The sequence below is a fragment of the Helianthus annuus genome, chromosome 17 (genome assembly GCF_002127325.2).
Source record: "Helianthus annuus cultivar XRQ/B chromosome 17, HanXRQr2.0-SUNRISE, whole genome shotgun sequence".
Lineage (NCBI taxonomy): Eukaryota > Viridiplantae > Streptophyta > Magnoliopsida > Asterales > Asteraceae > Helianthus > Helianthus annuus.
Window position 1 is genome coordinate 100,677,293 of NC_035449.2, and position 72,089 is coordinate 100,749,381.

Genomic DNA, 72,089 nt, shown 5'->3' on the forward strand with positions numbered 1-72,089 from the left:
GCAAACCTTATCTTGACAAGTTCGTTATTGTCTTCATAGACGACATTCTAATCTACTCAAAGAGTCAGGAGGAACACGAGCAGCACTTACGTCTTATCTTGGAACTTCTTCGAAAGGAGCAACTGTACGCAAAGTTTTCAAAATGCGACTTCTGGCTTCATGAAGTCCACTTCTTAGGCCATGTGGTGAATAAGGATGGCATTCATGTCGATCCATCCAAGGTAGATTCGATCAGGAATTGGCCAGCACCGCGAACACCAACAGAAATACGCCAATTCTTGGGTTTGGCGGGTTACTACAGGCGATTTATCAAAGACTTCTCCAAGATCGCGCAGCCGCTTACTATGCTAACACAGAAAGGTGTCGTTTACAGATGGGGTAATACGCAGGAGACCGCTTTTCAGTACTTAAAGGATAGGCTTTGCAGCGCACCTATTCTCTCACTGCCCGAGGGCACGGATGACTTCGTGGTTTATTGTGACGCATCGATACAGGGGCTTGGTTGTGTATTGATGCAGCGGGATAATGTTATTGCTTACGCTTCGCGGCAACTCAAGGTTCACGAACGAAACTACACGACGCACGATCTAGAGCTGGGAGCTGTTGTTTTCGCGCTTAAGATATGGCGACAATACCTGTACGGTACCAGGTGCACGATTTACACCGATCACAGGAGTCTCGAGCATATTCTTAAGCAAAAGGATTTGAACATGCGTCAACGAAGATGGGTTGAACTACTGAATGATTACGAATGCGCCATCAAGTATCATCCGGGAAAAGCCAATGTTGTGGCTGACGCTCTCAGCAGGAAAGACACTTTACCTAGACGCGTACGAGCCTTGCAGCTCACTATTCAGTCCAGTCTTCCCGCACAGATACGAACTGCTCAGATGGAAGCATTAAAGCCCGAAAACGTCAAGGCTGAAGCCTTACGCGGTTCAAGGCAACGAATGGAACAAAAGGAAGACGGCGCCTACTATGTAACGGGGCGTATTTGGGTCCCACTCTATGGCGGTTTACGCGAACTTGTGATGGATGAAGCGCACAAGTCTCGCTACTCGGTACACCCAGGGTCGGATAAAATGTACCACGACATCAAAACAACATACTGGTGGCCAAGTATGAAAGCCCACATCGCCACCTATGTTGGCAAGTGCTTGACCTGTGCGAGAGTCAAGGTTGAATATCAGAAACCCGCAGGCCTACTTCAACAGCCTAAGATACCTCAGTGGAAATGGGAAGAAATTTCCATGGATTTCGTTACAGGCCTACCGAGATCTCAGCGTGGGAACGATACAATATGGGTAATCGTGGATCGACTCACCAAGTCTGCACACTTCCTAGCTATAAAGGAAACGGATAAGTTCTCCACCCTCGCAGACATTTATCTTAAAGAAGTTGTTTCGAGGCACGGGGTGCCCACATCCATCATTTCGGATCGGGATGCACGATTCACGTCAGAATTATGGCAAGCGATGCACAAATCCTTTGGCTCACGATTAGACATGAGCATGGCATATCACCCTCAGACGGATGGGCAGTCTGAGCGAACGATTCAAACACTTGAAGACATGCTTCGGGCATGTGTTATCGATTTCGGCAACGGCTGGGAAAAGCATCTTCCTTTGGTGGAGTTTTCATACAATAACAGTTATCACACCAGCATCCAAGCCGCTCCATTCGAAGCATTGTACGGACGTAAATGCCGGTCACCTCTCTATTGGGCAGAGGTGGGGGATAGTCAGATTACGGGTCCAGAGATTGTAGTGGACGCCACAGAAAAGATCGCACAGATACGAAAACGTATGGCGGCAGCACGCGACCGTCAGAAAGCCTACGCGGATAAGCGTAAGAGGCCATTGGAGTTTCAGGTCGGGGACCGGGTTTTACTAAAAGTCTCACCCTGGAAGGGTGTGGTTCGTTTTGGCAAACGGGGCAAATTAAATCCGCGGTATGTCGGACCGTTCGAGATCATTGAGAAAATCGGCAAAGTGGCCTACAAACTGAACCTACCAGCTGAACTCGGTGCAGTTCACAATGTATTTCACGTGTCGAATCTGAAGAAATGTCTATCAGATGAGACCCTCATAGTTCCTTTTAAGGAACTCACTATCGACGAGCGGTTGCAGTTCGTCGAGGAACCAGTTGAAATCACGGACCGGGATGTTAAGGTCCTCAAACACAAGAGAATCCCTCTTGTTCGAGTTCGTTGGAACTCCCAACGTGGCCCAGAGTACACCTGGGAACGCGAAGACCAAATGAAAGAAAAGTACCCCCAGTTATTCGAAACCAATGCATCCACTACTGAGGCTGAAGCTACTACTACTGAATTTCGGGACGAAATTCCAAATCAACGGGGGGATGATGTGACACCCCAGGAAAACCAGTGAACGATGTAACTTACCTAGCTTCCTCAGTGAGTGCGTACCAAATTTCGGGACGAAATTTCTTTTAAGTTGGGGATAATGTGACAACTCGAATTTCCAAGATTTCTATTTTGCATTTATTGCACGTTCTTGTGTTATTAATTGATTATTTGCACAATTATTTGCTATGGAATGATATACGTTTTGATACAACGAATGGTATTGTGTGATTATGCATGGTTATGTGTTACTTGTGAGAGATTTGTCAAATAATGGAATGTGGTGTTGAAACTGTAATAAATATTACTTAAGGGTGCTTAGGGTTGATAGTGAAACTTTAACAACTAATAACCCTAATTCCCTTCCCTAATCATTCTCTAATCATTCCCAAGAAACCAAAGCACGTACTTGCAATCCTCTAATTCTCTGGCAATCATCATCACCAAGATAATCATCACTTTCGATTTCTCTATTTCTCTAGAATCATCCAAGGTAATTGTGCTATCATTTGTTATTAATCGTTTGATTGTTAGCAATGCTTAATTCTTGAATGCTTGTAAACCCTAGTCTCCACATGATGCTTCTGTGTTTTTGATTGATGTTGATTGCTGTGTTATGAAAATGATTAGTCATTTAATCGATTGCTTGATGATTAAAATGCACGACTTGTTAGATCATAACTGTGATTCATTCTGATAACTGTGATTAGAATGTATGAAACTAGGGTATTGGATTGCTAAACGTAACTGATGGTGTTGTAGAAAACGTAACTGCAATGATTGTTAATATGAAATTGAAAGTTCACGAGCTATGTTTGTCTGAGTTTTAGGTTGTAAAGGTCCGAACTTCACATGTGTAAACTAGTCCGAGGATTGTTACCATGTTATCACGTCCGAGGATTATAAATATGTTATGATTTAGACATAAGAGACTTTACCCGAGCTTAATGATTAAGGCTATCATGTCTGAGTTTCTTGACAAGGATTATATCCGAGTTTATTAAGAGAAAACATGTCCGAGTTTGTTGATTTATTAATGGACCGAGTTTAATGAATGATATTGGTCCGAGTATGTATAAGCTCATGAGGTCCGACTTTGTTTGGGGTCTTTGGTCCGAGTTTAATTAATGGACATTAAGTCCGAATTTGTTATGGTGTAATGTGATCCCGAGTTTAGTGAGCAAAGGGGGTCCGAGTTTAACCCCCTCCCCACTCTCTTGTCCGACCTTAATGGTCCGAACTTCATGGCAGCCCCCCCCCCATGCATGTCCGAGTTTAAGAGATCCATATGGTCCGAGTTTAAGGAATCCATATGGTCTGAGTTTGAGAAATTCATATGGTCCGAGCTTCACCCCCCTCTCCCTTGTCCGAGGTATGTAAACATGCCTTGACCGAGTTTTTATTGGACCAAAGGGAGTCCGAGTTTAAACAGGGGAAGCCCCCCCCCCCACTTCCTTGTCCGACCTATGAGTGTTGATAACCTGAACCGAGTTTGCAAACGCTTGTTGTTACCTAGTTGTCATGAGATGATCCAATTGAATTGATTAACACGGTTAAGCATACTGGTGGATGATAGTATCAGAATAAATTGTAAATGACACTTACATGAAACATGAACTGCACAACTTTGTTTGTCTGCTTACGTGATACATGGTGATGGTTTAAGTACTTGTCATGACTTAGATTGTATGCGTAATAATTCGAACATGAACTAATTTATTACACGTGCACACAATAGGACTTGATTGATTACTTGTGAGTGCAAAAATCTAGCATACCGAGCAAACCCAAGGTGAGTTCACACTCCTACTAAGGCATGGGATTCCCGGGTCGTGGGAATGGGATAAAGGTTACCATTGACTAAGAACGTATATATGCTTTTCCTAGACTATCACCTACCATGGTCCTCGGATGTCAGGACGGTTCCGTAGGTTAGGATAACACCTACGTGGTCATATGCCAATTACTGCCTCGGATGTCAGGCACGCACGTAAAACCTACGTGTACGCATTACTTACTTCTATCCTCGGTTGTGAAGGATACGTGCGTAAAACCTACGCACACCCCATACGCGCTACTGTTCTCGGATGAAGAACAGGGATGATACGAGTAGTTGATACGAATAGTCTAGTGGTCACATAACATGGGAAGCCCCCACCTGTATAACTTACTATTGGCCCAGTAGAGCCACCCGTTACTTACTGTTACGCACTTACTTACTGTGAACTCGCTCAACTAGTTTGTTGATCATTCTGTTACATGCCTTGCAGATCGTTAGGTACTTGGAGCTTGCACTGGAGAAGCGGGTCGTTGTGGACAAGGATCGTGGTTTCTACGTTGAACTATTATGACATTTAAAACTATTAACTATTGTTGGATTATTTACTATGCTTCCGCTACACTTTGAAACTATGGTTATGTTTTGAACACCTATCGTATTGGATGGATGGTTTACATTTATTTTACTTAATATTAATTACATGTTCAATATGATTGGTGGCTTGATCCTGGTCAGTCACGCTCTCAAGCGGTGATACTCCGCAGGTGGATTTTGGGGGTGTGACAGTAAACGCAAAGTTCGTTTGAACTTTGCAACGTGATTGTAATCACGATGGTTATAATCCTTAGCGATTATACTTACTGATTACCACGTTAACTAGGCGTAGTGACGAGTCAAAGTTTCGGTCAAAATGCGTTTAGCACGCATTTTGCAACGGAACTACTTTTAGGTATCAAAACACTTTGTTTTGATACCAAATCAGTTTTCTAAGTAGGTTAAACATGTTTTGACATGTTTAACTCGTCAACATTAGTTTAGTGCTTGTTTAGGGTCGTAAGTTAAGCGGTCTAAACAACCGCTTAGACTTTTGAACCCGACCCATTTGGTCGATCATTAAGATCCGACCAAGCATGTTTAGTGACCATAGTTGCATAGGGAATAACCTCTGAGGTTATACCTTATGATTGGTTAGTTATTTGTTAGTTAGCTTATATGCCCATAGGAAATGACCAAAATGCCCTTTTGAAGCATAAATCTGTATTTTGCCTATGTGAACATATTTTTGATATATAATCTGATTTAGTAACATGTTTAGGCATATTTGGGCATGTAAGACTTGACATAGCACATAGATAACCATCCAACCAGAGTTTTGCGCAAACGACGCATTATAGTAGCTTATCCTACCATAATGGGTCGAAACGGGTCAAAAGCACTTAGGTAGACTTTCAAATCAGAATGTTAGCTCTATTAAATCATACCATATGAGTTCAAATACTCATTTTATTAATAGAACATAATTCTATTCTATCTCCCGATTTAGGATCCGATTATTAACATAGTTACCTATATTAGGTGCCGGTTGATTCGTGATCCTTGGAGCCTTATTTGGTCTTATTCTCAAGACTATTAGGCAATCCTAAGTGAGTACATAGTTCCCCTTTTTATCGCTTTCAAATATTTTGGGGGGATACACATGTACATACTTGTTACTTATGTGCTTTTCATTGCTTTTATGACATAAACAAGCTAGTTTCACCTAGTATACATGCTTTCAGTTATGTTTTGCTATGTATGTTAAGCATGCTAGCACATTGATTTCATAAGACACTTTTGTTGCATATGTTTACTCAGCATATGGACGCATTGTTTTACATGACATTTCTGCTATGTATGTTTACTGAGCATGCTAGCACATTGTTTTACATGAACATTTCTACTATGTATCTTTACTTCGCATACCTAGTACATGGTTTTCACATGCTACATTGGTTATGACATTTGGTATGTTCAATCGGGACAATAATACATTTATTAACATTGATCACGCCGCTCAGTAGTATGTAATGGTACCATAGGACTTGACAAATCCCGTTTCCGAGTTCCTAGGTTTGTTTGGAAGTTGGGAATGAAAGAATCTGATATACATAACTTAGATAAACCTTTAATTTGTTTAAGGGTTTGTCGCCACAGTCGCAAGGCTTGAATGTATGCGATTAACATTACTACATAAATGTTTGTAATCATAAAGCATTGTTTTCTGCGAAACATAACATTTGATTTAAACTTAGGTTTATTCAAAAACCTTATTTTCCTATGGGGTTGAGTAATTACTAGTTATTCACCATACATGACATTTGTTTTCACATTGACATTATTACATAGTTTGAGTAGATACTTTCTACTTGCTATGCATTACATTTGGTTATACATGATACATTTCACACATGACATTGAACATGGTTTACACATAAACATTTTGACATTGAACAAGACATTTTGGTTGATTATTGATAAGTGACTTATGTAACGGGGCTATGTGTTATATGATAAAAGCATGGTGGATACGCTGCTGGTACTTCCTATATATAAGTGCTTTTATTATATTATACATTGTTGCGTTATCTAAACCATTATGATAAGGACATGAAACATTTTTACAAGAAGACGACATTGTTTTACAAATTTCATATGTTACACAAATTCACTTTTACTTGGTTATTCGTTTATCCATGCATTGTCCTTTCATTATCATTTGATTTTCATATCGATTTTCACATGATTTCATAAAGGAAACATTTTACAAGGATTCATGACTACATTTTTGTTAAACACTTCTTTTAACCACAAGTCATGAATCCTGCATAAACAAAACCTATGTATCTCACAGGCACTTTATGCTGATGTACCTATTTTTACATGTGTTTCGGGTGCTAATGCGTGATGATGTTTGTGCTTCACTTAGGCGGACTTGGGCCTTAGTGACTTAAAAGATAGTTTGAACTCAAAGACAATGTAAACTTTAATCAATAATACATAAATTTATTTACCATGGTTGTTAAAACAATAATTCTGTCGCATCACTCCCCGGCGTTTCCGCTGCGGTTTTGTTGTTTTAACGCGGTCGGGGTGTGACAGAAGAGTTGGTATCAGAGCCAATGGTTATAGGGAATTAGGTTATTAGTAATGCTTTGACCTAGACTATAACTTTCTAGGACCCTAACACAAGTTTTCTTGTGTTTAGATCTTAAAACAATACACGTCACCTATCCTTAGGTGATTACCAAAACATGAACACAAATTTCCAAAATGATTTTGAAATTAATCATCTATCCTCATATGATTTCCTTTGGCTTAATGCCATCCAAATTTTCAAAATCTCGTCAAAGTTCGGGTCTAAATAATGTGAACACGTGCAAACTGGAATGGTGAATGCCTGTACCCTGAGTTTTCTGTCTAAGGCTAGAGTGTTCGTACAAATCCGCAGTACCGGACCAGTCACTCTTACCTGGGAACTCTTGGGGTGAGTGTCCACTTATAGGCGAGCATGTCTTCGCGATACATTATTATGACTCATTTACTTTGATTTGTCATTGTGTGTCGACTGTTTGTTACGAGGTAATGAACAAATGACCACCATCCTTTCATTTTGTTGATATTTATGTTATCTCATTTTTCACCACATCATCTCACTCGTTTTCTCTCACGTTTCCTTTTTTAGAATGCCTCCTCAACGTAACGTTCAACAACCTGATGCCGAACTGGCAGCTATTATAGCACAGCAGATGGCTGCTATTCTACCTAATCTCATCACTCAAATAAACCATGCCAACAATAACAATGTTAATGCACCTGCTCCGTACAACTTTAAACAGTTTAACTCGGCTAAACCGTTCAAGTTTAGTGGTTCTGAGGGAGCAACTGGGCTCCTACAGTGGTTTGAGAGTCTTGAGAGCACCTTTCCCCATGTTCAGTGTCCGAACAATCGTAAGGTCGAGTTTGCTTCAAGTGTATTCCAAAAGAGGGCTCTAACCTGGTGGAATGGGGTAATGAGAGATAGAGGTGCTAATGTTACTTTGGGTCAGACATGGGAGGAACTTACAGCTCTCATGATAAGAGAATTTTGTCCTCGTCACGAGCAGAGGGCACTTGAAAATGAGTTCCATGACTTGACGCAAGACAGTGGTGAACACCGGGCTTATACAGACATATACGACGAGTTAAGCTTGCTCTGTCCTACAATGGTCACGCCTTTGGATAAGGCTATCGAGAAGTACATAGACGGTTTGCCAGATCCTATTCAGGATATTGTCAGTGGCAGCAACCCTACTACCGTCCCACAGGCTATTGAGCTAGCTGCAACCCTAACAGACTCTCAAGTCAAGAAGGGTAAACTCCACAGGAAAGGCGATAAGAAGCAGAAACCGTCTGATAGCACCAGTGAGAAAAAGGGCAAGAAGGCTGCTGAGTCTTCAAAGAAATCTACGAAGCGTAAGGCTTCCAAGAATTTTTGCTGTTACTACTCAGGCAAATCAGGCTGCTCCTAATCAGCCTGCACAACCTGCTGCCAAGAGGCAGTATGCTGGGAATGCACCTCTGTGCAACAGATGTAACAGCCATCACCAGCTACAGTTGCAATGCCGCATCTGCACAAATTGTGGCAAGTCTGGTCATCTTGCAAACACCTGTCGTTTTGCTCCGAACCAAAATCAGACAGTTCAAAACCAAGCAGTACAAAACCCTGCCCAGAATCCTGCATGACCTCACTATCCGCCTGGTTCATGTTTGAACTGTGGGGATCTGACCCACTACAGGAAGAACTGCCCGAGGTTGGCAAATGCAAATCAGGCACCCGCTCGTGGTAGAGCTTTTAACTTGAATGCAAATGAGGCGCGCGCAGATAACGAAGTGGTGAACGGTACGTTCCTTGTTAACAACCATCCTGGTTCTGTTCTATTTGATTCGGGTGCCTATAAGAGTTTTGTGTCCTTAGCATTTGAGCCTTTGCTTTTGATTACTAGAACAAAACTAGGAAAGCCCTTGACAATAGAAATAGCTAGTGGTGAACCTGTTGTACTCGACTTCGTTCTTCGAAATTGCTAGTTGAATCTTAATAACCATCTTTTCCCTATTGACCTCACACCGATGCAACTCGGGAGCTTCGATGTAATAGTAGGAATGGATTGGTTATCCAAATACCATGCTAAGGTGGTATGTTTTGAAAAGTTGGTCCGTATACCGCTTTCGACTGGTGAGATCTTAGAAATTCAAGGGGAGAAACCTGTTAGTAGCCTTAAACTCATGTCTTGTACCCAAGCCCGCAAATACCTACGAAAGAAATATGTTGCTTTCTTGGCACATGTCGTAGAGGAGAAAGGCAAGGGTAAAACTATCCAAGATATCCATGTTGTTCGGGATTATCCTAAGGTATTTCTTGAAGAATTACCTGGTTTACCCCCTTTACGCCAAGTTCAGTTCCACATCGATCTCATACCTGATGCAAATCCTATTGCTAAATCACCTTATCGTCTTGCACCGTCTGAGTTGCAAGAGTTATCTAAGTAGCTTCAGGAGCTATCTGACAAAGGATTCATTCGTCTGAGTTTTTCCACTTGGGGCGCTCCTGTCCTATTTGTGAAGAAGAAAGATGGATCTTTTAGGATGTGTATCGATTACCGTGAGCTTAACAAGCTTACCATCAAGAATCGATATCCCTTGCCTCGCATTGATGATCTCTTTGATCAGCTACAGGGTGCTACTTGCTTTTCAAAGATTGATCTACGTTCTGGGTATCATCAACTTTGAGTTCTTGCATAAGATATTCCCAAGACTTCATTTCGTACTCGATATGGTCACTATGAGTTTATTGTTATGCCTATTGGTCTAACAAATGCTCCTGCTATTTTTATGGACTTGATGAATAGGGTTTGTAAGCCTTATTTGGACAAGTTCGTCATTGTTTTCATTGATGACATTCTGATCTATTCTAAGACACGAGCTGATCATGAGCAACATCTCCGTCTTACAATGGAGCTCCTAAAGAAAGAGCAGCTTTTCGCCAAATTCTCCAAGTGTGAATTCTGGCTTAAGGAAGTTCAATTTTTGGGGCACATCGTTAACGAACAAGGTATACATGTAGATCCCGCCAAAATCAGTGCGATTAAGGATTGGGATACGCCTACTACTCCTACCGAGGTTCGTTCATTTCTTGGTCTCGCGGGTTATTACCGTTGTTTCATTGAAAACTTCTCAAAGATTGTGGTTCCTCTCACTGCTTTAACTCAGAAGAATAAACCTTTTGAGTGGGGGCCCAAACAGGAAGAAGCTTTCCAGACCTTGAAACAGAAGCTCTGCGATGCACCGATCTTAACCTTACCTGAGGGCAACGATGATTTTGTTGTATACTGTGATGCATCCAACTTAGGCCTTTGCTGCGTTCTTATGCAAAGAAACAAAGTCATAGCTTATGCATCAAGACAACTGAAGGTACACGAGAAAAACTACACGACTCATGATATTGAGTTGGGTGCTGTAGTCTTTGCTCTCAAAATTTGGAGATACTACCTTTATGGTACAAAGTGTGTTGTTTTCACTGACCACAAGAGTCTCCAGCATATCTTCAATCAGAATGAACTAAACATGAGGCAACGACGTTGGGTTGAGCTTCTAAACGACTACGATTGCGAAATTCGCTACCATCCCGGTAAGGCGAATGTCGTGGCTGACGCATTGAGTCGTAAGGAACGTGTCAAGCTTCACTGTGCTCAAGTTCGATCTGATATTCAAACCCGCATTTCTCAGGCTCAACATACTTGTGTTACATAAGACTTGATGGGTAAAGAATTACCGTGTCATATTAAGCCTGAGCTTGAACTAAAAGACTTTGGGATATTCTATTTCATCGGCCGTTTGTGGGTCCCAAGTATAGACAATCTTCACACCTTGCTAATGGATGAAACACGCAAGTCTCGTTATTCTATTCATCCTAGTGCAGATAAAATGTATAAGGGTCTTTGAACCCAGTATTGGTGGCCGGGTATGAAGAAAGACATAGCCTTATATGTTTCCAAATGCCTTACTTGTCTCAAGGTTAAGGCAGAACATCAACATCCCTCTAGATTATTGGAGCAACCAGAGATACTGGTTTAGAAATGGGAAAACATCTCTATGGATCTCATTAGCAAGCTGCCACGCACTAAAAGAGGTCATGACGCCATTTGGGTTGTTGTTGATCGTCTTACAAAGTCAACACATTTCTTGCCGATCCGTGAGGATTTATCTGCTGACAAGCTTGCCAAGATATACGTTAATGAGATTGTATCTCGACATGGTGTTCCTTTGAACATTATATCTGACAGAGATGCTCGATTTTCGTCTCACTTTTGGAGAACGATGCAATCTGCCATGGGTACCCAACTTCATTTGAGCACAGCGTATCATCCGCAGACGGATGGTCAATCTGAGAGAACAATCCAAACACTGGAGGATATGCTTAGAGCGTGTGTGATTGATTTTGGTGGTAGTTGGGATTCGCATCTACCGTTGATCGAATTCTCCTACAACAATAGTTATCACTCTAGCATCAACATGGCTCCTTTCGGAGCTTTATACGGTCGAAAATGTCGTTCACCGGTCTGCTGGAGTGAGATAGTTGAAGCTCAGCTTACTGGACCTGAACTCATTCTAGAGACTACAGATAAGGTTAAGAAGATTCGTGATAACCTACAGACAGCTAGAAGTCGTCAAAAGAGTTACGCGGATCAACGACGCAAGCCCTTGGAATTCCAAGTCGATGATCACGTCCTACTCAAGGTATCCCCTTGGAAAGGTGTGATTAGATTTGGAAAGAAAGGAAAACTTGCACCACGCTATGTTGGACCATTTAAGATCGTTGAAAGAATCGGCAAAGCAGCCTACAGACTTGAGCTACCTCCTGAACTTGGAAATGTTCATCCAACTTTCCACGTGTGCAATCTCAAAAAGTGTTTAGCTGATGAGAACCTCCACATACCACTTGATGAAATTCGTGTTGATGACACGATGCATTTTGTTGAGAAACCTATGGAAATCATGGACCGTGAAGTCAAGAAGCTCAAACACAAGCACATACCTATTGTCAAAGTTCGCTGGGAATCTAAACATGGCCCATAATTTACTTGGGAATGTGAAGATCAGATGAAAGCAAAATATCCACATCTATTCTCACAAGTTTCCTCTAAATAAATTTCGGGACGAAATTTCCTAAGCTATGGGAGACTGTGACATCTGTGCTTGTGTAATTATTGTTCAAACTCTGGATAATTCAATATTAATAAAACAGTGTGTTTTGATCCCAATGTTTGTTATTTATTTTTGACATTTTGCACGTTTTGATTTTTGATTGATTTCAAACTCTATATCGCTTTCTGGAAAGTTATACGCAAACTAATGCGTAAACGTAATCAGTTTAACGCGACAAACACTCCGGAACAGCAACATAAGCTTAACATACCTTAAATATCCTTTACATGACTTAGAAATAAGTTTTGAAGGGTTTGGTATGGCAAAAACAAGTTTATTCGCTCACAGGGACTATTTGCGTCAACTTGCAAAAGTCTGCCATTTCGTAAGGTAACGTATAGTCTGGAACTTGATCATAAGCTAAAAATACCATAAATAACCTAAACATGGCTTAGAAATAAGCTTTGATAGGTTCGGTGTGCAAAAACATGCTTATTTGATCTTACAGGGAGTAAAAGTGTCAAAAACGGCGTAAGTTTGCATTTACGCGCATAGCTTACGTTCTGACCACATTTGGACACCCAAATTATTTGTGGACACTAAAATATTTTTATTTTAGTGATCGGCATGCAAAAATATCGTTCGTCGCTTAATTTAGATCGTTTTCGCGTCCGTTCGAGTTTCATCATAATTAGACGAATAACGCGACCGTACGACCAAACGTGTCACACCCCCAAAATGCCACCTAGGGAGTGTCCCTGTTAGGCGTGTAACGTACCAGCAATGAGCCACTAATCACATTGAACCCATACAAGTTTCTAAATAAAGTTCTCAATTATTAATAAAATACCACCAATATGTTTAAATGAAAACCAATATGTTCAGCGGAAGCAAATAGTAAACCAAGTTAAACTGTTTCAAAACCAAAGTATAGTTTCATGAAATCAATCGCATAAATCCTCCCAGTCGACCCATGACCACTCCAGCTACTCCAGACAGCAAGTTCCCCAAATCCAAGATACCTAACGACCTGCGAGCATGCAACAAGTGTATCAGACAACGCTGGTGAGTCCATAGTTTTACAAAAACGTTGGTTACCAAGTGTTTAGTTAATCCATTGAAGTTAATTCCGAAAGTAATGTTGAAAACAATGTTGATAATACCCTAATACAAGACGGCTTCTGATTATTTTGCCCTTTCTCCAATGCTCCTATCAAAGCATTGGTCATGACTAGGTCATTAGTTCAACACCCGTCCTCCCAGGAACGGGGTGAGGTTGCCAAACCTAAGTAGTGCTACTAACTAATACCATGTTACCTTCCCGGTAACTAAACAACACGGAGGGACTTTAACGGTGATAGGAAGAGTATATTATCCAACATTCCCGTTTTTACCCAAAAGACTTATCCCTCCTCGGGATACCCACTGACTGAACCAACCACCGGGACGCATGCTCAAGAGATGAACTCACCTTGGTTTGCTCGGCAGATTGTTTACTCGTTAAAACACTTTAGTCAATCACGTCCTAATATAATTATCACATCTAATTAAATTCGTATTTAAATAATTCACGCATTGGTATATGTCACAAGTCAAGTAGAAGACAAATATCATGTTTCACATACGTAACCATTTACACACACACGGTTTCATAATTCAAGTCTAAAGATGAATGTGTGACCCAAATTATCGTGACAGTTTATTAAAAAGGTGCGGCTAGTAGTATGATCATGCAAGTGTGCGAATCAACTCAATAAATGTGTGCTTAAAATATTAACTGTCACACCCCCAAAATGCCACCTAGGGAGTGTCCCTGTTAGGCGTGTAACGTACCAGCAATGAGCCACTAATCACATTGAACCCATACAAGTTTCTAAATAAAGTTCTCAATTATTAATAAAATACCATCAATATGTTTAAATGAAAACCAATATGTTCAGCCCGTCTATGATGTGCAGCCCAATTATCAAATTAAGAAGCCCAAGATACATGGACTATGCTCCCCTTATTCATTCATCAACATCCATCATTAAAACATATAACCCAGGTATCCTAATTGTACATGTACGACAAAATGGTTTAAACAAAAAGGGAGTGTGGGGCTGATTTGTATCTGTGCAGCTTCAATAAAACAAAATCATCAAGTCCTCCTTAAATCAAATAGGAAAGACAAGCATCTCTTCATACTAAATTTTAAATCACACAATTATTTAAGTTGTACTATATGCTTAATTTCTTGTACACTTCCATGTAAACCAGTATCAATAACTCTACTCAAAACAATTAACAAAGATCCTTATAGCAATTTGCAGACCCAAAATAATCATCAATATTCTCATAAAACAATTAGCAGAAAACATTATTATCATTAACACTTAGAGCCGTAAACAGCGATTATTCCTTATTCTTAAACATTCAAACATGCATTACCAAGTCGTACCCTGAGCATATAGAGTTGTACACTTCAAGAAAAGCCAGTATCACACTTACAACGTGAACAACATTGTTTCATTGAGTGTTTTAATTTCCTTAATCAACAACATTATAATTCATGCTCACACAATTCATATCATCATTATTGTGACTCTATCATGAAGCTATATACACATACCTGTTATGAATGTTTCACAAGGGGAGGGGGTTTCGTCGACTTCAAGAAAAGCACTAGGGTTTTTTTTTTTTTGTTGAACTTTTGTGTTACTCCTTGGTCACGTATACATAATATTAATAATAATAGTCTTGGGGTCGGTTAACCCATTAGGCCGAAGTGGGCTCAAGCCCAATCAATTAATTGTTATCAAAAACCAACTATGTAACTAATATATAATCATATAATCCACAACAAGGTTTTGGGCTTTGGACTTGCATGATCGGCCTAGTATCACCTATGTGGGCCAGCGGGTGTAGAAACAAGAGGAGATGGGTAGCTAGTCAATCACATGTCACGGCCCAGATACACCTCATGTGTGTACGGCCCAAATACATGTGGCCCAAACACGCAACTAGTCCTCCCTGTTCACGTTTGAAATTTTAACAAGTTTCTAGCACAACAGTTTAACGACTAACGTGACAAAAGGAATAAAGAGGAAATCAGGATCACAAAACGGAAAGGCACAATCCTTGATAGTTCGGGTTGTCACATCATCCCCAACTTGAAAGAAATTTCGTCCCGAAATTTGACAAGTAAGAACAGAGGAGTGAAGTGAGAAATCAAGATTGTTGCGGATTTTCCCCCAGGTGCCACAAAACGAGCCGACATCCGGGAGTTTTCCGAGCATATTTTGAGTCCTCTATACTTTGCCCACCTTGTAGGGCTTTGAAAATGGCTTAACAGGTGTTAAAAGTGCTAAAAATGGACTTATGTATGTGTAGGGACCATTCTTGCAGATTTGCCAAACTTGTCTACACGAGCCGCGTAAGCCCAGTCTCTAGCTTACACGGGCCGCGTAAAAAGGCCCAGCGACAGAAATCAGTTTTTTAGCAATCTGTTTGATGTTCAGGGGCTGTTTATGCAAATTTTCTTGTGTGTTAACCAAGTTAACACCTCTCCAAGGCTTCTAATCTGCTCTTAACACATGTATGGCCATGATCTTTTGCTTGGAGGTTACATAAACACATGTCTTGATCTTGTTCTTCATCAACTACTATAAATAGCCATGCCTTTCATTTGAATTCCTCACCCTTGATCTGATTTCTGTAAGTTGAAGTTACAATACTTCATACCAGAGATTTTAAGATCACGTTCTCCCTAGCAAGGACCCTTTGTAAGCTTCCTTCGTTCTTTTATCGCTTTCCTATCGTAAAAGTCAATCAGTGTTTGACTTTCAGCTTTGCCTAGTCAATGGTCAACGCAAAGTTCGTTTGAACTTTGCAACGTGATTGTAATCACGATGGTTATAATCCTTAGCGATTATACCTTCTGATTACCACGTTAACTAGGCGTAGTGACGAGTCAAAGTTTCGGTCAAAATGCGTTTTAGCACGCATTTTGCAACGGAACTACTTTTTGGTATCAAAACACTTTGTTTTGATACCAAATCAGTTTTCTAAGTAGGTTAAACATGTTTTGACATGTTTAACTCGTCACTGTTAGTTTAGTGCTTGTTTAGGGTCGTAAGTTAAGCGGTCTAAACAACCGCTTAGACTTTCGAACCCAACCCGTTTGGTCGATCATTAGGATCCGACCAAGCATGTTTAGGGATCATAGTTGCATAGGGAATAACCTCTGAGGTTATACCTTATGATCACATAGGATTGGTTAGTTATTTGTTAGTTAGCTTATATGCCAATAGGAAATGACCAAAATGCCCTTTTGAAGCATAAATCCATATTTTGCCTATGTGAACATATTTTTGATATATAATCTGATTTAGTAACATGTTTAGGCATATTTGGGCATGTAAGACTTGATATAGTACATAGATAACCATCCGACCATAGTTTTGCGCAAACGACGCATTATAGTAGCTAATACTACCATAATGGGTCGAAACGGGTCAAAAGCACTTAGGTAGACTTTCAAATCAGAATGTTAGCTCTATTAAATCATACCATATGAGTTCAAATACTCATTTGATTTATAGAACATCATTCTATCCTATCTCCCAATTTAGGATCCAATTATTAACATAGTTACCTATATTAGGTGCCGGTTGATTCGTGATCCTTGGAGCCTTATTTGGTCTTATTCTCAAGACTATTAGGCAATCCCAAGTGAGTACATAGTTCCCCTTTTTACCGCTTTCAAATATTTTAGGGTGATACACATGTACATACTTGTTACTTATGTGCTTTTCATTTCTTTTATGACATAAACATGCTAGTTTCACCTAGTACACATATAGTACATGCTTTCAGTTATGTTTTGCTATGTATGTTAAGCATGCTAGCACATTGATTTCATAAGACACTTTTGTTGCATATGTTTACTTAGCATATGGACGCATTGTTTTACAGGACATTTCTGCTATGTATGATTACTGAGCATGCTAGCACATTGTTTTACATGAAAATTTCTACTATGTATCTTTACTTAAGTCACACCCCCAAAATCCACACGCGGAGTATCCCCGCTGTGACACCTGTGTCACCGCGACCATCAAACGAATACCAAGCCGATGAAATATCGTATTTCATACTTGGGATCTTGTATAAATATGTGTATCTATTGCACATATCAATTCTTGTTCAATTTCAAACTCTACAACGCTTTCTGGAGAATTATACGCAAACTGGTGCGTAAACGTACTCAGTTTAATGCGACAAATACTCCGGGACATCAACATATACTTAACATACCTTAAATAACCTTTACATAACTTAGAAATAAGTTTTGAAGGCTTTGGTATAGCAAAAACAAGTTAATTCGCTTACAGGGACTAAACTTGACAAACTGCGAAAGTATGCCAATTTGAACTGTAACGAACATTCCGGAACATGTCCATAAGTTAAACATACAATAAATATCCTTTACATAGCTTAGAAATAGGCTTTGAAGGGTTTGGTATGCTAAAACAAACTTTTGGATCATTCAGGGACTAAAAGTGTCAAAAAGTGCACAAGTTTGCACTTTCGCGCATAACTTACGTTCTGAATACATCCGGACATCCAAAAATTTATGTAAGCATCCATATATTATGCCTTAGTGTATGGCATGAGAAAAATCCATTTATCGCGTCATTTGGATCGTCTTTCGCGCTTATGCGCATTCCGTCGTAATTAAGCGAACATCGCGATCGTACGGCCAAACAAACCGACATCCGGAATATTTTTGAGCATATTTCAAGTCCCCTACACTTTAACTTCATCTTAGAGCCTTGAAATGAGGTTAACGGGGCTTAAACGTGCCAAAAATGGGCCAAATTATGTGTTTCTGAAGTGCAGGGACCAAAATTGAAAATTCTGATCTGTGACCCTCAGGCGGGGCGCGTAAAGGTAAGGCCAACCTTTACGCGCGGCGCGTGGGACTGTCAGACCAGATTCAATGTTTGCATTCAATGTAGTTGGCCTTTCGTTCGATCAAGGGGCAATGCCCTTTCACTCAATCAAGAGCCAAGGGCCATTTTCAGTAACCACCACATTTTTGACAAGTGTACGGGCGAGATCGTGGCACGATATTCGATAAACGATCCTAACGGTTATGCTTTTCCTATAAATACCCCCCCCCCCTTTGTTGCAAAAACCGACACAATCTGATCAAGAGCTCTAAGTTGGAACCTTTGTTTCATACCTGAGCCATTTTGATCTAGATTAGCATTCGAGGACCCTCCGTAAGTATTCTTTCGCTCTTATATTCGCTTTTCGAGTCCGAAAGTCAACGTTTTGTTGACTTTCTGCATTGACCAGCCTATGGTCAACCCGAAGTTCATGGAACTTCATAACGTGAGTGTGATCACGATGGTTATAGTCCGTAATGACTATACCTACTGATTACCACATTATCTAGGCTCAGTGACGAGTCGTAGTTTCGGCCAAAATGTGCATTCTTGCATATTTTGTAACCAAACTACTCGTGAGCATCAAAGCCGTTTGCTTTGATGCCAAACCTGTTTTCTAAACTTAGTTAATCATGTTCTAACATGCTTAGCTCGTCACTTTTAGTTTAGTGCTTATATAGGGTCGTAAGGTAAGCGATCTAAACCATCGCTTATACTTTCGAAACCGACCCATTTGGTCGATCATTAGGATCCGACCAAACATATTAGGTGACCATAGCTATAACCTTCCGAGGTTATACCTTGTGGTCATGATGTTAGGCGTTCCAAACGCGTTCTACGCGAACGACGCGTAAGGTAGCATAAGCTACCTAAACGGGTCGTAATGGGTCGCAAGAACTTAGGTTAGGTTTCATTTTAGTATGTAGGCTTTGTTAAACCATATTACACGAGTCTCCATACTCGTTTGGTTTACGAACCCGCATACTATCCGATCCTTCCGATTTTGGTCCGGTATATTAATATAGCTACCTATTAGGTGCCGTTTGATATTCCGTGATCTCTAGCATTGTTTGGTTATTATACAAGAACTCAAAGCAATCTCAGGTGAGTACATTGAACCCCTCTTTTACTGTTTTCCAAACTGTTTTGTGGTGAAACACATGTGCCTATCTGTTACTTTCATGCTTTCCTGTTTTCACATCATATACTTGCTATGTTCGATAGTACATATATAGTACATGATTTCATTGTGTTTATGCTATGTATACCCATTGTGTGCGTACTTAGTACATCGCTTTACATTTCATGCTATGTATGCCCATTGTGTGCGTACTTAGTACATCGTTTTACATTACATGCTATGTATGCCCATTGTGTGCGTACTTAGTACATTGTTTTACATTGCATTTCTGTTGCATATGCTCATCCAGCATATGAACACATTATGCTACATTTTGAACCGTTGTGACCATTTGACTATGTGAACCGTCTAAACCCGTTTGATTATATGAACCGTTTGTAACCATTGAACCGTGTGAACCAGTTGTATCCGTTGACATGATTTACATTTGACAATAGACATTTGACTATACATAAACATTTCTACCGTTGTTAAACATTTCATCTTGATGGTTTGGTTTGAGTAAGTGATTAAGTAACGAGGCGTGTGTAATATGATACAAGCATGGTGGATACGCCGCTGGTACTTCCTATATATAAGTGTTTGTATGGTATTACATATCGTAGCGTTATTTGAATCATTTCAATTTGAGACATATGAAATTTTATACAAATAACACACTTTTCATGAGACATTGTTTTACAAACTCATTTTACATGGTTATCCGTTTAACCATACTGTGTTCTCTTATTTATACATATCATCTGATCTTATCGTTTTTCAAATGATTTACAAGACAAAGCAAATTACAAGGTTCATGACTAAACATTTTCTCAAACATAAGTCATGAATCCCGTTTTCACAAAACCAATGTATCTCACAGGCATTTTTATGCTGACGTACCTATTTTCACATGTGTTTTCAGGAGATGATGCATAGGACTTATCAAGACATACTTAGGCGGACCTGTGCCTTAGTGCCTTAAAACGAGACAAGAACTAGATAATTTATGTTATGTACTCTTTGGTTCTTATTTAAACAATGTAAACATTCATGTTTGATTAATAAAACGAAACTTCAATTGCCATGGATTTGAAACAATTGATTCTGTTACAACACTCCCCGACGTTTCCGCCACGTTTTGTATGTTCTACGTGGTCGGGGTGTGACAGAAAAGATGGTATCAGAGCCAATGGTTATAGGGAATTAGGTTATTAGTAATGCTTTGACCTAGTCTATAACCTTCCTAGGACCCTAATGCGAGTTTACTTGCGTTTAATCATAAAACAATACCGTCGCCTATCCTTAAGCGACGACCACGACAAGAACATAAATTTCAAAACCGCTTTGAAAACTAATCATCTGTTCTAGGATGATTGATTTCTAGGTTTTGAACCCTCTGTTATAAGCTTCTGAACCCCTTTGAGTTTTCAAAACTCTCGTCAAAGTTTTGGGTCCTAAATAGTGTGAACACGTGCAAACTGGAAGAGTGAATGCCTGTACCCTGGGTTTTCTGTCTAAGGTTAGAGTGTTCGTACAAATCCACATAATCGGACCAGTCACTCTTACCTGGGAACTCTTGGGGTGAGTGTCCACTTATAGGCGAGCATGTCTTCGCGATACACTATGAGGATCTATTTACTTTGATTCAGCCTTGGTGTTGTTTGTTTGCTTCATGATTCAAACAAATGACCATCAACCGTGATTATGGTCAGTGATTGTAACATCCTATTCTTACCCAATACCATTTTATTTGTTTCCTTTCATGTTTTCCCCTTTTAGAATGCCTCCTCGACGTGAACACCAGATAGCAACTGCCGAGCTGGCAGAAATTATTGCGCAGCAGATGGCTGCTCAATTCCCAAATCTCTTTGCTCAATGGAACCAAGCCAACAACAACAACAATGGTACATGCAATTTCAAGAACTTTAACTCGGCTAAACCACTCAAGTTTAGTGGTTCTGAGGGAGCAACTGGGCTTCTCCAATGGTTCGAGAGCATCGAGAATACCTTTCGCCACGTGCAGTGTCCGGAAAATCGCAAGGTCGAGTTTTCTTCGAGTGTGTTTCAGAAAAGGGCTCTTACATGGTGGAACGGGGTAATGAGAGACCGTGGTGCAGATGTTGCTCTAGCACAAACATGGGCTGAACTGAGAGCTCTTATGATGAGAGAGTTTTGTCCTCGTCATGAACAACGAGCGTTGGAGAAGGAGTTTGATGATTTGAAACAAGATAGTGGCGAACACAGGGCATATACTGATAGGTTTGAGGAGTTGAGTATACTTTGCCCGACTATGGTCGCCCTACTCGACAAGGCTATCGAAAGGTACATCGACGGCCTGCCTGACTCGGTATAAGACATTGTCACTGGTAGTAACCCTACCACACTCCGTCAGGCCATTGAGCTATCTGCAACCTTGACTGAATCGCAGATCAGAAAGCATAAACTTTTTCGAAAGGGTGACAAGAAGCCAATCAAGGAATCAAAGACCATGGATGAACAGACTGAATCTCCTAAGAAGTCAAAGAAGCGAAAGGCTTCTCAGAACTTCGCCGTGGTCGCTCACAATGGTCAAGCCGTCCCCAACCAACCAGCTCAACCCCCTGCTAGGAAACCATACAATGGAACTGCACCTTTGTGCAACCAATGTGGTCTCCATCATCACGCCAATGTACAGTGCCGCAAATGCCAAACTTGTGGGCTTATAGGCCACACAGCAAGAGTCTGCCCAACTGCAGCTGCGCCAAACCAAGCTGGCAACAATCCTGCTCAAGGCCGTTTTCTACCACGCTCTTGTTTCAACTGTGGCGAGATGGGTCATTTCCAAAGAAATTGCCCAAAGCTTGCTAATGCAAATCCAGCACAGGGATGAGCATCCGACTGACTAGAAGACAACATCGTTTAGAAATAATCACGTCTTATGTATTATTTTCTTTTGTTGTCAAGATCCAAGAAACAGTTGTTATCATTGTTTATAAATAAATCTTGTATTTGCATTGCAATATATTTCTGTGGTTGCATGTATAAACGACATATCCCTTACAATACCGACAATCAAGGAACCGTATTCCTTGAAGAACAAACTACCCCAAAATTCTCCCATTCTATAATCGCTTGCGTCTTCCACGAAATTCCTAAGTACCCGTTTATTCTAAGGAAACGAAGTACAAGGCGCAGGTTACAACACATGACGAATACCCAAAGTACCACTATAAATCCTTAATAGGGTACCTAAGGATTTTCCGTAAGTCCTTAATTGTTGTATGCCTTAATTCGAATGTGGTGATTCCTTGTAATCAAAAATCGAATTTTGGGAGATCTTTCTATCTTCTCAGATAGATTCCAGTGAACATTGAGACCCGTCGATTGGTTTCCATATCCGTATTCAATAAATAACAAGTTAATAACAAATAATAATCAAATTAAACAATTGTGTGACTATGTGCTTATGTGTTTCCTTATGTGTTGTTGTGTGATCCAAATTATGTTATCCAAATCTTCGTAGAATCTTACATATCCGTGCACAAGAGATTCATAGTAGGATACCCAAAGGTATTACTTAAAATCCTCAATGGACTTCTATGTTATAGTTAAGTCCCTCGGATTATAAAGTACTACTTCATAATTAGACCCCTTGAGTGGTCTAGCTAAACAGATTCATCCAAACATCTGGTTAGGGATATCATGTGACGATATAGCTGAAAGGACTCCTTGGTGGCCTAACCAAGAGGATGCCCTGTCGATCTAATTAAAAGGAACCGATGGAAGTCTAGTCACCCTCGTCACAAGTTTGATATCCTTCCCCAAAACATTACAAAACAAACTGTGCGGACTGTGCAAGAGATTACGTAATTATGGATGCATACATAATTATGGAATTTAGTGCACAGAAACCACAGCAAGTTCTGTCATGTGTCTAGAGTTAACTCTATTCATTTCCAACTCTGAGGAAGCAACCGTTGAAAATGACTCCGTTAGTTCATTTTCGTTTCTGAAGATTTATCCATTGACGAAATGAATATCCGTTGTGTAATCCTTCATTTCCAACTCTGAGGAAGCAACCGTTGAAAATGACTCCGTTAGTTCATTTTCGTTTCTGAAGATTTATCCGTTGGGGAAATGAATATCCGTTGTGTAATCCTTCATTTCCAAATCTGAGGAAGCAACCGTTGAAAATGACTCCGTTAGTTCATTTTCGTTTCTGAAGATTTATCCATTGGGGAAATGAATATCCGTTGTGTAATCCTTCATTTCCAACTCTGAGGAAGCAACCGTTGAAAATGACTCCGTTAGTTCATTTTCGTTTCTGAAGATTTATCCGTTGGGGAATGAATATCCGTTGTGTAATCCTTCATTTCCAACTCTGAGGAAGCAACCGTTGAAAATGACTCCGTTAGTTCATTTTCGTTTCTGAAGATTTATCCATTGGGGAAATGAATATCCGTTGTGTAATCCTTCATTTCCAACTCTGATGAAGCAACCGTTGAAAATGACTCTGTTAGTTCATTTTCGTTTCTGAAGGTTTACCCGTTGAGGAAATGAATATCCGTTGTGTAATCCCTCATTTCCAACTCTGAGGAAGCAACCATTGAAAATGACTCCGTTAGTTCATTTCGTTTCTGAAGAATGACCGTTAAGGAAATGACAGGACATTACTTTGCATATCGCTGATGGTTATTTGGCAAAGTCACTAATGGACTCCTACGAATAAATTTCGGGACGAAATTTCCTAAAGTAGGGGAGACTGTGACACCTGTGTCACCGCGACCATCAAACGAATACCAAGCCGATGAAATATCGTATTTCATACCTGGGATCTTGTATAAATATGTGTATCTATTGCACATATCAATTCTTGTTCAATTTCAAACTCTACAACGCTTTCTAGAGAATTATACGCAAACTGGTGCGTAAACGTACTCAGTTTAATGCGACAAATACTCCGGTACATCAACATATACTTAACATACCTTAAATAACCTTTACATAACTTAGAAATAAGTTTTGAAGGCTTTGGTATAGCAAAAACAAGTTAATTCGCTTACAGGGACTAAACTTGACAAACTGCGAAAGTATGCCAATTTGAACTGTAACGAACATTCCGGAACATGTCCATAAGTTAAACATACAATAAATATCCTTTACATAGCTTAGAAATAGGCTTTGAAGGGTTTGGTATGCTAAAACAAACTTTTGGATCATTCAGGGACTAAAAGTGTCAAAAAGTGCACAAGTTTGCACTTTCGCGCATAACTTACGTTCTGAATACATCCGGACATCCAAAAATTTATGTAAGCATCCTTATATTATGCCTTAGTGTATGGCATGAGAAAAATCCATTCGTCGCGTCATTTGGATCGTCTTTCGCGCTTATGCGCATTCCGTCGTAATTAAGCGAACATCGCGATCGTACGGCCAAACAAACCGACATCCGGAATATTTTTGAGCATATTTCAAGTCCCCTACACTTTAACTTCATCTTAGAGCCTTGAAATGAGGTTAACGGGGCTTAAACGTGCCAAAAATAGGCCAAATTATGTGTTTCTGAAGTGCAGGGACCAAAATTGAAAATTCTGATCTGTGACCCTCAGGCGGGGCGCGTAAAGGTAAGGCCAACCTTTACGCGGGGCGCGTGGGACTGTCAGACCAGATTCAATGTTTGCATTCAATGCAGTTGGCCTTTCGTTCGATCAAGGGGCAATGCCCTTTCACCCAATCAAGAGCCAAGGGCCATTTTCAGTAACCACCACATTTTTGACAAGTGTACGGGCGAGATCGTGGCACGATATTCGATAAACGATCCTAACGGTTATGCTTTTCCTATAAATACCCCCCCCCCTTTGTTGCAAAAACCGACACAATCTGATCAAGAGCTCTAAGTTGGAACCTTTGTTTCATACCTGAGCCATTTTGATCTAGATTAGCATTCGGGGACCCTCCGTAAGTATTCTTTCGCTCTTATATTCGCTTTTCGAGTCCGAAAGTCAACGTTTTGTTGACTTTCTGCATTGACCAGCCTATGGTCAACCCGAAGTTCATGGAACTTCATAACGTGAGTGTGATCACGATGGTTATAGTCCGTAATGACTATACCTACTGATTACCACATTATCTAGGCTCAGTGACGAGTCGTAGTTTCGGACAAAATGTGCATTCTTGCATATTTTGTAACCAAACTACTCGTGAGCATCAAAGCCGTTTGCTTTGATGCCAAACCTGTTTTCTAAACTTAGTTAATCATGTTCTAACATGCTTAGCTCGTCACTTTTAGTTTAGTGCTTATATAGGGTCGTAAGGTAAGCGATCTAAACCTTCGCTTATACTTTCGAACCCAACCCATTTGGTCGATCATTAGGATCCGACCAAACATATTAGGTGACCATAGCTATAACCTTCCGAGGTTATACCTTGTGGTCATGATGTTAGGCGTTCCAAACGCGTTCTACGCGAACGACGCGTAAGGTAGCATAAGCTACCTAAACGGGTCGTAATGGGTCGCAAGAACTTAGGTTAGGTTTCATTTTAGTATGTAGGCTTTGTTAAACCATATTACACGAGTCTCCATACTCGTTTGGTTTACGAACCCGCATACTATCTGATCCTTCCGATTTTGGTCCGGTATATTAATATAGCTACCTATTAGGTGCCGTTTGATATTCCGTGATCTCTAGCATTGTTTGGTTATTATACAAGAACTCAAAGCAATCTCAGGTGAGTACATTGAACCCCTCTTCTACTGTTTTCCAAACTGTTTTGTGGTGAAACACATGTGCCTATCTGTTACTTTCATGCTTTCCTGTTTTCACATCATATACTTGCTATGTTCGATAGTACATATATAGTACATGATTTCATTGTGTTTATGCTATGTATACCCATTGTGTGCGTACTTAGTACATCGCTTTACATTTCATGCTATGTATGCCCATTGTGTGCGTACTTAGTACATCGTTTTACATTACATGCTATGTATGCCCATTGTGTGCGTACTTAGTACATTGTTTTACATTGCATTTCTGTTGCATATGCTCATCCAGCATATGAACACATTATGCTACATTTTGAACCGTTGTGACCATTTGACTATGTGAACTGTCTAAACCCGTTTGATTATATGAACCGTTTGTAACCATTGAACCGTGTGAACCAGTTGTATCCGTTGACATGATTTACATTTGACAATAGATATTTGACTATACATAAACATTTCTACCGTTGTTAAACATTTCATCTTGATGGTTTGGTTTGAGTAAGTGATTAAGTAACGAGGCGTGTGTAATATGATACAAGCATGGTGGATACGCCGCTGGTACTTCCTATATATAAGTGTTTGTATGGTATTACATATCGTAGCGTTATTTGAATCATTTCAATTTGAGACATATGAAATTTTATACAAATAACACACTTTTCATGAGACATTGTTTTACAAACTCATTTTACATGGTTATCCGTTTAACCATACAGTGTTCTCTTATTTATACATATCATCTGATCTTATCGTTTTTCAAATGATTTACAAGACAAAGCAAATTACAAGGTTCATGACTAAACATTTTCTCAAACATAAGTCATGAATCCCGTTTTCACAAAACCAATGTATCTCACAGGCATTTTTATGCTGACGTACCTATTTTCACATGTGTTTTCAGGAGATGATGCATAGGACTTATCAAGACATACTTAGGCGGACCTGTGCCTTAGTGCCTTAAAACGAGACAAGAACTAGATAATTTATGTTATGTACTCTTTGGTTCTTATTTAAACAATGTAAACATTCATGTTTGATTAATAAAACGAAACTTCAATTGCCATGGATTTGAAACAATTGATTCTGTTACAACACTCCTCGACGTTTCCGCCACGTTTTGTATGTTCTACGTGGTCGGGGTGTGACAGAAAAGATGGTATCAGAGCCAATGGTTATAGGGAATTAGGTTATAAGTAATGCTTTGACCTAGTCTATAACCTTCCTAGGACCCTAATGCGAGTTTACTTGCCATAGTCCATTAGTACACGCCCGTCCGACTGGCACAGTGTGAGGTTTGTTAAACCTAATAGCGCTATTAACTAATGACCCGCTCGCCATTGGCCTCGGCGATTAAGTCGATATAAAATGAGGGAGTTAATGATAGAGTTTTGTCTAGTAAGTTTTAAGGTTGTTGTCCTACCCAAGGTGGAGGAACGTACGTATTCTACCCAAGGAGAATACGCAGGATTAATATTGGGTAGGATATGTAGGTTCCGTTTTAAATTCTTTAACCCATTCCCAACCACCGGGAATCCCATGCCTTAGAAAGTGTGTGAACTCACCTTGGTTTGCTCGGTTAGATTAATTACTCAAATAATCAGGAAATCAAGCACGTCCTAATGAGGTACAGATAACAATCAGTTTCTCATGCATAACACGTATCCTACGCACGGTTTATCTACTCATTACTTCTACCACGTACCACACAATTCTAATGTCAAGGTACTTTGTTAAGTTATATTATTTTACCCTAAAATAGTATAACTATCTCACAAAATAAACAAGTATCCACACAAGTGTTCTAGTATAAAATATATATTCTAATTATATATATTTAATTATTTTACTTGTAAAAATCAACCTCCGATACGTTTTATTTCGTATCAAAACTCATGGCGAAGTTTATTTTAAAAGCAAAATCCAAAAATATATTTGTAAACACTTGTTAGAAAAATATTTTCTAAGCGTCGGATTTTTAGAAAATTCCGCCAGAGTTTCCTTTGTAAATGGAGGTGTCCATGCTTATAAGCATATCATTTTCTTTTTCAAAAAAAATCATTCAACAATCACCAATCAACCATATACAATTTTTACTTAATAATCTTGTTAAAAACAAGCATTAATTTTCTACATCATGAACTTGAAAGTTTATATAACGTTGTAGCAATTTTCCAGTGTTCTTAGTAGATCTTGTTACCCTTTAAAATGTGATTAGTTCTTTAAAAACTTCATTCTTAAAGAATTTAAGTGTTAACAACTTCCGATCATATTTTCTAAAAATATTTCTTTATGAAATTTTCTTGTTACACAAGTGTTTCTACACTTGTTTATCCACCAAAAATGAGATTAACTTAGGTAAGATCCAAGATTTAATAAAACTTATATTTTTAACTTGGTTCTTTTGAAAAACCACTCATGGATCTTTAGATCTACATGATATTCATCCTACCTTGATCTTTATTTTTCAAGAAAACATAGTGTTCTTTCAAGTTCGTGACCTTTATGTGGATGACCCATCATCCTACAACAAATCTACTTCCTCATCTTGCTAGATCATGTTTCTAATCATGATCTAGCAAGACCATATGATGATCAACATCAAACACATGAGTAAACAATAATCAACAAGCATCACAATATATGAACATCATGATTTCTTATGGTTTTAAGCTTATGTTAAGGTTTCAAGTTCATGGTTCTTGGTGTTCTTCAAGTTTAACATTATGAATCATACTTTAACCACTTTCATAGGATGTAAAATGAATGGATTTAAGAGACTTACCACTAGCTCAAAGCTAGGGGAGTTCAAGTGAAGAAATGTGGTGGATAAAAGAAGATAAGAGAGGTCCTTCCACTTCTGAAAGCACCGAGCTTCGTTGTATGCACTTTAACACCTATGTACGCCCTTAGATTGGTTGAAGATGATCAAGTGATGATGGTGGTGTGTGGTGTGACACCTGTGTCACTTCAACCATCAAACAAACACCAAACCAATGAAATATTGTATTTCATACTTTGGACTTGTATAAATATGTGTATCGTTTGCACATATCAACTCTTGTTCGATTTCGAGCTCTACATCGCTTTCTCGGGAGTTATACGCAAACTGGTGCGTAAACATACTCAGTTTAATGCGACAAATACTCCGGAACAGCAACATAAACTCAACATACCTCAAATAACCTTTACATAACTTAGAAATAAGTTTTGAAGGCTTTGGTATGGCAAAAACAAGTTAATTCGCTTACAGGGACTAAACTTGACAAAGTGCAAAAGTATGCCAATTTGAACTGTAACGAACATTCCAGAACATGTCCATAAGTTAGACATACCATAAATATCCTTTTCATAGCTTAGGAATAGGCTTTGAGGTGTTTGGTATGCTAAAACAAACTTTTGGATCATTCAGGGACTAAAAGTGTCAAAAAGTGCACAAGTTTGCACTTTCGCGCATAACTTACGTTATGAATACATCCGGGCATCCAAAAATTTATGTAAGCATCCTTATATTATGCCTTAGTGTTTGGCATGAGAAAAATCCATTCGTCGCGTCATTTGGATCGTCTTTCGCGCTTATGCGCATTCCGTCGTAATTAAGCGAACATCGCGATCGTACGGCCAAACGAACCAACATCCGGAACATTTTTGAGCATGTTTCATGTCCACAATGCTTAGGCATCATTTTTGGGCCTTAAAGTTGGCTTTACGGGCCTTAGAAGTGTCGGAAATGGCTTAAATACGCAACAGGGACCAAAACTGCCATTTTTGAAAGTATGTGCAGATCAGAAGCCTCAGGCTGCCCGCGTGAGTTTTGCCTAAATGTTGAGGCGGGCCGCGTCAGACTGTCAGACCAGATTCAATGTTTCTAATCAATGCAGTTGGCCTTTCGTTCGATCAAGGGGCAATGCCCTTTCACCCAATCAAAGGCCAAAGGCCATTTTCAGTAACCACCACATTTTTGACAAGTGTACGCACCCGATCGCGGCACGATATTCGATAAACGATCCAAAGGGTTCCACTTTTCCTATAAATACCCCCCCCCCTTTGATGCAAAACCCACACAATCTGATCTAAAGGCTCTAAGTTGGAACCATTGTTTCATACCTGAGCTATTTTGATCTAGATTAGCATTCGGGGACCCTCCGTAGGTCATCTTTCGTTCTTTTATTCGCTTTTCGAGTCCGAAAGTCAACGTTTTGTTGACTTTCTGCATTGACCAGCCTATGGTCAACACGAAGTTGTTGGAACTTCATAACGTGAGCGTGATCACGATGGTTATAGTCCGTAGTGACTATACCTACTGATTACCACGTTATCTAGGCTCAGTGACGAGTCGTAGTTTCGGCCAAAATGTGCATTCTTGCATATTTTGTAACCAAACTACTCGTGAGCATCAAAGCCGTTTGCTTTGATGCCAAACCTGTTTTCTAAACTTAGTTAAGCATGTTCTAACATGCTTAGCTCGTCACTTTTTGTATAGTGCTTATATAGGGTCGTAAGGTAAGCGATCTAAACCATCGCTTATACTTTCGAACCCGACCCATTTGGTCGATCATTAGGATCCGACCAAACACATTAGGTGACCATAGCTATAACCATCCGAGGTTATACCTTGTGGTCACGATGTTAGGCGTTCCAGACGCGTTCTACGCGAACGACGCGTTAGGGTAGCATAAGCTACCTAAACGGGTCGTGATGGACCGTAAGCACTTAGGTTAAGTTTCATTTTAGTATGTAGGCTTTGTTAAACCATATTACACGAGTCTCCATACTCGTTTGGTTTACGGACCCGCGTACTATCCGATCCTTCCGATTTGGTCCGGTATATTAACATAGCTACCTATTAGGTGCCGTTTGATATCCCGAGATCTTTAGCATTATCTGGTTATTATACAAGAACTCCAAAGCAATCTCAGGTGAGTACATAGTTCCCCTCTTTTACTGTTTTCAACTGTTTTGGGGTGAAGCATGTGTACCTATCTTTTATTTTCATGATTTCAAAGTATAATTGATTATGCATGTTAGTATTTATCTTTTGACAAACTAAATGACTATCTATGGTTTAAACACTGATTTCTCAAAGATTACAAAAGTAATTGTTGGAATAGTACTTATTTTGTTCACCAGACCGATTGGTAGTATGATATAGCGCTATAGGACTAGACACCCCATTCCTGTTGTCATGGAATGTCTGAAACCAATTTGTTTCTCCATCCAAATAGGGATTTCCTTTGTGGTATCCTTATAGTCTCAAAGGTGTAGTTTGATGCACTAGGTCTGAATGAATTCTTAAATCGCACCTTTAAAGTATATTTTAATATACTCCCAAAAAGTATAGTTTGATATACTCTCATGTGTGATATTGTACAGAACCAACATATGCATTTTATCAACAAACCAAAACATATTTTTAATATGTTATTTACAAATCCAAAGTATACTGTTAATATGCTGCTATAAGGTTATTCGATTAACCTTACATCATTTCACTTACCATACATAACTTTTGTTTATACATTACATGGTTTATATTTAACTTGAGTTATACAATAACCTTGGACTATTGGTTTAAACATGAACATTCTATATTGGTGGTTTGGTTTGCGTAAGTGACTTAAGTAACGAGGCGTGTGTAATATGATACAAGCATGGTGGATACGCCGCTGGTACTTCCTATATATAAGTGTTTGTATGGTATTACATGTCGTAGCGTTATTTGAATCATTTCAATTTGAGACATATGACCTTTTATACAAATAACACACTTTTCACGAGACATTGTTTTACAAACGACTTATCTTATACAAACACATTTTACATGGTTATCCGTTTAACAATACAGTGTTCTCTTATTTATACATATCATCCAATCTTATCGTTTTTCAAATGATTTACAAGACAAAGCAAATTACAAGGTTCATGACTGACTGTTATTAAACGTTTTCTTTAAACTCAAGTCATGAATCCCATTTTCACAAAACCTATGTATCTCACAGGTATTTTTATGCTGACATACCTATTTTTACACATGTTTCAAGTGTTGTCTTGAGATGATTGTTGATACATGCTACATTTAGGATGGACTCGTGCCTTAGCAACTTTAAAAACTTGGAAGATCATAGTTATACTTATGTGATTGTAATAGAACAATGAGTTCATTTAATCAATAAAACAATATTTAAATTTCCATGTGTTATGAAACAATGATTCTGTCCCAACACTCCCCGACGTTTCCGCCATGTTTGTTGTTCCACGTGGTCGGGGTGTGACAGAAAAGTTGGTATCAGAGCCAATGGTTATAGGGAATTAGGTTATTAGTAATGCTTTGACCTAGTCTATAACCTTCCTAGGACCCTAACGCGAGTTTACTTGCGTTTAGTCATAAAACAATACCGTCACCTATCCTTAGGCGACGACCGCAACAAGAACATAAATTTCAAAACCGCTTTGAAAACTAATCATCTGTTCTAGGATGATTGATTACTAGGTTTTGAACCCTCTGTTATATGGTTTTGAACCCCTTTGAATTTTCAAAACTCTCGTCAAAGTTTTGAGTTCTAAATAATGTGAACACGTGCAAACTGTAAGGGTGGGTGCCTGTACCCTGAGTTTTCTGTCTAAGGCTAGAGTGTTCGTACAAATCCACATAATCGGACCAGTCACTCTTACCTGGGAACTCTTGGGGTGAGTGTCCACTTATAGGCGAGCATGTCTTCGCGATACATTATTTTTGACCTATTTGCTTTTATTAATCACCAGGTCGTTTGTTGCCTTGTAGTAACAAACAAATGTCCACTATCCTTGCTTTCATCAGATTTGTTTCATCTCATTCTTTTCGTCTAATTCTCTCACTCGTTTCCTCTCATGTTTCCTCTTTTAGAATGCCTCCTCGACGCGACAATCAAATGGCGAACGCCGAACTGGCGGAAATTATCGCGCAGCAAATGGCTGCTGCCTTCCCAAATCTTTATGCTCAAATAACCCAAGCCATCAACAACAACAACAACAACAACAACAATGCTCCATGCAATTTCAAGATTTTTAACTCGGCTAAACCACTCAAGTTTAGTGGTTCTGAGGGAGCAACTGGGCTTCTTCAATGGTTCGAGGGCATTGAGAATACTTTCCGTCACGTTCAGTGTCCTGAAAATCGCAAGGTCGAGTTTTCTTCGAGTGTGTTTCAGAAGAGGGCTCTTACGTGGTGGAACGGGGTTATGAGAGACCGCGGTGCAGAGGTTGCATTAGCACAGACTTGGGCCGAGCTTAGGGCTCTTATGATGAAGGAATTCTGTCCTCGTCATGAGCTTAGGGCTCTAGAAAGGGAATTTGATGATTTAAAGCAAGACAGCGGGGAACATCGAGCCTATACTGATCGCTATGAGGAATTGAGCTTGCTATGCCCTACTATGGTTACGCCCCTGGATAAGGCGATTGAGAAATACATTGATGGGCTTCCTGACGTAGTTCAGCATATCGTTACTGGCAGCAACCCTACTACTGTCAGACAAGCCATTGAATTGGCTGCCACTCTGACTGAATCCCAAATCAGGAAGCGCAAGCTGTTTCGGAAGGGCGACTTAAGACCATCTGACAAGACTGCTCATGTGGAACCAAAGTAAGAAAGTGCTGAGGTCCAAGAAGAAAAAGCGCAAAGCCTCTCAAAGCTACGCTGTAACTGCTCAAGACAAACAAGTTGCACCAAACCAACCAGCACAACCTCGTAAAAGACAAAACTATGTTGGTACCGCACCTTTGTGCAACAAGTGCAACCGTCATCATCTAGAGCAAGAGCAGTGTCACAAATGTACCCACTGTGGGCGGTTGGGATATTTGATCAATGTTTGTCGTTATGCAAATCAAGCTGCTGTAAACCCTGCTGCTGTTCAAGCACGTTTCCCTCCAGGGTCATGTTATAACTGTGGTGACCTTACCCACTACAGGAACAATTGCCCAAGGCTTGTTAACATACCTCCAGCGCGTGGACGAGTGTTCAACATCAATGAGGCAAATATGAACAATGATGCAGCAGAGAACAATTAGTGTTTTGTGTTTCCTTGGTTATTATCTTTTGACACTTCAAGACAATTCCGTTGATACATAAATAAAGATTTGTTGTTTTTATTTCTGCAAAATTTATGCGTTTGTATGAATGCTTAATGAAACCTTATGATGTCAACCCATAGACAAACTACTCGTATGGTTCTGTCATATTATGATCACTTGTGATCTCCCCAAGAACCTTAAACTCTCGTTTCTTTTAAGAAACAAAGTCAAACTCTTATTGAGGATCCCTCTATCTATATAGATAGATCCTTAAAAATCATTAAAGTACCAAATGAAATCCATGGATTGGATTCCTAGTGTGCTTTGAATATCCATACCTAAAAGTGACAAAATAAAGAATCAAGTTAACTAAATTTGTGCTTATGTGCTTTCTTACATGTTTTGTGGTTGTATATGATCCATCCAAATCCTCATAAAATCTTTCATATCTTATACGAGAGATTCATGATAGGATATCCAAAGATACTATCTTAAACCCTTAACGGATTTCAACATTGTAGTTAAGTCCCTCTGGTTATAAAGTATTACTCTATAATTGGACCTCTTGAATGGTCTGCTTAAACAGATTGATTTTGAAAATCTGATTAGAAATATCATGTGATGATGTAACTAAAAATGATCCCTTAAGTGGTCTATTTAAAGAAATCGTACGACGGTCTAGTTAAGAAGATCATGTGTTGATCTAGTTAAAAAGATCGTTCGTTGATCTAATTAAAAGGATCCTTTGGTGATCTAGTCGAATCGCTTCATGTTTATTCAAGTAATTTTTCCTACGCATTATGAAATGGACCGTGCGGACTGTGCAAGGAATTACGTAATTACGGAGGCCTACATAATTATGGAATTCAGTGCACAGAAACCACAGGAAGTTTTGTCATGTGTTAAGACCTACAGTGACAAGAGTAGTGATACGGGAGAAGACTTGGATTTTGACCAATGTCATTTATCCTTACACTCCCCAATTCTGATTTCAAGCACTCACAAGTTTCCTCTAAAACTAAATTTCGGGACGAAATTTCCTAAAGTAGGGGAGACTGTGACACCTGTGTCACTTCAACCATCAAACAAACGCCAAACCAATGAAATATTGTATTTCATACTTTGGACTTGTATAAATATGTGTATCGTTTACACATATCAACTCTTGTTCGATTTCGAGCTCTACATCGCTTTCTGAGGAGTTATACGCAAACTGGTGCGTAAACGTACTCAGTTTAATGCGACAAATACTCCGGAACAGCAACATATACTCAACATACCTCAAATAACCTTTACATCACTTAGAAATAAGTTTTGAAGGCTTTGGTATGGCAAAAACAAGTTAATTCGCTTACAGGGACTAAACTTGACAAACTGCAAAAGTATGCCAATTTGAACTGTAACGAACATTCCGGAACATGTCCATAAGTTAGACATACCATAAATATCCTTTTCATAGCTTAGGAATAGGCTTTGAGGTGTTTGGTATGCTAAAACAAACTTTTGGATCATTCAGGGACTAAAAGTGTCAAAAAGTGCACAAGTTTGCACTTTCGCGCATAACTTACGTTCTGAATACATCCGGACATCCAAAAATTTATGTAAGCATCCTTATATTATGCCTTAGTGTTTGGCATGAGAAAAATCCATTCGTCGCGTCATTTGGATCGTCTTTCGCGCTTATGCGCATTCCGTCGTAATTAAGCGAACATCGCGATCGTACGGCCAAACGAACCAACATCCGGAACATTTTTGAGCATGTTTCATGTCCACAATGCTTAGGCATCATTTTAGGGCCTTAAAGTTGGCTTTACGGGCCTTAGAAGTGTCGGAAATGGCTTAAATACGCAACAGGGACCAAAACTGCCATTTTTGAAAGTATGTGCAGATCAGAAGCCTCAGGCGGCCCGCGTGAGTTTTGCCTAAATGTTGAGGCGGGTCGCGTCAGACTTTCAGACAAGATTCAATGTTTCTAATCAATGCAGTTGGCCTTTCGTTCGATCAAGGGGCAATGCCCTTTCACCCAATCAAAGGCCAAAGGCCATTTTCAGTAACCACCACATTTTTGACAAGTGTACGCACCCGATCGCGGCACGATATTCGATAAAGGATCCTAACGGTTCCACTTTTCCTATAAATACCCCCCCCCCCTTTGATACAAAACCCACACAATCTGATCTAAAGGCTCTAAGTTGGAACCATTGTTTCATACCTGAGCTATTTTGATCTAGATTAGCATTCGGGGACCCTCCGTAAGTCTTCTTTCGTTCTTTTATTCGCTTTTCGAGTCCGAAAGTCAACGTTTTGTTGACTTTCTGCATTGACCGGCCTATGGTCAACACGAAGTTCTTGGAACTTCATAACGTGAGCGTGATCACGATGGTTATAGTCCGTAGTGACTATACCTACTGATTACCACGTTATCTAGGCTCAGTGACGACTCGTAGTTTCGGTCAAAATGTGCATTCTTGCATATTTTGTAACCAAACTACTCGTGAGCATCAAATCCGTTTGCTTTGATGCCAAACCTGTTTTCTAAACTTAGTTAAGCATGTTCTAACATGCTTAGCTCGTCACTTTTTGTATAGTGCTTATATAGGGTCGTAAGGTAAGCGATCTAAACCATCGCTTATACTTTCGAACCCGACCCATTTGGTCGATCATTAGGATCCGACCAAACACATTAGGTGACCATAGCTATAACCTTCCGAGGTTATACCTTGTGGTCACGATGTTAGGCGTTCCAGACGCGTTCTACGCGAACGACGCGTTAGGGTAGCATAAGCTACCTAAACGGGTCGTGATGGACCGTAAGCACTTAGGTTAAGTTTCATTTTAGTATGTAGGCCTTGTTAAACCATATTACACGAGTCTCCATACTCGTTTGGTTTACGGACCCGCGTACTATCCGATCCTTCCGATTTGGTCCGGTATATTAACATAGCTACCTATTAGGTGCCGTTTGATATCCCGTGATCTTTAGCATTATCTGGTTATTATACAAGAATTCCAAAGCAATCTCAAGTGAGTACATAGTTCCCCCCTTTTACTGTTTTCAACTGTTTTGGGGTGAAGCATGTGTACCTATCTGTTATTTTCATGATTTCAAAGTATAATTGATTATGCATGTTAGTATTTATCTTTTGACAAACTAAATGACTATCTATGGTTTAAACACTGATTTCTCAAAGATTACAAAAGTAATTGTTGGAATAGTACTTATTTTGTTCACCAGACCGATTGGTAGTATGATATAGCGCTATAGGACTAGACACCCCATTCCTGTTGTCATGGAATGTCTGAAACCAATTTGTTTCTCCATCCAAATAGGGATTTCCTTTGTGGTATCCTTATAGTCTCAAAGGTGTAGTTTGATGCACTAGGTCTGAATGAATTCTTAAATCGCACCTTTAAAGTATATTTTAATATACTCCCAAAAAGTATAGTTTGATATACTCTCATGTGTGATATTGTACAGAACCAACATATGCATTTTATCAACAAACCAAAACATATTTTTAATATGTTATTTACAAATCCAAAGTATACTGTTAATATGCTGCTATAAGGTTATTCGATTAACCTTACATCATTTCACTTACCATACATAACTTTTGTTTATACATTACGTGGTTTATATTTAACTTGAGTTATACAATAACCTTGGACTATTGGTTTAAACATGAACATTCTATATTGGTGGTTTGGTTTGCGTAAGTGACTTAAGTAACGAGGCGTGTGTAATATGATACAAGCATGGTGGATACGCCGCTGGTACTTCCTATATATAAGTGTTTGTATGGTATTGCATATCGTAGCGTTATTTGAATCATTTCAATTTGAGACATATGACCTTTTATACAAATAAAACACTTTTCACGAGACATTGTTTTACAAACGACTTATCTTATACAAACACATTTTACATGGTTATCCGTTTAACAATACAGTGTTCTCTTATTTATACATATCATCCAATCTTATCGTTTTTCAAATGATTTACAAGACAAAGCAAATTACAAGGTTCATGACTGACTGTTATTAAACGTTTTCTTTAAACTCAAGTCATGAATCCCATTTTCACAAAACCTATGTATCTCACAGGCATTTTTATGCTGACATACCTATTTTTACACATGTTTCAGGTGTTGTCTTGAGATGATTGTTGATACATGCTACATTTAGGATGGACTCGTGCCTTAGCAACTTTAAAAACTTGGAAGATCATAGTTGTACTTATGTGATTGTAATAGAACAATGAGTTCATTTAATCAATAAAACAATATTTAAATTTCCATGTGTTATGAAACAATGATTCTGTCCCAACACTCCCCGACGTTTCCGCCATGTTTGTTGTTCCACGTGGTCGGGGTTTGACATGTGGTGTGGTGGTCGGCCGAGACCAAAGAGGGAGAGGGAGAGAGTTTTGAAGTGTGTTATGTGTTGAAGATAAGAATGATGATGATCTTATGGTTTTATAGAAAATCCTTCAACATGTTATTGTCCATTAGACCTAATGTGCCCTTAGTACAATGCAAAACCAATAAACAAATGAAGAAAATCATAGTGGGGATCCCACTTCTAGAACCGGTTTGGGGGTGGGGGGGGGTTGGTTTAGTTGGGTGGTGATGGATGGTTGGGAAATTAGTTAGATTCCAAGTGTTTAGTTAGTGATTTATGTGTGTTAAGTAATATATAGTGTGTTAGGGTGTTCGGGGACCATAGCTAGCTTAGTAAAATAAAAACAATGCCTCTAGCATTATTTTGGTGTTCCGGGTAATGTCCGGTTGTTCGGTTTGATAATGTTCCGTTAAAGTGCTAAGTTATGTCGTAAAGTGTCTTTTATATATCTTTTTGTAACACTTTTAATTCCCAACACTTAGGAAGCATACATGACTATTTAGTAACTTTTTCTGCAAAAGACTAGTATGTTAAGAAGCTCATGTAAGTATGACACAGTAATTAGAAGGCAGTTAAGTAGTTCAACACAGTCATCAAGCATTTTAATTAACATTAATTAATCGTACGGATACATGTAATTTGGAGGGTTGTCACATTCTCCCCCTGTTAAGAGAATTTCGTCCTGAAATTTAGCACGTGGTTACTGAGGAAGCTAGTTAAGTTGCGTGGTTTCCTGATTTTCCTGGGGTGTCACATCATCCCCCCGTTGATTCGGAATTTCATCCCGAAATTCTGCAGTAGCTTCAGCCTCAGTAGTGGTTGCACTTTTCTTAAACAGCTGGGGGTACTTCAGTTTCATTTGGTCTTATCGTTCCCAGGTATACTCTGGGCCACGACGGGAATTCCAACGAACTCGGACGAGAGGTATTCTAGTACGCTTGAGAATCTTAACATCTCGACCAGTAATCTCTACTGGTTCCTCGACGAATCGCAGCTGGTCGTCGATAGTGAGCTCCTTTAAGGGAACTATGAGGGTCTCATCTGACAGACACTTTTTCAGATTCGACACGTGGAATACGTTGTGAACTCCGCTGAGTTTTTCCGGTAGATTCAGCTTGTAAGCGACTTTGCCAATTTTCTTAATGATTTCGAACAGTACGACATGACACGGATTGAGCTTGCCTCGTTTGCCAAAACGAACTGCACCTGTCACACCCCTATTTTCCACGTATCACCGGTGGGCCCGGTGGGGGTTCCGTGATGTAGTTGATATCGTCATAGTCAAACATACAATACATAAATGCACAGCGGAAGCAAAAGAAAGATTTATTTCAACTTAATAATATTGTAATATCCAAGTATCACAAAATAGTCGAAATAGATCCACAGGCGGATCCAAACAAAGAGGAAACTTTATTTTAACAGACTTCATGCATCCTAAGCTTGCGAGACTTCTATGGATGCTAAGGAGTGGCCAGCCTATTACGCGTAGTACCTGCACTTAGCCTTTTTGGAAAATACGTCAGTTTACATTGGTAAATACAATTTAACTGACTCATTTTGAAAATGTTTAAAAATTGATTTAAATGCCCGTGGCACAAAACTTTTTATAACTTGGGATAATTATTTACTCATAATCTTGTAAAAGAATTACATGTCTGTTATGCGTTCAGTTGCCCGGGTCGTACCGGGTTAAAGATTAATAGACGCACCACTTAATATAATTCCGCCGCGAGACTTCTCTCGACCGACGATTATACTTTACTGAAATACACTACGGGTGTACGCCTACACCCGTGTGCTAAGGTCGTGGCCATTCTTTGAATGATGCCAAAGATATCCGGGACATGGTCATTAAACCCCCAAAGGCGTTAAACAAACAAAACAACATTTTTAAACGGGTTAATTTGACAACACTTAACCACCGACCGGTTAAGGTCAATTCCCCGACCAAGCGGTATTTTATATACCATAACCCAAGCCCGTATAGGGAAAATAAGTTAAACGTATTTACCTGAGCAAAGTATAAATCAAATACAGCGAGTGCACGTAGCTTTTACTGGGCTCCTATATCTGGGATTAAGGTTTTAATAACCTATTAGAATTTTGACGGGTCTTAAGCTTAGACCGGTTAGTTTTATATAAAGATTACGGTTTTTAAACGCACGATAAGGCGAAGACCGATTTAGAATGTGGTTTTGGCCCGACAAGCTTGCATGCTTGCTTAATATGGGTAACTTAATCACATTCTGGATTTTGAGACCGAAATGATATGGTTTGACCCGTTTCGGCTAAAATGGGTAAACTAGTTACATAAGCCGATCCGAACGCGTAAAGTGCGTAACGAGTAACCATAAGAGTCAAATACAAGTTTCTGAAGTTAATATGCCTAAAAAATGTGGTGATATCAGAATGATACTTTCCATTATGCCCCAAATGGTTTTAAACCCAAACTATGCCTCATAAGGGCATTTTGGTCATTTTAAAGGGTGTAAAAGAGTTTAATAATATTATGAGTTACAGATCTGAATAAATCAGTAATTATACTCATTTTATTAATTCATAACAGTAGGGTATCAAATATATGTGAAATTTATTACTTCTAACCATTCTATGCTCTGAAGGGGCATTTTGGTAATTTCACACAGGCCTAATGTGACAACTCGACCTTTCGACTTTGACCTTTGAATTTATGGTGCGTTGACTTTGACTGTTTGACTTGTTTGACTTGTAACTGCACATGTTATGTTATAATGAAACGAATTGTGTTTGCTTGGTTTTGTGTTTGATTGTATATGTATAACATGTGGCTTATCAGAAAACTTAGTCTTAAACTGTTAACACTTGAACAACCTGACGAAACACAAGTGTGTTTCGCCAAGCACTACTCGACGAATCAGAGTTATGATTCGCCAAGGACCACTCAACGAAACAAGTCTATTTCGCCAACTCAATTTCGGCGAAACAGATTAAACTCGCCGGCCCAGATTCGTTGAGGCCCAGTTACGGCCCAAAACGTTTAGACGCGTATAAGTTATACGTAACCTCTTCATTTGTCACACTTTAGCAAAAAAATCAGAAACCCTAGAACTCCCTTTCTCTGTGACGGCGATCTCGCATACCCGAAGCCCCGAACCGATCTAGTTGCTTCCTTGTTCTTTACGGTTAGTGTTTTTCTATGTGTGATTGCTTGTCTATATCATCCATTACTGTTCTTGTTTGTAACCATGAAGGATCATGCTAGATTATGACCGTGTTCATGTTTTGGTTGATGGTTTTGACTAGGCTATGGTCTATAGTGTTGATTTAGTGTTGCAAAACTTATTGATGTATACGGAATGAATACGCGTTACATGTTACGAATCTGCTACATAGTTATACCCTGTTGATTATGTGTTAAATGGATGATGATGTGCGGTATTGATCGATTTCTATATGATAATGATTCCGTATGTTTCTGGGTAATGATTGCTGTATGAGGATTAGATGATGATCATGTGATTAACGATTGTATGGTTGAACGTTGATAACGGCTGTTAGAATGATTAGGGTTTTCTGTGATGATTGCGTAACTGACATGTTGACGTAACTGCTGCTTGACGAATTAGAATGTTTGGCGAAATAGAATGTAGACGAATGTGAATGTTTGACGAATTGGAAGTCTTGACGAAACAGAATGTGTTTCGCCAAGGATGTCGACGAATTAGAATTTGTGTTTCGCCAAAGGGGTAGTTGACGAAACATGTGTTTCGTCAAACATGTGTTTCGCCAATGATGTGATTCGCCAATATGTGTTTCGCCAATTTGTATACTTTGCACAGTAACATGGTTTAACTCTGTAAAATGTTAACTCGATTATTTAACTGCTGTTAAGTGTAATACAATACTTGTAAGATTATGATTACGTACAACGTGCTACTTGATGATCCTTGTTGATGCTTATACGTGAACTGTACGAATGCAAACTGATTGTGTATATGTGCATACTCTAGGACGTGATTGATTTATTTGAGCACATACTTAGCATACCGAGCAAACCAAGGTGAGTTCACACAGCCAAGGCATGGGGTTCCCGGGTGGGAATGGGATTTGATGAATTGTTGTACATACTCAGCTGATAGAACCTAACGATAAGATACGACTAGACTAGTAACACTTATTGAACTGATCTTCGCACACCTACCAAGGGTTGGCCGCGATATTATGACTGTCTTCGCACACCTGCCTTAGGAAGGCCGCGAACTGAAATTTACTAATCTTCGCACACCTGCCTGGTAGGCCGCGTTACAAATAAACCTAGTCTAGAACACTTGGGACAAACATCCCCTAATATCTTCGCATACCTGCCTGGGAGGCCGCGATGGGAACTAACACGTTACATGACATAACAAACGAGCATACTACTCACATTATACTATTACTGAACTATTAACTGTGAACTCGCTCAACTAGTTGTTGACTCTCTGCTGCATGCCTTGCAGGACCTTAGGTACTATGGAGCTTGCACAAGGAGGAGCGGGTCGTTGTGGGCAATGGATCATGAATACTATGTTTAACGTTTCGAATATTTGAACTTATGATTTACTTTGGGTTTACATACTTATGCTTCCGCTATTGATACTATGTTTGGTTTAGAACATCAATTGTATTGAATTGGGTTTTTACGAACTATCTTATTTATATTATGCTATGTTCAATATGATTGATGGCTTGATCCTGGTCATGTCACGCCTCCAAGCGGTGGTACTCCGCGTGTGGATTTTGGGGGTGTGACAGATTGGTATCAGAGCCATTGGTTATAGAGAACTTGGTTTTAATATGGGAAAACGTTTTATTAAAACCAGACTATAACCAGTACAGTGCTCTCAACGATCCACAACGACGCTTCGCTCCACGTGCAAGACTCGACATCCTAGGTAATAAGGTTTATGTTTATTACCTGCTTGCTAGAACTGCTTAGAACCTTGCTCGTAGTATGCTAGATTACATTGCTTACCATACGTCGTTGCATGAGAATACCTATGTGCTTACACTCTTCTGTCATCGCACTACTCGCGAACCTTTCTCACTTATGCTACTTTTACTATGAAGATCATGTCTGGACGAATTAACATGACTCAAGCCCAGCTAGAGGCTCTCGTTCAAGCTCAAGTTGCTGCGGCACTTGCAGCCGCCCAAGCAGGAGGTATATCCTGTAGTCATAGCACACACTAGGATCTTTAGATCCTACACTCTTAAGCTAGCTCTTGTGTTTAAACTTTGTCCTATTCGTACACAATAGGTCAACCAGCACAGCAACCTGTCTGCACTTTCATGAACTTCATGGACTGTCGTCCAAGCTCATTCAGTGGCACCGAGGGGGCAGTGGGACTCCTCCATTGGTTTGAGAAGCTAGAGTCAGTGTTTGAAATGTGCGAATGCCCTGAGGCTCGCAGGGTCAAGTATGCCACTGGCACGTTGGAAGGGATTGCACTCACCTGGTGGAACGCGCAAGTACAGATCCTAGGGTTGGCAGCTGCTAACGCCACACCTTGGGAGGATTTCAAGGAATTGATTAAGCGTGAGTACTGCATGCAAGATGACATCCACAAGCTGGAGAATGAGCTATACCACTTGAAGATGACGGGGTCAGAGATTGAGGCTTATATGAAACGGTCAAATGAATTGGCCATCTTATGTCTAACGATGGTGGACCCTCCAGTTAAGCGCATTGAGTTGTATCTCAAGGGGCTTGCACCAGAAATTCAGAGCCACGTGACGTCGGCTAACCTCAACAATATCCAAGACATTCAGCGTCTTGCCCACCGACTCACCGATCAGGCAGTAGATCAGAACAAGCTGCCAAAACGCATCAGTGCTACCACTACTGCCACTACTACTCCAGCTACTACTTCTGCCACACCCAGCGAGAACAAAAGAAATTGGGATGGGGATTCCAGCAAGGGATCAGTTGCTGTTCAGTCTCAAGCACAGCAGCGTCGCACCAACGACTACCAAAGTCCGAATCAGCAATCATCAGGCAGTCAGGGGCAGAGTGGATATCGGGGAACTCACCCATGGTGTAGTAGGTGCAACAAACACCACAGTGGAAGATGTCGCAGGGAACGTTGTCAAAGATGCCTCAAGCCGTGTCATGAGGCTAAGGATTGTAGAAGCTCATGGCCAGCAAATCAGAACCAGCAACTCCCACCGCCAGCTCCACAGAACCAGCAACAGCAGCCACAGTGTGGAAACCGGGGATGTTTCCAGTGTGGGGCTGAAGGTCACTACAAACGTGATTTCCCTCAATTGAACCAGAACCAGAATCGCAACAACAACAATCAGGGCAACGGGAACAATAACAACAACAACGGGGGAAACAACAACAACAATGGCAACGAGGCTCGGGGTCGTGCTTTTGTGCTAGGTCGGGGTGACGCAATGAATGATCCCAATGTGGTTATGGGTAAGTTTCTTCTCGACGATATTTATGTTACTGTCTTATTTGATTCGGGTGCTGATACAAGCTATATGTCCTTGAAAATGAGTAAATTGTTAAAACGTACACCAACACCCCTAAACACCAAACACGTCGTAGAACTAGCAAATGGTAAGAGTGTAGAAGCCGCATATGTAATCAAGGGTTGTAGCATCGTTTTAGCTGGTCAGACCTTCTCGATTGATCTTATACCCATAGTTTTGGATAGCTTCGACGTTGTCATCGGTATGGATTGGTTATCCCAACATCACGCAGAAATTTTGTGCAAGGAAAAGGTCATTCGTATTCCTCGTTCTAGTCAGGAACCTCTTGAAGTTCAAGGTAACAAGAGTGGTGCTGTGGTTGGCATCATCTCTTTCTTAAAGGCGCAGAAATGTTTACGAAAGGGGCACACTGCAATTCTGGCACTTGTCACTAACGCATCAGCAAAGGAAAAGAAGCTGGAGGATATTCCAGTTGTACGTGACTTTCCTCAGGTGTTTCCTGAAGATTTACCCGGTTTACCGCCTCACCGCCAAGTCGAATTCCAGATTGAGTTAGCTCCTGGAGCAGAACCAATAGACCGCGCACCGTATCGTTTAGCTCCAACCGAACTGGAAGAACTGTCGAAGCAGTTACAAGAGCTCTTGGAAAAGGGCTTTATTCGTCCAAGCTCATCGCCTTGGGGAGCTCCAGTACTTTTTGTGAAAAAGAAGGATGGCACTTTCAGGATGTGCATCGACTACCGTGAACTGAACAAGGTGACGGTGAAGAACCGTTATCCTCTTCCGCGTATAGACGACTTATTCGACCAGTTGCAGGGGTCGAGTTACTACTCCAAGATAGACTTGAGGTCAGGGTATCAACAGCTGAGAGTCCGGATGAGGACGTCTCTAAAACCGCATTCAGAACTCGCTACAGTCACTACGAGTTTCTCGTCATGCCATTTGGGTTAACGAACGCGCCTGCCGTATTTATGGACCTTATGAACAGGGTGTGCAAACCCTATCTAGACAAGTTCGTCATCGTTTTCATCGACGACATTCTGATTTACTCCAAGAGTCAGGAGGAGCACGAGCAGCACCTACGATTGATCTTGGAACTGCTACGAAAGGAGAAATTGTACGCCAAGTTTTCAAAATGCGACTTCTGGCTTCGTGAAGTCCACTTCTTAGGCCATGTGGTGAACAGGGATGGGATTCATGTCGATCCATCCAAGGTAGATTCGATCAGGAACTGGCCTGCACCGCGTACACCAACGGAAATACGCCAATTCTTGGGTTTGGCGGGTTACTACAGACGGTTTATCAAAGACTTCTCCAATATCGCATAGCCGCTTACACTACTGACACAGAAGGGTGTCACCTACCGTTGGCGAGATTCCCAGGAAACCGCTTTTCAGTACCTAAAGGATAGGCTTTGCAGCGCACCTATTCTCTCACTGCCAGAGGGCACGGAAGATTTTGTGGTTTATTGTGACGCATCGATACAGGGACTGGGGTGTGTATTGATGCAACGGGATAAGGTTATTGCCTACGCTTCTCGTCAACTCAAGGTTCACGAACGGAACTACACGACGCACGATTTAGAGCTGGGAGCTGTTGTTTTCGCGCTTAAGATATGGTGACACTACCTGTACGGTACCAGGTGCACGATTTACACCGATCACAGGAGTCTCGAGCATATCCTTAAGCAAAAGGATTTGAACATGCGTCAACGACGATGGGTCGAACTACTGAACGATTATGAATGCGCCATCAAGTACCATCCAGGCAAAGCCAATGTTGTGGCTGATGCCCTCAGCCGGAAAGACACTCTACCTAGGCGCGTACGAGCTTTGCAGCTCACTATTCAGTCCAGTCTTCCTGCACAGATACGAACTGCTCAGATCGAAGCATTGAAACCCGAAAACGTCAAAGCTGAAGCCTTACGCAGCTCAAGGCAATGAATGGAACAAAAGGAAGACGGCGCCTACTATGTAACGGGGCGTATTTGGGTCCCATTTTTTGGCGGTTTACGCGAGCTGGTAATGGATGAAGCTCACAAGTCACGCTACTCGGTACATCCAGGGTCGGATAAAATGTACCACGACATCAGAACTACATACTGGTGGCCTAGTATGAAAGCCCACATCGCTACTTACGTCGGCAAGTGTTTAACATGTGCAAGGGTCAAGGTGGAATATCAGAAACCAGCGGGCCTACTTCAGCAACCCAAGATACCGCAATGGAAATGGGAAGAAATTTCCATGGATTTTGTTACAGGCCTACCTAGATCCCAGCGGGGGAATGATACCATATGGGTGATCGTGGATCGACTCACCAAGTCTGCACACTTCCTGGCTATTAAGGAAACGGATAAGTTCTCCACTCTCGCAGACGTTTATCTTAAAGAAGTTGTTTCGAGGCACGGGGTGCCCACCTCCATCATTTCGGATCGGGATGCACGATTCACGTCAGAGGTACGGCAAGCGATGCATAAATCTTTCGGCTCACGGTTAGACATGAGCATAGCGTATCACCCTCAGACGGATGGGCAGTCTGAGCGAACGATCCAAACTCTTGAAGACATGCTTCGGGCATGTGTTATTGATTTCGGCAACGGCTGGGAAAAGCATCTCCCTTTGGTGGAGTTCTCATACAATAACAGTTATCACACCAGCATACAAGCCGCTCCATTCGAGGCATTGTACGGACGTAAATGCCGGTCACCTCTTTGTTGGGCAGAGGTGGGGGATAGTCTGATTACGGGTCCAGAGATTGTAGCGGACGCCACGGAAAAGATAGCGCAGATACGGCAACGCATGGCGGCAGCACGCGACCGTCAGAAAGCCTACGCGGATAAGCGTAGGAAACCATTGGAATTTCAGGTCGGGGACCGGGTTTTACTAAAAATCTCACCCTGGAAGGGTGTGGTTCGTTTTGGCAAACGGGGCAAACTAAATCCGCGGTACGTCGGACCGTTCGAGATCATTGAGAAAATAGGCAAAGTGGCCTACAAGCTAAACCTACCAGCTGAACTCGGTGCAGTTCACAATGTATTTCACGTGTCGCATCTGAAGAAGTGCCTGTCAGATGAGACCCTCATAGTTCCTTTTAAGGAACTCACTATCGACGAGCGGTTGCAGTTCGTCGAGGAGCCAGTTGAAATCACGGACCGGGATGTTAAGGTCCTCAAAAACAAGAGAATCCCTCTTGTTCGAGTTCGTTGGAACTCCCATCGTGGCCCAGAGTACACCTGGGAACGCGAAGACCAGATGACAGAAAAGTATCCCCAGTTATTCGGAACCAATGCAACCACTGCTGAGGCTGAAGCTACTTGTGCGGAATTTCGGGACGAAATTCCAGATCAACGGGGGGAGGATGTGACACCCCAGGAAAACCAGTGAACGATGCAACCTATCTAGCTTCCTCAGTAAGTACGTACCAAATTTCGGGATGAAATTTCTTTCAAGTTGGGGATAATGTGACAACTCGACCTTTCGACTTTGACCTTTGAATTTATCGTGCGTTGACTTTGACTGTTTGACTTGTTTGACTTGTAACTGCACACGTTATGTTATAATGAAATGAATTGTGTTTGCTTGGTTTTGTGTTTGATTGTATATGTATAACATGTGGCTTATCAGAAAACTTAGTCTTAAACTGTTAACACTTGAACAACCTGACGAAACACAAGTGTGTTTCGCCAAGCACTACCTGACGAATCAGAGTTATGATTCGCCAAGGACCACTCAACGAAACAAGTCTATTTCGCCAACTCAATTTCGGCGAAACAGATTAAACTCGCCGGCCCAGATTCGTTGAGGCCCAGTTACGGCCCAAAACGTTTAGACGCGTATAAGTTATACGTAACCTCTTCATTTGTCACACTTTAGCAAAAAAATCAGAAACCCTAGAACTCCCTTTCTCTGTGACGGCGATCTCGCATACCCGAAGCCCCGAACCGATCTAGTTGCTTCCTTGTTCTTTACGGTTAGTGTTTTTCTATGTGTGATTGCTTGTCTATATCATCCATTACTGTTCTTGTTTGTAACCATGAATGATCATGCTAGATTATGACCGTGTTCATGTTTTGGTTGATGGTTTTGACTAGGCTATGGTCTATAGTGTTGATTTAGTGTTGCAAAACTTATTGATGTATACGGAATGAATACGCGTTACATGTTACGAATCTGTTACATAGTTATACCCTGCTGATTAGGTGTTAGATGGATGATGATGTGCGGTATTGATCGATTTCTATATGATAATGATTCCGTATGTTTCTGGGTAATGATTGCTGTATGAGGATTAGATGATGATCATGTGATTAACGATTGTATGGTTGAACGTTGATAACGGCTGTTAGAATGATTAGGGTTTTCTGTGATGATTGCGTAACTGACATGTTGACGTAATTGCTGCTTGACGAATTAGAATGTTTGGCGAAATAGAATGTAGACGAATGTGAATGTTTGACGAATTGGAAGTCTTGACGAAACAGAATGTGTTTCGCCAAGGATGTCGACGAATTAGAATTTGTGTTTCGCCAAAGGGGTAGTTGACGAAACATGTGTTTCGTCAAACATGTGTTTCGCCAATGATGTGATTCGCCAATATGTGTTTCGCCAATTTGTATACTTTGCACAGTAACATGGTTTAACTCTGTCAAATGTTAACTGGATTATTTAACTGCTGTTAAGTGTTATACAATACTTGTAAGATTATGATTACGTACAACGTGCTACTTGATGATCCTTGTTGATGCTTATACGTGAACTGTACGAATGCAAACTGATTGTGTATATGTGCATACTCTAGGACGTGATTGATTTATTTGAGCACATACTTAGCATACCGAGCAAACCAAGGTGAGTTCACACAGCCAAGGCATGGAGTTCCCGGGTGGGAATGGGATTTGATGAATTGTTGTACATACTCAGCTGATAGAACCTAACGATAAGATACGACTAGACTAGTAACACTTATTGAACTGATCTTCGCACACCTGCCAAGGGTTGGCCGCGATATTATGACTGTCTTCGCACACCTGCCTTAGGAAGGCCGCGAACTGAAATTTACTAATCTTCGCACACCTGCCTGGTAGACCGCGATACAAATAAACCTAGTCTAGAACACTTGAGACAAACATCCCCAAATATCTTCGCATACCTGCCTTGGAGGCCGCGATGGGAACTAACACGTTACATGACATAACAAACGAGCATACTACTCACATTATACTATTACTGAACTATTAACTGTGAACTCGCTCAACTAGTTGTTGACTCTCTGCTGCATACCTTGCAGGACCTTAGGTACTATGGAGCTTGCACAAGGAGGAGCGGGTCGTTGTGGGCAATGGATCATGAATACTATGTTTAACGTTTCGAATATTTGAACTTATGATTTACTTTGGGTTTACATACTTATGCTTCCGCTATTGATACTATGTTTGGTTTAGAACATCAATTGTATTGAATTAGGTTTTTACGAACTATCTTATTTATATTATGCTATGTTCAATATGATTGATGGCTTGATCCTGATCATGTCACGCCTCCAAGCGGTGGTACTCCGTGTGTGGATTTTGGGGGTGTGACACCTAAAATGTCAAAACTGGAAATCTGAGTTTAAGATATTTGCCTACAGTTTAAAATACAAAAACTTACTGAATATATCAGTAGGTATCAACCCCTTATGCTTAGAAAGGTTCTAGTACATACTTATGCGTTAAAAATGCTTAAAAAGGCGATTTGGAGCCATTTTCGGGTTTTCTTTAAGAAGCTGGTATTTTTAATATTCCAGATGGCTCAAAATAATTTATTTAACATATCAAATCAATAGAAAAAGGTTTGGGGTCAAAAGGATTTATAAAACCCATTTTATAGCCTAAAAGGGCAAAAAAGGCATAAACCGAAATAAGCTTAGAACACTAAGTTATGCTCAGCCTAAAAATAAATAAAAATCTCCAAAAATCCCAAAATATTATTTTATAACAGTAGGTATAAGGTTTTGTATAAAAATTTGGGTTTATATAGGCTATATGCAATTTATGCTTTTTAATTAATAAAGAAGCTCTTAATTACGCTAATGTGCATAACCCTTAATCTACACCTCAAACTAATCTCAAATTTTAGGTGCAAGTTTATAAATCAGTAGCTAAGGCGTCTACTCTTTTACATTTTCAAAAATCACATTTTAAGGTTAATTGGGCATAATGGTCAACATATAAGCGATTAGCGGAAACATGCATGTGAATAGGATATCTAATGAACCAAGTTGTATAATCTCAGAGAGTTATACTAACATGCAATTAGGTCCAAAAGAAGCTCTAAGGAAATCCTAAACTTGGCTTAAATGGGTCAGAACTGAAAGTCAAAGCAGAAGTCAAACTTTGCGACTTTTGGTTCCAAACCGAGCCTAAACTGAAAATTGTCGAGTTGAACATGTTGAGACATGTTCTTACCTTAATTACCAAGTTATTTTAATGATCAAACAGGTTGCACATCCTACATTGCTAATTATGCATTAATTTGAAGATAAGCATTCTGTTGACTTTTTAAGATGTGCTTTGACTTGACAATTAACATAGTTAGAGTGGGAATCTGGAAATACCCTTTTAGGGGTTTGTTACCCACATAATTACCTACTTATAGGTATTTTTAATTCGAGATATTAGTGAGTAATTATTGACTAATCTCGAAGTCAAACCTTAATTACGACGGTTTGACTTTTAGCTAATTAACTAAGCTAAAACGAATTTAGAAAGGTTAAGGACACTTACAAGAGTCCTAATTAGGATTAGGGATCACTAGGAAGGTGGCTTGCTATCCAGAGAGCTCCAGGAATGAACTTGTGAACTTTGCAATTGAATGAACAAATTGGTCACAACTTGGAAGCTCTTATATAGCAATTTCAAATGATTTAGATGATGCCATGCAAGTCTATGAGGGATCCCTGATCATAACATCTGTCCCTAGTGCATGAAAATCCATTTGTTCAGCCCCTGGTATCAGTTTATAGGTCCATAAGTCGGTTAACAGACCTGAACTGGCAGCTGCCCAAGAAATCTGTCACTGGCACTCTGACGCGGGCCGCGTAAGCCCATAAGGGGCTCTTACGCGGGCCGCCTGGCCTGTCAGAACCTGCCAAACAAGTTTAAACTTTGCACTTTTGGTCGCTGGTCCTTTGTAACGTGGTTTTAAGCCCCTAAATTGCTTTTCCAGCCTTCTAACTTGATTTTTAAGGGCTTTAGGACTTTTACTAACTTAGTTAAGTCCCTTGTTAACTTTGAGATCATCCATAAGGCCCTAGAATTTCATGTTGACGCTTTTAACCCCTCGTACATGAATTTGATCATAACTTTCTCATACGATAACGAAACTTTATGAAATTTTAACCACATAATCTAGTGAGTATATTTCATCGTTACAAAGTTTCGAGTCCGCCAAAAGGTCACTCAGAGGTATACTTTGCACATGTTGACACTTTTAGCCCCCGCAGTTTGTAATTTCTCACTTTCTTTCATACTTTGCACATCTTGTAGGGCTATTTTTAAATATAATTATTCATCGTTGACACTTTGGACCCTTATATTTACATAGTGTCCCCGTTTGTCAACATTAGTCCCTCTAAAGTATTCTTTCACACGTTCAGAGCTTATGACACGTGTTCACACTCTATTGGACATGAATTTTCGAGATGTTACATCCTCACCCCCTTAAAGAAATCTCGACCTCGAGATTTACTGAAACAATTGAGGGTACTTTTCTTTCATTGTGGACTCCAACTCCCACGTATATTCAGGACCTCTGCGGGCATCCCATTTCACCTTGACAATAGGCACAAGCTTCCTTCGAAGCCTTTTTACCTGTCGATCCTCAATCGACACAGGTTTCTCCACAAATTTTAAGCTCTCGTCTATGTGCACATCTGCGTGCGGTATGACTAGCGATTCGTCAGCTAGATACTTCTTCAGATTGCAGACGTGGAATACGTTATGAATACCACTGAGCTCTTCAGGTAAGTTTAACTTATAAGCCACTGATCCAATACATTTAATGATCTCGAATGGTTCTTTATACCTTGGGCTTAACTTACCTTTCTTACCGAATCGCATCACCCCTTTCCAGGGTGACACCTTGAGTAAAACTTTATCGCCAACCTCAAACTTGAGAGGTTTTCGCCTTTTATCCGCATAGCTTTTCTGTCTATCTCGAGCAGCTTTTAGGCGATCGCGAATCTGGACAATCTTGTCCGTTGTCTCGAAGACTATGTCAGGACCTGATAATTGAGTATCCCCTACTTCTGCCCAACAGATGGGCGTTCTGCACTTCCTACCATATAATGCCTCAAAAGGTGCAGCCTGAATGCTGGTATGGTAGCTATTGTTGTAGGAGAACTCGACCAATGGTAGATGCCTGTCCCAACTGCCACCTAGATCAATTACACATGCACGTAGCATGTCTTCCAATGTTTGAATAGTACGCACACTTTGCCCATCCGTCTGAGGATGGTAAGCCGTACTGAAATTCAATTGAGTGCCCAGAGACTGTTGGAAACTCTTCCAAAAATGAGACGTGTACCTAGTATCCCGATCTGAGATAATAGATACTGGTACGCCATGTAAGGATACAATCTTATCCACGTACAGTTTGGCTAACATGTCGGAGCTGTAAGTCTCTTTAATGGGTAGGAAATGTGCTGACTTAGTCAGTCTATCAACTATGACCCATATAGTATCATTTCCTTTCTTTGTCTTTGGCAACTTGGTGATGAAATCCATCGTCACCATTTCCCATTTCCAAGTGGGAATCTCAGGCTGTTGTAGCAAACCTGACGACTTCTGATGTTTAGCTTTAACTTGAGCACACGTCAAGCATTTAGCTACATAAGCAGCTATAGACTTCTTCAAGCCTATCCACCAATAGTTTGCCTTTAAATCCTGGTACATCTTATCAGCTCCAGGATGAACGGAATATTTGGAACTGTGGGCTTCCTTAAGGATAACATCCCGAAGTCCTCCATATACAGGAACCCATATTCGTCCATTCAATCTCAGCATTCCGTCCTTATCATAGGACAACTGTTCTTCAGCCACTCCTAACTTTTCCTCAGGATAGTTAGCTTCCAACACAGCTTCCTTTTGTGCAGCTAACAACCTTTCATTCAAACTGTTCTTGATTTCAATGCTCTTGGCATTGATTCTTATCGGCTTCACTCTCTTCTTTCTACTTAAGGCATCAGCGACTACGTTTGCCTTTCCTGGATGGTATCTTACTTCACAGTCATAATCGTTCAGAGTTTCCATCCATCGTCGCTGCCTCATATTCAAATCCTTCTGATTGAACAAGTGCTGAAGGCTCTTGTGATCAGAGTAGATCACACACTTAGTTCCATATAAGTAGTGCCTCCATAGCTTTAGTGCAAATACAACGGCACCCAATTCCAAGTCATGGGTGGTGTAATTCTTCTTGTGCACCTTTAGTTGACGTGAGGCATAAGCAATGACCTTGCCTTTCTGCATAAGCACACAACCTATTCCGGTGTGTGATGCATCGCAATACACCACAAATTCTTCAATACCCTCAGGTAGAGTCAGCACTGGAGCGTTACTCAACTTCTGCTTCAAGATATCAAAAGATTCTTGCTGCTTTGGTCCCCAGCCAAACTTAACATTCTTACGTGTTAACGTAGTTAAAGGCGTAGCAATCCTTGAAAAATTTTCAATAAATCGCCTATAGTATCCTGCCAAACCTAGGAAGCTACGAATCTCTATAGGCGTCTTTGGCTCTTGCCAGTTCATAATAGCTTCTATCTTTGCGGGATCCACTTGAATTCCACGCTCACTCACAACATGTCCAAGGAACTGGACTTCTCGAAGCCAAAATTCACACTTTGAAAACTTGTCATAGAGCTTCTCTTGATGAAGCAGCTTAAGAATGCATCGAAGATGCTTCTCGTGGTCAGCTTGGCTCTTTGAGTAGATGAGGATGTCATCGATGAAGACGATGACAAATTTATCCAGATAAGGTTTGCATACGTGATTCATGAGATCCATGAATGTGGCAGGTGCATTAGTGAGCCCAAAAGGCATCACTAAGAACTCGTAATGACCATATCGAGTCCTGAATGCAGTCTTGTGCACATCTTCATCCTTGACCTTCAATTGATGATAGCCTGACCTGAGATCTATCTTAGAAAAATAGCTTGCTCCTTGTAACTGGTCAAACAGATCGTCGATCCTGGGCAAAGGATATCTGTTCTTGATAGTAACCTTATTAAGCTCACGGTAATCAATGCAAAGACGCATTGATCCATCCTTTTTCTTGACGAACAAAATTGGTGCTCCCCATGGAGACGAACTAGGTCTAATGAAACCTTTAGCCAGCAAATCATCTAACTGCGTCCTTAATTCCTTCATCTTTGTTGGTGCTAACGTATAAGGTGCTCTAGCAACAGGTGCAGCTTCGGGGTGATATCAATCCTGAATTCCACTTGTCTATCTGGTGGCAAACCAGGTAGTTCTTCCGGAAAAACTTATGACTGGAATATCTTCAATCCTAGGCTTTTTCTCGTCAATGGTTACCTGTGCCATATAAATGACACAACCCTTTTTCAGACATCTAGATGCCTTGAGCATAGCCACATGCTCAGGCAATCTATGTTGAGTGTCTCCCTAAATGGTGAGTGGCTCACCAGATGGAGTCTTGATCACTACCTGCTTCTTGTTACACACTATCTGGGCTTGGTTATGCGATAACCAATCCATTCCTATCACTACATCAAAACCAGCTAGCTTAAAAGGTAATAAGGACAAAGGAAAAGAGTGATTCCTAATGGATATGACGCATCCATCTAATACAGTTGAAGTGGTTTCTATGGTTCCATCAGCTAATTCCACTTCATATTTCACACTTAGGGTTTTAACAGGTAATTTCAATAATTCACAGAACTTATTATCTACAAAAGATTTGTCTGCCCCAGAATCAAATAATACTCTTGCGTAGACATCATTAATGAGAAAAGTACCTGTTATGACATTTTCATCCTGAATAGCTTCCTTCGCATCCATGCGGAAGACCCTTGCATTGGTCTTCTTTCCCTCCTCAGCCTTCTTCGCAAGTTTCGGGCAGTTGGGCCTAAGATGCCCCTTCTCATTACAGTTAAAGCATGTGGCATCCTTGAGTTTCTTACAGTCTAATGCCTTGTGATCTGGGGACTTGCAAGTTCCACACGCTTTCGGCTGGGATTGCAATCTTGAATCATACCTACATTTCCCAAAATGGTGCTTCTTACAAACCTTGCACCTGGGTTTAACACCTGTTTGTTGATCTCCCTTCTTGGATCCCGACCCCTTCTTGTGGTCGTTATTTCCCTTGCGCTTCTTGTCTGAGCGCCGCGAACCATCATCTTCGCGTTTTCTCTTCTCAGCATCCGCAGCTCTCAGCGATCTCTGTCTAACTGTGTCCAGCGTGAGGGACAGAGATATGACAGCTGCTGATCTGAATGTAGCGGGCCGAGAGGCTTTGACACTCGCTTTGATTTCTGGGGTCAGACCCCCAATGAAACGGGCTATCCTTTTCGGTTCAGGCGTCACCAGGTAAGGAACTAACCTTGAAAGAGTATTAAAACTCGTGAGATAAGCCTGGCAATCCAGGTTTTTCATGACCAACGACAGAAAATTAGATTCTATCTTCTCCACCTCGTGTTGAGGACAGTAGTTCTCCTTGATGAGAGCGACAAATTGATTCCATGACATGTTATATAATGGAATCTTTCCAGTAGCCTGTATTAATGACCTCCACCAGGCTAAGGCTTCACCCTTGAACGACTGGGATACAAACTTCACGATATCCCTTTCAGCACAACCACTAATGTCTACCACCGTGTCCATCTCATCCAACCAAGTCATACAGTCCACTTCCCCCTTCTCCCCAGTAAAATCCCGGGGTTTACAAGACACAAAATATTTATACGTGCAACCTTTGGCACGTGGGGCATCATCAAACATAATCTTCTTGGGGTGAACACTGTTCTCATTTGAAGAATGTCTATCATCATCCTTCTTAGACTCATCCTTCTTAGACTTGGATTGGACAGAGGGTGGCTTGCTGTGACCCTCCGAATGAGTCTTTGGTTTGGCAAGCGGTGTAGACAGAGTCCTACTGCGAGTCTCACTATACTCACTGTTCTGTCGATCCAAAGCCCTTGTAACAGCGTTATCAACTAGTGCTTGCAACTCTGCACCAGTCAGCTGTATCTTAGTGTTCTTGTGGTTCTCCACCAGACGACTGTTCACCTCGTCTGACTTAGCCATGTAGCTTCAATTCCTACATAAAGAAATAATAGGCAAGGTTTTATTTATAGGGCTTTACAGAATTTTATCATTTATTAACCATGGTTTTAAATAGCCATTACTGGTTAATTTGTTAATTAATTATCTATGCAGGACCTTTATTATAATCCTATATTACAATTTAACATTAGCACAGAAGCTTAGTCACAAGGACAATTATAACCAGGATTTTTACAGAATCAAGGTATTCGGGTCTGAATCATGGTTCATACCCTATTCTAGACAGTGAGTTACAGACTTCTACTGTCTCTTAGTCCCAGAGGACATTAATTTATTACCCGTAGGCACTTCATCCCCAAGGGATGGTTATTTATTTACAGGGAATTTAAAATTAACCCAATATTCAAAGATGGCCTATGTGATTTATACTGCACCACAATTTGCCCAATATGCTAACATACCTATAGATGTTAACATAAATTTAGAATCTTTAAGACAGATTCTACCATCATGGCCATGCCTGCGACGACACGTGGCTAGGTTTTACCCCTAAGATTCTTTTTATAACGCAGATCAATCCGAAGTTCAGACGTTAATTATAGATCTGAATCTAATTATGGAGGTACCATCTTGGGCTTGTCTTAAAAATGACATATGGCTAGGTCTTGTCCCCTTTTTAGATTTTGCCATTCTATGATAATGGTAGATCTTCTTTATTAGGAATGTTATTTTCATTTTACTTTTTATTTTAAGTTTATGCATATACTTATAAATAATAAACAATTATGAAAATTTAAATTCAATCATTCCAATAATAAAGATTAAACAGTACAACATTTGCCCTAAACGGGACTTCTACAAAATAACATGCCCGCGCAGGGGCGAAACATAAACAAACAAACCCACGCAGGGGTTAACTGAAAGATATGCCCACGCATGGGCAGAATACTAAAAGACAAGCCCACACAGGGGCTGAGTACAGAAATAAAAAGTCCACGCAGGGACTGATTACAACTAAATAAAATAAACAACAAGGTCTTCAATGACCCCTTCTCTTGGACTTTCCTTTGAGTAGGTCTGACAGACCTTTGAAGAAGCCTTGTTGTTCCCTGCGGTCTTCTCGAACTTCTTGTTCGACTTGGTTCAACCTTTCGAGAACCTCTTGCTGGCGCTCCGGCGGGATTAGCTGCGGCTGCGGCGGCTGGTACAGAGGTTGAGGAGGTGGCGGACGCTGGTTCCCATAAGTTGGGTAACCAGTGGTCCAAAGACCACCATAGGGTCCCTCTGGGTGACGTGCGTTGTAGTCCCACGCTTCCTGATATGGGTCTACGTTGGCATAGTCGAACTGGGTATGAGCCGGCTGCTCAAAAGGGTTGTACGCCGTTGAGCCGGCGTAAGCAGGAATTAGGTTATCAAAACCCACTGGTGGCGCCATAGGCGCAGAGTTGATCTCTGGAACGGGGTTCGATGGACCCCCTATCTATGGTTCTTCTTCTTCTTGGAGTGGCGGGTAGTGACTGCCACTTGATGGTTGGGGTGTGCTGATGCGGACACCCCCTCACACGGACATTCGTGCGTTTGACCTCCTCCGCCTCGGTGGCTCCGGAGGCGGCTGCTGTTACACTGGTGGTGGTGGTGGCGGAGTGACTGCCACAAATCGGTGATCCTCGGAAGGTTCCTGCTGCTGCTGATATGGGACGAGTGTTCAGAGGGCGTGAAATACCAGTCCCACTGAGTAAACCTCGCCTGGTAACTGTCAGGACCGCGGTACGGCGATCCATGGAAAGATGACCCATCAGAGATTTCGATGGGGTGGTTTGGGGTTCCGGTGGCAGGCTCCACGGGATCCGTATCTTCTTCCATGTCGTTCTCACCAGAAAAATGATCTTCTGGTCCAAGTGTGTTAAAACCCACGGGTTCTTGAAGGTAGTTAGCCGGGTTGAACCGGCTTTGGAATGCGGGGGTAGGGTCACCAAAAGAGTGGTGAGAGTTGGACCTCTGCAAGGGTATGAAAGAAGGTGGTTGGTTGTTGGGCTCGTTCTCTGATTGGGGCCCAAAAGAATGCTGATACGAAGGTGAGGAACTGAGGGAGACTGACTGCCTCCCGGGTTCAACGTAGAGTCTCCACGGCTCTTGTGGGCTCGTACTCATCGTGATTGATGGCGTTCGCCGGTGCGAAGGCCCGGCTTCATGATCGTGGCTTGTGAAAGGAGCCTTTCCCCATCCGCGTCTCATTCTTGGTGGCATGGTTAAACCTGTCAACATCAATAATACAACAACATATATATAAAATAAATAAGGACCAAATAGAATAAAACAAAACAGAGTTTGTCCTATGTTCTTTGTCTAGACTCGGAACTCGAGGAATGTGCATTTATTTGACTGAGATTAAACACAAAAGGCTAGTGTTTAATTCACTCAGTGTTGGCTCTGATACCAACCTGTCACACCCCTATTTTTCCACGTATCACCAGTGGGCCCGGTGGGGTTCCGTGACGTAGTTGATATCATCATAGTCAAACATACAATACATAAATGCACAACGGAAGCAAAAGAAAGATTTATTTCAACTTAATAATATTGTAATATCCAAGTATCACAAAATAGTCGAAATAGATCCATAGGCGGATCCAAACAAAGAGGAAACTTTATTTTAACAGACTTCGTGCATCCTAAGCTTGCGAGACTTCTATGGATGCTAAGGAGTGGCCAGCCTATTACGCGTAGTACCTGCACTTAGCCTTTTTGGAAAATACGTCAGTTTACACTGATAAATACAATTTAACTGACTCATTTTGAAAATGTTTAAAAATTGATTTAAATGCCCGTGGCACAAAACTTTTTATAACTTGGTGTCACACCCTGACCACGTAAAACAACAAAACGTGGCGGAAACGTCGGGGAGTGTTGTAACAGAATCATTGTTTCACAACCATGGAATAAATAGTTTCGTTTTATTGAATTATTTGAACTAAATGTTTTGATACAAATAGATAAATACAACTATTATCCTCCAAGTTTTAAAGTCGCTAAGGCCTTGTCCATTCCTATATGAGAATACACCAATATCATCATCAAGCATCATCAACTATTGTACCTGAAACACATGTGAAAATAGGTACGTCAGCATAAAATGCCGGCGAGTACATAGGTTTTGTATGAGTTTCAGATTCATGGCTCGTTTTACATATTGCAATACTTATTTAAAAACCTTGTTTTGAAAAGTATAGTATTGCGACATAAATAACCAACTCAAATCAAATTGGTTATAATTTATAAAAATCTCGTAGCCATAATTCTTAACTCCAAAACATTTGTTTAATTAAACCCAAATTGTAAATCGTTTTTGGAATAATAACTCGATTAGTATATATATATATATATATATCGTTGGAAAAACCTTGTAATATATGTTTGTTTCAATAACCTTGCCCAAGTGATCTAGTTAACGCAACGACATATAATGTATTAAAAGCACTTATATATAGGAAGTACCAGCGGCATATCCACCATGCTTTTAACACATTACACCCGCCCCGTTACCTAATCACTTCCCTAACCCAACGGTTCAAACAGGTTTCAAACGGTTCATGTCAATCAACGGTTACAAACGATTCACATAGTCAAATGGTTACAAACGGTTCACATAGTCAAGTGATCACAAACGGTTCATAGGATCAAACGGTTACAACGGTTCACAGGATCATACGGTTACTACGGTTCAAAATGTAAAACAATGTGTCCATATGCTGGCTGAGCATATGCGACAAAATGTAATATACGGAAATCAATGTGCTAGCATGTTAAGTGAACATACATAGCAAAACATAATGAAATCATGTACTAATACTGTACTATTGAACATAGTAATTATATGATATAAAAACATGGGAAACATGAAAGTATCAAGTAGGCACATGTGTTCCACCCCAAAACAGTTTGAAAACAGTAAAAGAGGGGACTATGTACTCACCTGAGGGTGCTTAGAAGTCTTGAACAACAACCAAGCAAAGCTAGAGTGATCAGGGAATCAAACGGCACCCTATATAGGTAACTACGTAAATAACCGGACCTAAATCGGGAGATGGGATAGAATGAGGTTCTATAAATCAAACGAGTAATTAAACTCATATGGTATGATTTAATAGACCTTACATTCTGATTGGAAAGTCTACCTAAGTGCTTTTGACCCGTTTCGACACATTATGGTAACATAAGCTACTATAAGGCGTCGTTAGCGTAAAACTATGTTCGGATGGTTAACTATGTGGTATGCCAAGTCTTACATGCCCAATTACCCCTAAACATGTTACTAAATCAGATTATATGTCAAAAATAAGTTCACATAGGCAAAATACGGATTTTAGCTTCAAAAGGGTATTTTGGTCATTTCCTATGGGCATACAAGCTAACTAGCAAATGACTAACCAATCCTATGTGATCATAAGGTATAACCTCAGTGGTTATTCCCTAAGCAACTATGATCACTAACTAAGCTTGGTCGGATCCTAAAGATCGACCAAACGGGTCAGGTTCGAAAGTCTAAGCGGTTGTTTAGACCGCTTACCTTACGACCCTAAACAAGCACTAAACTAATAGCGTCGAGTTAAACATGTCAAAACATGTTTAACCTACTGATTTGGTATCAAAACAAAGTGTTTTGATACCCTAAAGTAGTTCCGTTGCAAAATGCGTGCTAAAACGCATTTTGACCGAAACTTTGACTCGACACTACACCTAGCGAACGTGGTAATCAGCGGGTATAATCACTAAGGATTATAACCAACGTGATTACAATCACGTTGCAAAGTTCAACCGAACTTTGCGTTGACCAAAGGCTGGTCAAACTGATAGTCAAACACTGTTTGACTTTTTAAACAAGAAAGTAATAAAAAGAATGAAAGAGAGCTCACTAAAGTCCTTGCTATCTTTTCTACAAAGAAGACAAGTCCCAAATCAGCTTGAGAGAGCTCCATAGCAGATAAGAGAGGAGAAATGAGGGAATGAGCAAGTGAATGAGGAAGTGTGGCATGCTATTTATAGTTGTAGCAAAGCTACAAGATCATGCCAAGTTTTGTGTGGCCAACAAGCATTAAATCATGGCCCTACATGTGTTAAAGACTGATTTGTAGCCTTGGTGATCACACAAACTTGCTCAACACACAAGAAATTTGCATAAACAGCCCCTGAAGTTCAATCAGAATGCTAAATTTCATTTTCTGGTCGCTGGGCACTTCACGCGGCCCGCGTAAGGATAGGGAGGATCCTTACGCTCCCCGCCTGAGGAAAGTTTGGCAGAAATGTCAAAATAGGTCCCTGCACTTTAGAAACTTGGATTTCGGCTGATTTTTGACACGTTTAAGCCCTGTTAACCTCATTTCAAGGCTCCAAAATGAAGTTAAAGTATTGGGAACTCAAAACAAGCTCAAAAATATCTCGGATGTCCGTTCGTTTGGTCGTACGGTTGCGTTGTTCGGTTAATTACGACGGAAGTCGTAACGAACACAAAAACGATCCAAATTGAGCGACGAATGGAATTTTATCATGCCAATCACTAAAATATAATAATTTAATGATAACATAAATTTTTGGGTGTCCGGATATATTCAGAACGTAAGATATGCGCGAAAATGTAAACTTGTGCATTTTTTGACGCTTTTAGTCCCTGAATGAGCATAAAGTTTATTTTAGCACACCGAACCCCTCAAAGCCTATTTCTAAGCTATGGAAAGGATATTTAAGGTGTGTTTAACTTATGGTCAAGTTCCGGATTGTTCATTACAGTACAAATCGACATACTTTCGCAGTTTGTCGAATTTAGTCCCTATAAGCGAATAAACTTGATTTCGGCATACCAAACCATCCAAAACTTATTTCTAAGTTATGTAAAGGTTATTTAAGGTATGTTTGGCCTATGTCACTATTCCGGAGTGTTTGTTGCATTAAACTGGTTATTTTTACGCATCAGATCGCGTATAACCTTTCAGAAAGCGATTAAAAGCCCGAAATCGAACAAGAATTGATATGTGCAAATGATACACATGTTTTCACAAATCCCAAGTATGAAACACAAAATTTCATTGGTTTGGCATTTGTTTAACGGTCACAGTGACACAGGTGTCATAGTCTCCCCTACTTTAGGAAATTTCGTCCCGAAATTTATTCGTAGGAGTCTGTCTGTGACTTTGTGTCAAATAACCACTAGAGATATGCAAGGCATAATCCTATCATTTTGTTAACAGACATTCTTCAGAAGCGAAAATGAATGGACAGAGTCATTTTCAACGGATGCTTCCTCAGAAACGGAAATGAAAAAGGATATTCAAACGGATACTCATTTCCTTCAACGGATATTCTTCAGAAACGAAAATGAACAAATGGAGTCATTTTCAATGGTTGTTTCATCAGAAACGGAAATGAAAAAGGATAATCAAACGGATACTCATTTCCTTCAACGGATATTCTTCAGAAACGAAAATGAACAGATGGAGTCATTTGCAACGGTTGTTTCATCAGAAATGGAAATGAAGGATTAAACAGATATTCATTTCCATCCACGGATATTTTTCAGAAGCGAAAATGAATGGATGATCCATTTTCCTCAATGGATTCTTCATCAGAACGGAAATGAAGGATTAAACAGACGGATATTCATTTCCATCAACGGATTTTCTTTAGAAGCGAAAATGAATGGATGATCCATTTTCCTCAACGGATTCTTCATCAGAACGGAAATGAGGGATTAAACAAACGGATATTCATTTCCATTAACAGATATTCTTCAGAAGCGAAAATGAATGGATGATCCATTTTCCTCAACGGATTCTTCATCAGAACGGAAATGAGGGTTTAAACAAACGGATATTCATTTCCATCAACGGATATTCTTCAGAAGCGAAAATGAATGGATGATCCATTTTCCTCAACGGATTCTTCATCAGAACGGAAATGAAGGATTAAACAAACGGATATTCATTTCCATCCACGGATATTCTTTCAGAAGTGAAAAATGAGTAGCTAGTTCATTTTTCTTCAACGGGTGCTTCATCAGAATTGGAAATGAACAGGGTTCACTCTAGACGCATGACAGAACTCACTGTGGTTTCTGTGCACTAAATTCCATAATTATGTAGGCCTCCATAATTACGTAATTCCTTGCACAGTCTGCACAATTCATTTCATAATGTGTAGGGGAAGAAAAATCAAACCTGTGATGAGTGTGGCTAGACTACCATAGGGTCCTTTTAATTAGATCGACAAAAGATCTCTTTAATTAGACCACTCAAGGAGTCTTATTATTGAATAGTACTTCATAACCCAAGGGACTCAACTCCAACGTAGAAGTCCATTAAGGATTTAAGATAGTACCTTTGGATATCCTACTATGCATCCCTTATACGAAGATATGGAAGATTCTACGAGGATTTGGATAACAAAAATTTGGATCACACAAAACATAAAAAGGGAACACATAGACACATAATCACATAATTGATTAACTTGACCTTTAATTTGTTATCTTTGGACACAGATATTTAAAGCACACCAGGAATCCAATCCGTGGATTTCATTTGGCACTTTAATCATTTTCAAGAATCTATCTATGAAGATAGGAAAATCTTAATAGGAATTCGGCTTTGTCCTTATTGAATCGTAATGTACGTATTGAATCATACAAAGAATTCAATTAAGGGCTCCGATGAACGATACCCATCCACAAGGATCTAATTATGAGGATAGAAAGATCCTACATGGATTTTGGAGTTTGTGTAACGAGAGGTGTTCCGACACCTTGCACTAGGCGTGCTTACGTCGATACACAAGGTAGAAAGTTCATGAGGTTGAGGCGCTAGATATGCCAAGGCGACATATGGCGACATATGAAGCAGGATTTGAAGGTTTGAACAACAACAGGGTTTATAACAGCTTTGCTTTGGATTGCAAAGCGGCACATGTTAACCAAATGTCCCCATCGTCCATCGTGGGTACACTTGAAACAGGGTATTTGATTCGGGTGATAACAGTGGCATTGATTACACCAAGGAGCAATTCCCTTACATGGCTTCATCCCTAAGGCGAGTCATGGTGATAGCTAAATCAACGGTCCTCTGGAGTACGACGCCTATTTGTTGAGCAATTGTAGCACCTGATTCAGACATTTGAATGTTGTTGCGATGAAGAGGCATCTTGAAGACAATGGAAGGCATAGGAGGAAACAAGCGAAAGATAGTCGAAAGAGAATGACAACGCATGAAGATTGTGACCATTTGTTTGTTACCAAAGGCAAACAAATGAGACGGTGACTAATCAAAGTAAGTGGGTCAATATAATGTATCGCGAAGACATGCTCGCCTATAAGTGGACACTCACCCCAAGAGTTCCCAGGTAAGAGTGACTGGTCCGATACTGCGGATTTGTACGAACACTCTAGCCTTAGACAGAAGACCCAGGGTACAGGCATCCACTCTTCCAGTTTGCACGTGTTCACATTATTTAAACCCATACCTTGACGAGATTTTTGAAAACTTTGAAGGTTCAAAACCTTATAATAAATCATCCTAGAACAGACGATTAGTTTTCAAAGCAGATTCGAATTTTGTGTTCTTATTGTGGTTGCTGCCTAAGGATAGGCAACGGTATTGTTTTATGTCTAAACGCAAGTAAACTCGCGTTAGGGTCCTAGGAAGGTTATAGTCTAGGTCAAAGCATTACTAATAACCTAATTCCCTATAACCATTGGCTCTGATACCAACTTTTCTGTCACACCCCGACAACGTAAAACAACAAAACGTGGCGGAAACGTCGGGGAGTGTTGTAACAGAATCATTGTTTCACAACCATGGAATAAATAGTTTCGTTTTATTGAATTATTTGAACTAAATGTTTTGATACAAATAGATAAATACAACTATTATCCTCCAAGTTTTAAAGTCGCTAAGGCCTTGTCCATTCCTATATGAGAATACACCAATATCATCATCAAGCATCATCAACTATTGTACCTGAAACACATGTGAAAATAGGTACGTCAGCATAAAATGCCGGCGAGTACATAGGTTTTGTATGAGTTTCAGATTCATGGCTCGTTTTACATATTGCAATACTTATTTAAAAACCTTGTTTTGAAAAGTATAGTATTGCGACATAAATAACCAACTCAAATCAAATTGGTTATAATTTATAAAAATCTCGTAGCCATGATTCTTAACTCCAAAACATTTGTTTAATTAAACCCAAATTGTAAATCGTTTTTGGAATAAAAACTCGATTAGTATATATATATATATATATATATATATATATATATATATATATATATATATATATATCGTTGGAAAAACCTTGTAATATATGTTTGTTTCAATAACCTTGCCCAAGTGATCTAGTTAACGCAACGACATATAATGTATTAAAAGCACTTATATATAGGAAGTACCAGCGGCGTATCCACCATGCTTTTAACACATTACACCCGCCCCGTTACCTAATCACTTCCCTAACCCAAAGGTTCAAACAGGTTTCAAACGGTTCATGTCAATCAACGGTTACAAACGATTCACATAGTCAAATGGTTACAAACGGTTCACATAGTCAAGTGATCACAAACGGTTCATAGGATCAAACGGTTACAACGGTTCACAGGATCATACGGTTACTACGGTTCAAAATGTAAAACAATGTGTCCATATGCTGGCTGAGCATATGCGACAAAATGTAATATATGGAAATCAATGTGCTAGCATGTTAAGTGAACATACATAGCAAAACATAATGAAATCATGTACTAATAATGTACTATTGAACATAGTAAGTATATGATATAAAAACATGGGAAACATGAAAGTATCAAATAGGCACATGTGTTCCACCCCAAAACAGTTTGAAAACAGTAAAAGAGGGGACTATGTACTCACCTGAGGGTGCTTAGAAGTCTTGAACAACAACCAAGCAAAGCTAGAGTGATCAGGGAATCAAATGGCACCCTATATAGGTAACTATGTAAATAACCGGACCTAAATCGGGAGATAGGATAGAATGAGGTTCTATAAATCAAACGAGTAACTAAACTCATATGGTATGATTTAATAGACCTTTCATTCTGATTGGAAAGTCTACCTAAGTGCTTTTGACCCGTTTCGACACATTATGGTAACATAAGCTACTATAAGGCGTCGTTAGCGTAAAACTATGTTCGGATGGTTAACTATGTGCTATGCCAAGTCTTACATGCCCAATTACCCCTAAACATGTTACTAAATCAGATTATATGTCAAAAATAAGTTCACATAGGCAAAATACGGATTTTAGCTTCAAAAGGGTATTTTGGTCATTTCCTATGGGCATGCAAGCTAACTAGCAAATGACTAACCAATCCTATGTGATCATAAGGTATAACCTCAGTGGTTATTCCCTAAGCAACTATGATCACTAACTAAGCTTGGTCGGATCCTAAAGATCGACCAAACGGGTCGGGTTCGAAAGTCTAAGCGGTTGTTTAGACCGCTTACCTTACGACACTAAACAAGCACTAAACTAATAGTGTCGAGTTAAACATGTCAAAACATGTTTAACCTACTGATTTGGTATCAAAACAAAGTGTTTTGATACCCTAAAGTAGTTCCGTTGCAAAATGCGTGCTAAAACGCATTTTGACCGAAACTTTGACTCGACACTACACCTAGCGAACGTGGTAATCAGCGGGTATAATCACTAAGGATTATAACCAACGTGATTACAATCACGTTGCAAAGTTCAACCGAACTTTGCGTTGACCAAAGGCTGGTCAAACTGAAAGTCAAACACTGTTTGACTTTTTAAACAAGAAAGTAATAAAAAGAATGAAAGAGAGCTCACTAAAGTCCTTGCTATCTTTTCTACAAAGAAGACAAGTCCCAAATCAGCTTGAGAGAGCTCCATAGCATATAAGAGAGGAGAAATGAGGGAATGAGCAAGTGAATGAGGAAGTGTGGCATGCTATTTATAGTTGTAGCAAAGCTACAAGATCATGCCAAGTTTTGTGTGGCCAACGAGCATTAAATCATGGCCCTACATGTGTTAAAAACTGATTTGTAGCCTTGGTGATCACACAAACTTGCTCAACACACAAGAAATTTGCATAAACAGCCCCTAAAGTTCAATCAGAATGCTAAATTTCATTTTCTAGTCGCTGGGCACTTCACGCGGCCCGCGTAAGGATAGGGAGGATCCTTACGCGCCCCGCCTGTGGAAAGTTTGGCAGAAATGTCAAAATAGGTCCCTGCACTTCAGAAACTTGGATTTCGGCTGATTTTTCACACGTTTAAGCCCCGTTAACCTCATTTCAAGGCTCCAAAATGAAGTTAAAGTATTGGGAACTCAAAACATGCTCAAAAATATCTCGGATGTCGGTTCGTTTGGTCGTACGGTTGCGTTGTTCGGTTAATTACGACGGAAGTCGTAACGAACACAAAAACGATCCAAATTGAGCGACGAATGGAATTTTATCATGCCAATCACTAAAATATAATATTTTAATGATAACATAAATTTTTGGGTGTCCGGATATATTCAGAACGTAAGATATGCGCGAAAATGCAAACTTGTGCATTTTTTGACGCTTTTAGTCCCTGAATGAGCATAAAGTTTATTTTAGCACACCGAACCCCTCAAAGCCTATTTCTAAGCTATGGACAGGATATTTAAGGTGTGTTTAACTTATGGTCAAGTTCCGGATTGTTCATTACAGTACAAATCGACATACTTTCGCAGTTTGTGAATTTAGTCCCTGTAAGCGAATAAACTTGATTTCGGCATACCAAACCATCCAAAACTTATTTCTAACTTATGTAAAGGTTATTTAAGGTATGTTAGGCCTATGTCACTATTCCGGAGTGTTTGTTGCATTAAACTGGTTATTTTTACGCATCAGATCGCGTATAACCTTTCAGAAAGCGATTTAAAGCCCGAAATCGAAGAAGAATTGATATGTGCAAATGATACACATATTTTCACAAATCCCAAGTATGAAACACAAAATTTCATTGGTTTGGCATTTGTTTAACGGTCACAGTGACATAGGTGTCACACTTGGGATAATTATTTACTCATAATCTTGTAAAAGAATTACATGTCTGTTATGCGTTCAGTTGCCCGGGTCGTACCGGGTTAAAGATTAATAGACGCACCACTTAATATAATTTCGCCGCGAGACTTCTCTCGACCGACGATTATACTTTATTGAAATGCACTACGGGTGTACGCCTACACCCGTGTGCTAAGGTCGTGGCCATTCTTTGAATGATGCCAAGGATATCCGGGACATGGTCATTAAACCCCCAAAGGCGTTAAACAAACAAAAAATCATTTTTAAACGGGTTAATTTGACAACACTTAACCACCGACCGGTTAAGGTCAATTCCCCGACCAAGCGGTATTTTATATACCGTAACCCAAGCCCGTATAGGAAAAATAAGTTAAACGTATTTACCTGAGCAAAGTATAAATCAAATACAGCGAGTGCACGTAGCTTTTACTGGGCTCCTATATCTGGGATTAAGGTTTTAATAACCTATTAGAATTTTAACAGGTCTTAAGCTTAGACCGGTTAGTTTTATATAAAGATTACGGTTTTTAAACGCACGATAAGGCGAAGACCGTTTTAGAATGTGGTTTTGGCCTGACAAGCTTGCATGCTTGCTTAATATGGGTAACTTAATCACATTCTGGATTTGGAGACCGAGATGATATGGTTTGACCCGTTTCGGCTAAAATGGGTAAACTGGTTACAAAAGCCGATCCGAACGCGTAAAGTGCGTAACGAATAACCATAAGAGTCAAATACAAGTTTCTGAAGTTAATATGCCCAAAATATGTTGTGATATCAGAATGATACCTTCCATTATGCCCCAAATGGTTTTAAACACAAACTAAGCCTCATAAGGGCATTTTAGTCATTTTAAAGGGTGTAAAAGAGTTTAATAATATTATGAGTTACATATCTGAATAAATCAGTAATTATACTCATTTTATTAATTCATAACAGTAGGGTATCAAATATATGTGAAATTTATTACTTCTAACCATTCTATGCTCTGAAGGGGCATTTTGGTAATTTCACATAGGCCTAAAATGTCAAAACTGGAAATCTGAGTTTAAAATATTTTCCTACTGTTTAAAATACAAAAGGTTACTGAATATATTAGTAGGTATCTGTGACAACTCGAGTTTCTGACTTTCACTTTCGCATTAAATGCGCGTTGACTTTGACTGTTTAGTTGTCTGGATTGTGGACTTGAAATTGTATGCGTTGTGTTTTAATGAAACGTATTGTCGTGTTGCATATATGTGATTACTTGCTGTGGTAGAATATAATATTAGAAATATTATTAAAACACTTAGTCTAGATCGAAACATGATATGCAGATCGAAGGATCTCGAAACATATCCTTCGATTCGAAGGATCAACTTTCGGTTCGAAGGATCTCGAAACATATCCTTCGACCAAGGACTTTATCCTTCGACATCCTTCGGCCACGAAGCATATCCTTCGACTGGAATTCAGATCCTTCGGCCCAGTCTTTCAGATGGGCTTGGCCCATTTCTGTAATACGTATTTATACGTGAATGCACGTAGTCGACTGTCATTTTTCTCAACCCTAGAACTATTTCACTGTGACGGCAAACCAGAAACCACCGGAAACCTTTGCGTGACCAAACCCTCATCTCGGTTAGTAAATCTATTTGATTTGATCGTTCGTTCCTCTGCGTATGTGCTCACGTGTCGTGTGTTTTGATTGTTGATGTAATCTGAAATTTATGTTAAATATTAGGGTTCTTGTTACGATATTGAGGATATAGATTTCCCATAGGATTGTTGTTGTCGGATATATATATATATATGATTCTATGTGAAACTCGTTACGGTTGAATACTGATTTATGAGTGCCGTTAATCTGGAATTGGCCATTATTTTTGTTAGTGTCGATATTGTGTGTTAGTCGGTTTTGGGATACGTTTAAACTAGGGTTCATGCTAGACAATGATTTCAGGATGATTGCGTTGTGATGAGATGTGCTAAATGAATTCTGATGATTGTTAATGATGATGACGGCTGCAGACGATTAGGGTTTCTGTTTCTGTTTCTGTGAAAACGTAACTGATTGTGAAAACGTAACTGATTGTGTCGAAAGATACTTGTCTACTCGAAACATAGTTATTGTCGAAAGATACTTATTGTCGAAACATAGATGTGACCGAAAGATGCTTGACCTTCGAACCATAGTAGTGTTGACCGAAGGATAACTTTGACCGAAAGATGTTAGTATACGAAACCTAGTTGAGACCGAAAGATAACTGTTTGACCGAAAGATGACACATGAACCGAAAGGTGGATGTGCGTCGAAAGATTAGGCTGGATTCGAAAGATATTGTAGGATTATAGACATCCTTCGAAAGATAATGGGTTATAACGTATTTCGAAGGATGGAAGGTATACTTGAATTATTTGACATGCCATGCTAGATGATGAATGTTTACATTTGTATTTGTGTGACACTCGACTTGCATGCGTATCATTTCGAACATGAACTGATTTGTTATACGTGCATACAATAGGACTTGATTAATTACTTGTGAGTACATAACCTAGCATACCGAGCAAACCAAGGTGAGTTCACACTATTACCAAGGCATGGGATTCCCGGGGTGTTGGGAATGGGATTGAAAGGATAAGGTTGAATAGATACACTACTGACAC